Source organism: Haliotis asinina, chromosome 7, assembly GCF_037392515.1.
Source record: "Haliotis asinina isolate JCU_RB_2024 chromosome 7, JCU_Hal_asi_v2, whole genome shotgun sequence".
Taxonomy (NCBI): Eukaryota; Metazoa; Mollusca; class Gastropoda; order Lepetellida; family Haliotidae; genus Haliotis; species Haliotis asinina.
The window spans coordinates 57,209,315-57,281,403 of record NC_090286.1 but is presented as its reverse complement, the minus strand read 5'-3'; the positions used below and the strand labels follow the sequence as shown (position 1 = coordinate 57,281,403).

General features: G+C 41.0%; 3 protein-coding genes across 5 annotated transcripts; 1 reads left to right on the top strand and 2 right to left on the bottom strand.

Annotated features, from left to right (window-relative positions):
• Window positions 1–562: 562 nt before the first annotated feature.
• Window positions 563–16,559, top strand: LOC137290709 (probable thiopurine S-methyltransferase). The gene is made up of 10 exons (XM_067821797.1): window positions 563–637; window positions 924–988; window positions 3,027–3,160; window positions 3,454–3,546; window positions 4,041–4,170; window positions 6,343–6,395; window positions 8,018–8,092; window positions 8,516–8,601; window positions 14,284–14,328; window positions 15,357–16,559. The coding sequence occupies exons 3-10, from the start codon at window positions 3,027–3,029 to the stop codon at window positions 15,470–15,472; spliced, it is 732 nt and encodes a 243-aa protein (XP_067677898.1). The 5' UTR covers window positions 563–637; window positions 924–988; the 3' UTR covers window positions 15,473–16,559.
• Window positions 16,560–22,818: 6,259 nt separating this feature from the next.
• On the bottom strand, window positions 22,819–49,295 carry LOC137291510 (uncharacterized). 3 transcript variants are annotated; one of them, XM_067822873.1, is made up of 4 exons: window positions 49,217–49,295; window positions 35,546–35,667; window positions 27,062–27,147; window positions 22,819–26,884 (listed from the first exon to the last, which is right to left on the bottom strand). In XM_067822873.1, the coding sequence occupies exons 3-4, from the start codon at window positions 27,062–27,064 to the stop codon at window positions 25,466–25,468; spliced, it is 1,422 nt and encodes a 473-aa protein (XP_067678974.1). In that variant the 5' UTR covers window positions 27,065–27,147; window positions 35,546–35,667; window positions 49,217–49,295; the 3' UTR covers window positions 22,819–25,465. The 3 variants fall into 3 exon arrangements, with proteins under 3 accessions (XP_067678974.1, XP_067678973.1, XP_067678975.1); XM_067822872.1 differs by lacking the exon at window positions 49,217–49,295 and adding an exon at window positions 40,975–41,206; XM_067822874.1 differs by lacking the exon at window positions 49,217–49,295 and adding an exon at window positions 40,598–40,610.
• Window positions 49,296–56,240: 6,945 nt separating this feature from the next.
• LOC137291856 (neuronal acetylcholine receptor subunit alpha-3-like) lies at window positions 56,241–71,086 on the bottom strand. Its single transcript, XM_067823400.1, has 8 exons — window positions 71,020–71,086; window positions 63,161–63,324; window positions 62,767–62,811; window positions 61,894–62,003; window positions 61,070–61,545; window positions 60,894–60,980; window positions 60,092–60,210; window positions 56,241–56,564 (listed from the first exon to the last, which is right to left on the bottom strand). The coding sequence occupies exons 1-8, from the start codon at window positions 71,084–71,086 to the stop codon at window positions 56,241–56,243; spliced, it is 1,392 nt and encodes a 463-aa protein (XP_067679501.1).
• Window positions 71,087–72,089: the final 1,003 nt, after the last annotated feature.

The following is a 72,089-nucleotide window of genomic DNA, read 5'->3' as shown; positions in this document are numbered from 1 at the left end:
TTTCTCAGGTGCAGGATCTCTGGTCTCCCTAGGGCTCCTACTCAATTTATAGGAGATAGTTCGCAACTGTCAAAATTATATATATTCAGAGACAAAATTAGTCTAGATGTTTCGTCTAGGCTACCAATTATGCAGTTGTAAGCTGGTCGGTGTGATGAGGTCCTTTGGTTCCGCGAACTCTACTCAGTGTAAACAGTGACACCTTCACCTCTCTACACCTCTCATCTCTGTCGATCCTCTGTAGTTGTTCAAGTTGCCATTCGCGTTCTATCTCTTGATCCCGTAAACAGACATTGTCTCGGACGCGTCACCATCCTCCCTCTGTGTATCTTAATATATATAAAACGTTTCTTGTTGGTCGCACTGTCAACTGAATATCGCTGAAAGCGCTTCAGCTTCTCTCCTTTCGTTTCTTTCAGACAGTATTTACAAGAAAACTAGTCTCCTGTACAACACTGCAGGACACTCTTTACTAATGGCTTCATTTACCTTACTCGAACATGCGTCGTCTGCTTGGGAGGCTTGAGCAGGATATTGGAGGGGTGGGGGTGGCGCTAAAGAAAGGGAGGTCACTCGGGGTTAAAGCGTGTTAAAACAGCTACGAGAACAGTACTGTCAGTAGGCTACAGCAGAGGAGGTATGGCTAATGTTTGTGTCACTACACGTTTTGCGCTGATTATCTTATGAATTTCTACTTAATATCACAAAGTGTGAGGCTGTCGTGTGATAACGGGGCTCATATCACATAGCCCAACGCTTGTTGTGTTTGTGTCATATTCCTTCTGAGTGCACGAAAACAGGAACATCGGTCTCCGATGCCGGAGAAATACTGAACCGTGACGGAAGTGTCACTAGGCGAATCAGGATCAAGGGTGTTGGTGCATATTTCCACGTTCTGATGCTGAACTTTCTTACAATTGCAGCCATCAGAGTCGTTCTCGTGAATTACAGACATTACCGTACTTCTGGGCACGTGTACAACTACAAGGTAATTAAGGTACATCTATAAATGCGACTGCAGTGGCAGGAACACGGCGATTAGTTAGCTGAAACAATACGACTGAGTGTTCTTCGCTTCATCCAACGCCTGTTGCAAATCTGACGGGTATTTTCCTGGTTTCACTATTAGTGTACGATTCTGAGAATCTACCATATATTGAAGGTATGCTTTTTCCTGAAAGTTTATTAACCCTCCAGGGCCCACTATGAGACATATGCATTGGAAAACTCTAAAGCTATGTTAACATATCTCTCGCAGTCATGGGGGCAGTGGAGTAGCCTAGTGGTGAAAGCGTTTGCTTTGACCCGGGTTCGATTCCTTATATGGTTACAGGATGTGAAGCCCATTTCTGGTGATATTGCTCAAATATTGCTAAATGCGGCATAAAGCATACTCACACACTCACTCTCAGTCATATTTGAACACATCGACCATGTTTTGGAAAGGGATTTACAATATATGTCATATGATACAATGGGAATAAGGTATTGTGTATCATATATGATACAAATTCATATAATAGTCAAAACTAACATCATATTTGTTTATACAAGTTACAACTGTTTTATTGACTTTATTTGCATGTAGCAAATTGAAACAGCTTTGGGTAAATTGAGCTCGGCTGTATTTTGTGAGCAGAAACATTGTAAGTGTTTGACTGTTTGTAGGATATGGCAAAGTTGAATCTAAAGGACCATGAATATGGAAAATGAGTTACCATCTGTAGTACTTCAACCATATCGTGACTAGAAAGGTTATACACCTATGACACGTACATGTAGTTTTAATATAGAACCCTGGCATCGAAGGACAGTCAATAACTGTAGTAAGCTGTCACAGGTGTTTGCAATCACTTTATGCCGTGAGCTACATGTCCATTTTAGAAGTTGAGGTAATGAAAACTGATGACAATTTTCATTTATTTACTTTTTTGTTGGCTGTACAACTTCTCTATTCTGTGAAAGATAAGTGACATTTTGACTTCAATTCTAATGTTGCTTGCTTGTTTCAACAATATAATAAACCATGTTGAAACATTGTCTGTCACAGAATAAAGAAGTATATCCATTTAAGAATTTGATTATGCTTTGAAATGTCTCACTGTGATGCTGAATACTAGACTTTGAATTTCACTGTGTCAAAAATTTCTTTTCAGGAACATGTCAACCTTGTGCCTATTCATACACACATTGTATACATTTTGAAAACTGTTTGCATCAGCTGCTTCATGGATGCTGTTGGCCTCATATCACATTTTGTATGCCACAGTTTGAAGAAATCCCAACTGGATGTATCAAATGCGACCACTGGGAGATCAGTCACAGGGGCCAGATAAGATGCATATCTGTATAAAATATGCATATAAAAATGTCCAATTACATATTGAAAAAAGTTGTTGCATACCAATTGCGCATTTAAAATGTTATATTATGCAAAAAATGGTTTTATACATATAAATGCAGAGTAAATTTATAAAATAATGAAAAAGACATCAGTTGCTATCAAGTTGTAGTAACAGTATATAGGACTAGTGTTGTACTGTCAATATAGGGTGAGTGATTATTTATGAAATCGTTTCTATTATATTTAAGTTGGTTCTGATTAGGTATGACATGTCATAGTGAGTACCTGCATAATAAACTTACTCAATGACACATACTTAGCAGAGGAAAATCACTGAAATTCCCACATATTTGAAAGCAGTGGGTAATGGAAAATGCAATACCCACCTAAGATTCATAACATCTACTCAGAAAAACTACATTGGGTACTGTACCCACATTAGATCATCTTCATGAAAGGAGCCACCATAAATGTTGTTTTTTTTTAAGGTTTTACAGCTTTGTAAGCCTTGTGTATGTGCTTCAGTTTGCTGATTAGACAAGGAATACAAATTTGACATTGGTTTGGGGGCCTCAAGTGGCTGGTCATATTGGATATGCGGCCATTATAGAGACAGTGGTGTATAATAAGTAACCTTTCAACCAGCTGAAACTTGGCGTGTTAAGTTTGGCTTACATTGCAGATGACTGACACTATTGACAGTTCATCTAACACAGAGCAAGCTGGCTCTTCCCAATATTCTGTGCTAGATGTCGATGACTGGTCTGCAAACTGGCAAGCTGGAAAAATTGGTTTTCACAAGGACAGTGTACACCCGTAAGTAGTCATTGCTATAGGTGAGTAGATACTGGTTCAGTATTGTTAAACAAAACTGTATGAAGTACCGTTTGTGTGTGCGATGCAAGTTAATGAAAGTGAAATCCCAAATATGACATATGTTGCATTTGACCACTTTCTAAATGGCATCGTGTAATCATAATATTAATCTCATTGTGAATTACCATATGCCTCTGTTCTGTTGAAAAGACACACATATGTGCAAAAACATTAGAAGCACAAGTGCATTCAGAAGGGATTTCATCAGTGATTCATATCAAATCTCATTCCAGTCTTCTCATGAAGTATGCTGACAAGCTGACCGGTGGGAAATCTGCCCAGAACATTCTGATACCTTTGTGTGGCAAATCTCTGGATATAAAATGGTTTGTATCTACATTTGAAAGGCATCATGTAGATGGCGAGAACAATGGCCTGATACATAATGAATAGACTGCAGATTTAATTAATGCAAGGCTGACTATTCTGTTATCAGCATTTGATATACCTGCTGGCCTGACCGACCAGGACAGGTTATTTTCAACCCGGACTGCCAGATTCTCAAATTCACCTGCCCAATGGTCCGGTTAAAATTTAGACATATAGATGATGATATTCATCACATTTCAGGATATTAAATCATTATTAATTTACTCGTAAAAATAAATGATGAATTGCAGTGGGATAGTAAACTATAAATTATTTGCAGGCAGGTAAGTTGTAACCAGGGCTGCCAAGTTTTACATCTAGTCAGCCCTCTTGTCTGGCTAAATATTTTGGGGAGTTTCATACCCTGCTATCATGCCTAGAACAGTTGTTCTAACAAAGTTGTGGTCCTGGGTGACAATCTCAGCATCCTGTAGTAAATCAAATTTTGCAGGATAGCTGACCAGGGCCACACTGTCGTCGGAGTCGAGGCGGTAGAGCAGGCAGTGCTGGAGTTCTTTTCTGAACAAAACATTGAGTACAGCAAGGAAACCCTTACAGACATTCCAGGAGATTTATACAAGGTAATAGTAACTTACTGGTGAAGGTCCACCTTGGAGTTAGACTGCAGCAACCCATGGTTTTTGTAACTTGCTTCAAACATGTCAGACTTGCTGACTTATTTGACACATGATTGTATCCCAGTTGCATAGATCAACGCTTATGATGTTTGCTGGATTGTCTGACAGTCCAGTGATCAACTGAGTGCGTGTCAGTGTAAGCAATTTGGATACAGTGACATGACAACCAAGTCAGCGAGCCTGACCACCTGATCCCTTTAGTTGCCTGTTGAAACAAGCACGTGTTTCCAAAGACCGATCTTGTCAGGTTCCTTGTAAATAGCGTAGACATGAGCAGAGTTATTCAAGGTAGGCAGGTAGCTAGTTGGACTGTCTGACATGAGTAATCATGTCTGATAAGATAAACATGCACATTTAGCTTCAGCAGATGAGCAAGGCAAAGTATTGACTCCTTCACAAAGGTCATACCAGAATAGGAGAGGCACTGGAGTTACCCCCCTTTGTTCATCTCACTATTTTTCCATTGCTCTTTGTCTCAGCTTAGATCAAAAAAGTTAGATCAGTCATAAAGGACATTTTTCAGATTTTACTGGTGGTTTTAGTTTGTTTCATTCATGTATTATTCTTATGGGTCGTGCTCTTGATTGATTAGTTTTACTGAACTCCGTCATTTACTGTTGGAATTTTAAAATTCTTTGACACATATTATACTTTTTATGTTATCATAGAAGTGTAAATGTACCTTAAAAAATGATTGTTTTCAGTTGATGTGTGTATTCTTGTTTGTTTGTTCATTGGTAACTGTGTTTGTTTCATTTTGAAAAATAACTGTAATCTTGATGGAGGGAAATTATGGTGTTTTATGTCCATGTGGTAATGAAGGATACAGATAAAGTTGGGAAAGAGATTTATGCACATGTGAGAACAACATTGATGGTTCAAAACTAATTTGAACATAAAACATTCCTCATGTTGTCATTGGTCCAACAACTTGGCATATGCGTATTCAGTCTTCATCTTGAGTGGAATTCGGACAGTATCTGAAAAAAAAATTTGAACTTTGAAGAGATGTGTAAGTTATGCAGTGTAACAGCAACGAAAAAACATACTTGCATGTGTGTCAACAGGAGGCATGATCAGTCATCTTGAATGTGATATTAGTTGAGTCTTTGAAGGGCATATAGAAGTGAAAATACATATGGATGAAGATTATTAAGGATATCAACTTCTTTATTTTGAGAACTCAACATTTCAGACTTATTGCTATCTCCTTCATCCACCTGATTAATGAGTAAGCAATAACTCCGAAATGTTATGTTCTCATAATAAAGAAGTTGGTATCCATAAAAATCTTCATTCTTATGATATTAGTTGGTGCCTGTTTCATAATTTTACATTGTTATGTTTGTGTGTTGTTATCACCCACTTGAGTTTTGTGGTGGGGTTACAATTACAACCAGTTATTGATCGGTTGCTGATTAATTACTGAGCTCTGATTATTGATCTGCATATTGTGAGTGACAGCCAGCAATAGCACTAATTCTTTCACTCCCAAGAACAATGCAAGGCCCACACCAGATATAGATCAGATGTGTTAATATATGGCAAGGCCACAATATACTGTGATATTCTGATGAATTGTTTGCTATACCATTTGTGTTTAGCAACTTGACTCCTGAGAGTTTCTAGGACTTCAGTTCTGTTCCACAACAATTAATGCTTGTGTGGTGTCACCTTAGGCAAATGAGTTTTTGTCAAAATTGCCTCTGTTCACCAAGCAGAAAATGGGTACTTGGTTGGATGAAGTCATGCGACTATGACTTTCACACAACTGTCCAGGGTACTAGTGATCTGTTTCTGATTAAGCGCAATGACCAGTCACTGGATGTTTGGAGATTGTGGGCAATGACTTATAATTATTAATATTATCTACTATGGACACGAGAGTTGGATGAAACTGAGTGCATTCTTTCTTGCCACGTTTGTGGCCCTCATGAAATACACAGTATAGTGGATCATGTACAAGATGTGTACAACATATGTGTTGTGAAATTCATTGCACACAGATTACAGTGGTATTTTTAAGAATAAATATGGAATGGCCATTGTCCATCAGCACACCAGTAGCATGAATCCACCAAGAGTTTTCTGTAAAAATTTTACATTTTCTTTCAGAGTGGTGATGGTCGGATCAGTGTGTATAGATGCGATATGTTTGATTTTAACAGGTATGTCACTATGAAATAATCTACCTTTAAACTAACATATGTTTTATTCCGCTCTCATAGTCTGTATAATCTCCTGAGCTGTTGCAGTTAGAAATTATTGAACAGAGATCTAGTATTGATGTTTGATATTTGATTTGGGTTTAGTCCATGGTTGTGTGTACTGTGTACGTTCATGACGTGTCCCTCATGTACAACCTGTCCCACTGCCCTATCTTTCCCTAATGATACAAAGAAGACACCTGCAAAAGTGTGTGGAACAGCCGTAAACCCATCACTCACCCAAGTTCAGCTGAGTTTATTACAAGGGACATGATCAGAGTGATAGCCAATGACTGAGACACTTGGCTTGTAATCTTCAGTGTCATCAGTGTATTGAGTGGATGCTTAAACCTTTAGGCTACCCCACTATCCCTAAAGATAACAGCATCCTGGAGCATCTGGGGTAGAACTGATCTTCAGTAACTCATGTTTGTCGTATGAGGTGACTAAAGTGATCAGATGGTGACACTCATTGTATCCCAATAGCATAGATCGATGCTCATGCTGTTGATCACAGGATTGTCTGGTCTAGACTCTATTATTTACAGACCGTTTGGAAAAAGAGTACTCGCTGGAAAGATCAGCCAAATCAGTTTATTCAAAATGATATTGAGGTCAGTTCTAAACAATCCAATATCGATAACTTTGCAGACTTTATGTTTTATCCAAAAATAAAACACAGCACTAAGATAAAAAAGTGAACACCATCCAGTGCAATAATACAGCCCAAGCTTTGTCCACTATGTTCTCAGCAAGTCAGGAAAAAGTATCTACTGGTGGGAATAGCCCAATGGCTAAAAAATCAGTTTAAGAATAAAACTGTCTCAAAATATTCATTGCAGATCATTTGTTCAAATCAGTATCATTGCAGTTGAAACAGTATAGAAGCATATCAAATATATAGGACTGTTAGCTCTGGGAAAAGCCTATTTTATAGAGAAGCTACCTTGATTATTCTTAAAAAGGCTTTTCACCTTATCGTTCTCTAGAACCATGCAGCATTTCCATGTCATATTATTTTGGTGAAACAAACAACTTGAGAATCACTTGCGCAATTGTCTGAAAGTATTTATTCTGTTGATCTCTTAAAACCTCTTGCCAGTTTAATTGACTGCTTCATGCTTCTTGAAAGACACCTGCATTATACCAGGGTTCAGTAATATCTGGACAGTTGGATGTTCGTAGCCTTTTCAGTAGAGCAGTCTTTCCCCAAAAGCAGAGAGTTAAGTGTTTTACATGTGCAGATAGAATAAACATAGAATGACATATTGCATCCTTCCAAGATGAACAGTCATGTTCATATATCTTGGCACTAAATATTTTGTTCTGTAGTCAAAATACAGATCAAGTCTTATAGTACAGTACATAACCCAGGTACATTACTTTACAGACCTTAATATTTGTTGTTAGGGGCCTTAAAGTTACTTATGGTGGTCCAATTACTACCTACCTATGTAGATCAAGTGAAAACGTTACCTAAATCCTGATTCTCATTCAACTGTTTGCTTGATATTTGTGTACCCAAGTTCTGCCCAAAAGCATGTTGTTAAAACAATGATGGAGATACTCTATTTCCATTACAGATCGTACAAGGGCATGTTTGATGCTGTGTATGACAGAGCTGCTCTGGTAGCCATCAACAGAGGTGACAGGGAACGGTATGTGGGAGATATAGGACTTACACCTCAGTTTTTATACACGGAGTTGTCAGTAAATGGTGCTCTAAACATTGTACCCATTTGGGAATTCATCAATGCTACAAGGCCTCCCCACTGCCCTTATGCATGGATCTGCTACTGATATTTCTTGGATATGTTACAACAATTTGTTTTTTGATAAGTGGATCTGTTAGTACAAGTGGTTCAAATACGTAAGGGGATGAGTAGTTGAAGTATTTGCTCGTACATGCTTAAGAACTGGGTTTGATTACCCGAATATCTGCAAAGCCCATTTCTGGTGTCCCCATGTCATAATTTGCTGGCATGTCGCTAAAAGTGACATCATTAGTTTCTAGTCCAGCATATTGTGCTTTCACTGACCAAAAGTATATACAGTCACATGCTGCCTTTATTTCCATTCAGGTATGCCACATTGGTGAAGTCCTTATCAGCTCCCGATTCCAGGATGATCATCATCACACTGAACTATGATCCTACCCTCCATCCAGGTTAGTACTTGGAGCAGTAGGTCAGTAGGTCATCAGGCAGATAAAGCAACAGTCGAGTAGGCTGACAACCATACAAATTTCAGCAAGGTAAGGTGACAAGACTATGGTGCCATGCACTGTTATCTGATACTGGGACACAACATTAGCCATTCCAACCAGATAAGTGGGAAACAGTGGTCACTATCTCAATGTGCATCTTCAGTGGGCAACATATATCATATATTCAGAATATTACCAGAAATGTGACAACAAAAAGATTTTGTATTTATTGGTATCATTTCGGGGATTCTGTTCCTTGTTTCTTATATGATCAGGGAAACATCATCTTGCCAGGGAAAGCTCTCAAAATATTAAAAGATTCAGTGTTGATAGAAAATGTGTATTGATCACGGGGCCAGGGATGTTGACTTCAATCCTCCTGGCTGAAATTAAGAAATAGAGTTTGCTCTACCTCCAGTAAAAGGAGGGGCTCCATGCATGTGTCCTCATCCTAACTGTACAGACCTGTGAAGGTCCTGGGGTAGAATAAGCCTTCAACAACACATTTGCCATAAAAGGTGACTGTGCTTGTCATAAGAGGTGACTAACAGGATCAGGTGGTCAGGTTCAGTGACTTGGTCGACACGTCATTGGTTCCCACTTGCGCAGATCAATGCTCATGTTGTCGCTCACTGGATTGTCCCATCCAGACTCAATTATTTACAGACTGCATTTCTGTATTTCATTTCTGAGATGCCAAGTTTAACACTTCACAAGGCAAAAACAGCTCAAATACTTGACAGTGTCATTGACTTTTTAAATTAACAAATTTTTAACTTACCTTACCTCATGGTATTGTGCATTTTACCTTTGTTCAACCGATACAAAGGTTGGAAACATGAGCAGTAAGTGCCCTTGTTGAATGCTGTCATAAAACTAGTGACGTGATCTCATCAAGCAAGCAGAAGCAGAACCCCAAATCCCATCATATATCAACAAAAACATGTTACATTATCCTTTATCGCTCAGCGAGTTGGATGTGTTTTGATTGTGCTAGGAAAGTTTTGCTTACTTACTGTATCTTGATATTATGATATAACAAATATTCTACTCATGGTTGTACTTGGTGGTGTTTGTGGTGTGTTGTTTACTTTTGCCCCGCATAGTTTTCTGCTTCGTTTTGGCAAGTTTAGGTACTTCCTTGGTCAGCCTGGGGCTGTCCTTTCTGTACTATTGTGTGTATCAAGTTTGTCTTCTTTTTCCGCCAGTTTCACATTTTTCCCTTGTTTGGTTTGGCAGTAATGCTGGTCCTCGATAGACGTGGCTCATACATATGAAACTAATAGTGCGTGTTCACATATGTGGTTTTGTTTCGTATCCTGTTTTCCTGCCGCTTTTGTTCTTTCCTGTTGCAGTTTTGCCTATCATTGTTTACATTTGTTGGTAAAAATGTGCATATATATCACAGTTGAGTTTTCTTTGCCCTGTACTGCCTATATTTGCATACTCTTAGATGTGTGTTAAGCTGATATTTCTTAGTTTGCAAAGTTAGTCTTACATTAACATGCATTCAACAGTTTTTTACTTTCTGTTGTTACAGTTTACAGTAGTTAGTTAATTCTGCGTGTCTTATGTCTTTGTTTCAAGTCTCAAAAGTAGGCCAAGGAGTCTCACACTGCTTGACCAGACTGTCTGTTTGATTCTGCATGCACTTGGATATCACAATATGGGTTTTGCCAGGATCTTCCATCCTCTGGCATAGCTGTGCGTAACAAATGCTTTACGCAACGCAAGCACCACATATCTTCAAACGATGCTGGCAACACTAGTGAAACTGGCTCATTGCCTGCGGCATTGGTAACGCCCTTGTGACTTCAGTGGATCTTTGGTCTCTGACCTCACCTCCACGCCAGTCATGTCAGTGAATCCTGGCACTTCAAGATCCCTGGGATATGGATCTGTTGGTTGGCCTCCTTGAGAGGGAAGATTGTCAGTGTCAGGATCATCACTCCTCTTCCAAGGTCCACCAGTGCTCCTTCGTTCACCACTCTCCTTCCGGAGATGATCAGCACTTGCCAACAAATAGTAACACTCTGCTCATCGTGACACTCATAGCTAATCACCAAGATATATGCGTCCCCACTCTCCAAGGAGTTCACCTTTGCGGAACTTGCGATGCTTGGCTTGGCGTTTCCTCGGCTCTCATGGCTTCCATGATGCTCTCTTGCACAGGATGTACAGCACTCACCTCGGAAACAACTACCACCTCTTCTCTGGTGCTCGAGTTCCCAATGTTACGATTGTGTATTTTCTGTATATTTTGTTATTAATTCAGTAATAATTATTATTGGGTCACAATGTTTAGTGTTTTGAATATTAAATATGAGAGGTCACATTTCGTTTTAATAGGTGTTCATCACTTTCAGGATTCTGGTTTTCCGGAATTTAACTGCTCCTAGTTTTCTATGTATTTACTTCCGGGAGACTTGTTCAAGGGCATTCTACAGTGTTGACAATTGTCATAAGTGCCCGAACTTACAGGAAATGGCTTAGAATATATAAAAAGGCTGGTTGCCGTGTTGAGTGCGACACACACTCATTCATATTAACTGGAGGATATACTGCCAACACTTGATCATCAAAAAAAAACAACCCGTCAACGCCTGAATCTACATTATCTGCTGTCAGACCGACTTTGGTGAGTTTGATATATTATATCTTGTGACCCATTGCTTTAGATTTTATTTGAAATCTGTATTGTGAAATTGACTTGTGACTTTGTATACCTTGCTCTCATTGCATAATAATTCATAATTTGAACGTTTGTGACTTGTCTTTGTTCTGTTTTGCTGGTTCACAAGGGGATTTCTTACATTGTTTGTCACTGTAAATTCTTAACCGTGACACCTATCTCCTCTGTTTAGATCTCTGAATTACCCATCTCTTTCGTTGGAGGCTCTGTTTGTGCTGGATTATGAGGAGATGACAATCAGGGTCCTACACGCTTGGAGAGTGTGTATGCCTGGATGACTGACAGACTTGTCAATTGCCTATCTCCAGGGTCGGCCATCTCTCAAGCTACTTCCATTTTGGATGAACCTGAGCTCCTTCTACCCCTGCACCCGATGGTTGCTGATGCCACTGCTTCATGGGATGAGGATATCCAAAACTCCCTCTATCAAGTCTGCTCACCACAGCCGTAAAGATTTTAAGTTGTATTCTTTTGACTTTGTGGATTTTAGCGCTTCCCAGAATGAAGCTGCCAAATGTCTTCTCAATGTGTTCTCAAGCCCAGTACAAAGTCCAGGATGCCAGGTTCTTAAAGCCTCTTTCCGTTCTTGCCCAAGCCACAGAGACAATGTCACAGGACAATCCTTCCTGTCTAGATCACCTTACTACTATGTTCCTGTGGCAGGCCAGTGTAGTTTCCATGTGGTAGAAAGTGGACTGTTAATGGACCTCTTCACTACGAAGCACAACCATCACCTTCCGGTCTATGTGCCTCCATGAGGTTCTTGAAAGGCATTTAGAAGTCAGTATTCTAATATACGACAAAATGTTATGGATGTCAACTTCTTCTTTATTGTTTTCACAACGTTTCTAGGCTATTCCTTGCCCCTTCATCATCCACCAAGGAATAGCCCAGAAATGTTGTGAAAACAATAAAGAAGTTGACATCCATTACGTTTTGCCATACATACGTGTCTCCACTTCCGAATACTGTCGTAGTGGATGCCGGATACTGTCGCAGTGGATGCCCTGCCCTTCTCCTTGGAAGGTCTCGATGCTTGCTTGTTTCTCTCTCCCGTTCTTCTGAAGGTCATAGCCAAGCTCAAGGAGACCAAGTGGTTGACTCAGCTTTTGATCATGCCTTGGAGGCCAGCGAAAACGTGGTTCCCCATACTGTGTCAACTCGCCAGAAGAGATCATCAGCCACTCACACAGTGGCCGCACCTTCTGAGGCATCCTCACCTTCTGAGGCATCCTCACGGCTGACTGCTACAGCTGGACCCAGACAGATTTCATCTCTGTGCCTGGGCCATCTTCAGAAAGCACACAGGTCCAGGGGTTATTCAGCTGGCATGGCTACGATCATTGCCCATGCTCACAGAGTATCTACTTGAAGCCTGTACGATGACAAATGGTCTTTGTTTGAGACGTTTTGTGCTGAGTGCTCCAAGGGCCTGGTAAATGCCTCTTCTCAGTTTATTGAGAAATTCTGTCTTTACCCACACAACACTAGTCATCTGAAGGGTGGTATGATTTCTACTTATTTGGCAGCACATAAATCAATGCTGCCCATCAAGTCAGACAGGAAAGTCTCCCAAGATTTCCAAACTTCTGGCCATGCTGAAGTCTTTCAAGTTGGAAGATCAAAGTTCTGCTGTCCAGCTTGGGACCTTTTGGTTCTACAACACCTTTGTAGGCATCCTTACCAGGCTTTGGCTCAGGCCTCTTTTGAGGACTTGTCCAGGAGAATGGTCTTCTCGTGGTTCTTACTACTGCAGCCAGGATTGATGAGTTTCATGCTATTGATGTCACCAGGATTCAGTATGAACAGGATTGTCACAGCTCCATCCATTTTGATCTTCTCCGGCATTTTATTGGACCAGTTGCCTGATCGACCCTCCTGCCTTACTGTCGGATTAACATGCACATTACCATGAGGTACGTTAAGTTAAAAAGATGCTGTTAATGTTTTATATACTTAAATGTTTACCTTACCTTGCGGCATTTTACGCCTTCCCTACAATGGGTTGTTTACTCCCTGCTCTGGCCACCATTTGGACCTCAGAATTCCGGATAAGGTGACATTTTATCGATGTGACATGACGGGATCAGGGAGCGTGCTTCCACACGCCAAAAGAGACTGACACATCCCTGGTTTCATGACAGCATTCAACAAGGATACTTATTGATCACATTTCCAATCTTTGTATCACTTGAGCAAAGGTAATATGCACATTACCATGAGGTAAAGTAAGTATTTAAATATCCGAAATATTTAGATTTTAATAATCCTCATTTATTGCTATCTGACATGCTTTCGGTTAACATGTCTTCCCCTACTACATTAAGACTTACAATGAAAACAGATGATAAACAGCTGGAAGACAGTAAATGCTCAGGTGAAATATATTATGTATCTAATTTGAATTAAAAGTGAGATTTTTTTGTACACCGTATGGGACAGTATGAATGTTGCATTTCTCCTGCCAATGTAAGTTTTGATCAGTATATCAAGATGGAACTGATATCATGTGACATTACATGTATACATTGTGGGACACTGTAGACATAGGCTCCGTTTTGCTGTTTAATTGTGTCAGACTGAGACATTGTTTCTAAGGTGATGCATAAATGTTTTCACCAGTGATTTTAACTGTGTGAAACAACTGTAAGCCAAGATATAAGGTGCTATGGAGTTAGTTGTATTATAGGAAACTGGAGTGGGGAATGAAACTGGCATGCATCTTGACGTCTGTTACCAGACATACATTTAATTACTAGAGGTCGGACTAGAATGGCATGGTAACATTAATAGAGTGTGGCTTAAGTGTATTTTATTGCCTGATAAAGTACTGTTGGCGCTTTGATCTTTTAGCACAGGATCTTAGAATGTCCAGTCCTCATATTTAATACTGTATTTAAGAATGGTCTAAACCATGGTTCACTCACTCTCACTCTGATTCATTGTTTTAGGTCCACCACACTATGTGGAAGAGGAAGTGATTCCAAACTTATATGGTAAGTTGATGAAGATGGCGGGTGAAGTGAAATTGGGGTATGGCATTTTGCGAGCTGCGAAATTGTGCAGAATGTAATCTTGTCTGTGTTACAGGTAGTCAGTACAGCGTGGAGATAATCTCTGTAACAAGTAGTAAGTACAATGTGGAGATCTCTATGTGTAACAGGTAGTCAGTACCGTGTGGAGATCATCTCTGTTTTGCAAGAAGTCAGTACAGTGTGGAGATCATTGTGTGTTAGGGAGTTGTCAGTACAATGCAAAACTCTCCATGTGTTACAGGTAGTCAATACAATGTGGAGATAATCTCTTTGTTACAGGTAGTCAGAAAAATGTGGAGCTCTCAATGTATCATATAGTCAGTACAATGTGAAGCTCTCTATTAACAGGTAGTCAGTACAGTGTGGAGCTTTCTATGTAACAGTCAGTACAATGTGGAGCTCTCTGTGTAACAGATAGTCAGTACAATGTGGAGCTCTCCATGTGTTACAGGTAGTCAGTTCAATGTGCAGGTCATCTCTTGCAGAAAGTCAATACAGAATGTCTAGATCTCTATGTGTTGCAGGTAGTCAGTACTACCTATGTGGAGTTCTCCATGTGACAGATAGTCTGTATAATGTGGAGTTCTCTCCATGTTACAGATAGTACAATGTGGAGATGTCTTTATGTTACAGGTAGTCAGTACATTGTTGAGCTCTATGTAACAGGTAGTCAGTACAATGTGGAGCTGTCAGTGTTACAGGTAGTCAGTACAATGTGGAGCTCAATGCAGGGATTGGGAAAGAGAACTTTGACAATGGGCCATTTTCAGGATTATTAGCCATTTCCTGAATTTGAATGGGCCACTGCTCTTGTATCATTAGTAAACATCCAAATTTTAATGGACCATTTTTCATTCTGATTTGCAAAATGGCCCATGACCCTTGCCTTTCCCAATCCCTGTCAGTGTATCAGATAGTCAGTACAATGTGGAGCTCTCCATGCATGAAACAGGTAGTCAGTACAATATAGAGCTCTCTCTATGTTACAGGTAGTCAGTACAATATAGAGATCCTTGAACGTCTTGACAGCTTGGAAGAGAGATGGCGAGAGAAAGGACTGACCTACTTTGATGAAGTAGTCCACTTTCTCTCCTACAAATCATAATGACCATGTAACCACGAGCTGGTGAATTCTCATCACAACTAGACTATTGTAGTCATTCTAAAGAACCTATATAACCAGATTGTTCCATATAAACCACAGGTAGTTCATGAGCAGTTGAAGCTCCTTTGACATCAAAGGGAAACTTGGCATTAAAACTAGCATAGAGTTATTTTCTACAGCATGATATGCAGATGGCAGGATGTACATGGGTAGAGGTATGGTGTGAATGCATCCCTTAACATATTTTAAAAGTTGTTCTGCCCTCCAAAGATGCTGTGAGTGTTCATTAAACAGAAATGTGTCCATGTTTTCTGTGATATATCCATGTCTCAAGAACCTTTTCAGGGGATTGACTGAATGACAGAAGTAATATTTGTTAATGATATGCAGATGGCAGGATGTACATGGGTAGAGGTATGGTGTGAATGCATCCCTTAACATATTTTAAAAGGTTGTTCTTCAAACATTATATGTAAATCCTGCCCTCCAAAGATGCTGTGAGTGTTCATTAAACAGAAATGTGTCCATGTTTTCTGTGATATATCCATGTCTCAAGAACCTTTTCAGGGGATTGACTGAATGACAGAAGTAATATTTGTTTATGATTGTATTAAAAAGGTCTCTTCTAGCAGGTTGTCAGTACAATTTGGAGATCCTCTGTATACCAAAAATCTAGTACAATGTGGAGGTCACGTCTGTGTAACAGATAGTCGGTACAATGTAGTCAGTACAGTTTTTAGCTGTTTTGTTTCTTCAAACGGATACTTGGCTTTAAAAGTAACATACAGACATTTTTTCTTTAACATGATATGCAGGTGGCAAGATATGCATGGTTAAGGGCACAATGAGAATGCATCAATTGAAATATTGTAAAAGGATCATCTTCAAACCTTCAGTGCAGATCCTGCCCTTCAAAGATGCTGTGAATGTTCATTAAACAGAAATGTGTTCATATTTTTTGGAATATTATCACAAAGGTGTTATTTTCTGTGCTTTTATATTAGAGATCTCTTCTTATTTTAGTTTGAGGCAGACCTAATCTGGCCAATAGTCTTTGTTTCCAATAAATATGTCATACACAACCTTGTTTGATTATTGGTTTACCTTTGTTGTCAGATGTTACTAGTACTGGGTTCAAGGAATATCATGTGTCTGGAACCGTATCACACCAGATTCCTGCCACAAACAGATCGTGCTCATGCTGTTGATCACTGGATTGTCTGGTCCAGACTGGATTATTTACAGACTGCTGCCATACAGCTGGAATATTGCTGAGGGCTGCATAAAACTGAACTCACTCACTGTATACAGCTGGAATATCCAACACTTCAACATTAATTAATATCAGATCCATTTGAAGTATTGTTCAGCTTATTCCACATTCAGTGTCTCTGATATGTCATAATGCTGTTTGTATAACCATTATACGAGACCTTGTATACGCATGTTGCTAATGAACAAACTATGACCCGTGTACTGACACCTTTGGATCAGTTTGTAGTTTTTGTGTTGTTGTATGAAGTTCCACCCTACTATAACATCCCTTCAAACATTTGCAGGGAGAAGTATGCTGACATTTATAAAGGCAAGCACAAGTTGTTGAATTGAACAGGAAGTCCGACCTTTTGATGCTGTAGCTTCTGCCAACAACACAAATGTTATGGTCCCTTCTCCCCTAGTTGAGACCTTTGGATATTTCACTTTCACAATGTTGATAGCCTAATAAACAACTTTGGCTGAAGCATGAACTGTTAATAGGTTTGACACATCTCATGTTTCACTAAAGCCTTAGGTCTTCTAAAGGGCAGTGAAATTATTATTTATTTATAATGCATTTCCCTTGGGAACTATTGAACGAATCTATGACCTACTTCATGGTTGATACACTTTTCTTGACTGGAAGATTATTTGCAATGGATTGTCAACCAATGGTTGGTTGTTTTGTGTTTTATTTATTTATTTATTTATTTATTTATTTATTTATTTATTTATTTATTTATTTATTTATTTATTTATTTATTTATTTATTTATTTATTTACTTAAACGGTTTTTTAATTAATGATTGAAGTTGCTTTTTTAGATTTGTGTGTAGTTTCTTCTGGCATTATTCAGTCAAAGTAACTTGGAGGCCGGAACAATTGTGAATTCGTAATATGTTACATTTTGGATTACACTTTGTCAATGAGGCTCCGATTCTACTACCTTTTCCACACTCTGAGACTATTTCTCTGTCCACTTGCCCACGAGGTCAGCGTTCTAACCTTCTTGTGAGATGAGACTTCCGCAAAAACAGAAGAGGAGCTAGTAGTCGAGATCGTGTGGTTTATGAACCTCTGTGATGTGATGTTACATTAGATGTTACATTAGATGTTACATTTGACCACTTACTCAAAAACGTTTTGAATATGAAAATGAAATTAAGGGACAGTTTTGTTTTTTTGCTTTTTTACCACCACTAATGACTTCACATGTTCTGCGCAATGTTGTTACATCTCGATCTCACGACCTCAGAAAACCCGACTCCAAGAATTGTGTCTTGAATTGTACCTTTAAACTACAATTGGGTTGTTTTCAAGCCAGACTCGAATTCTGTTTCTTTGGCAACATGTTTAGTCAGTGGATCGCATGCAATCACAACCTACAGTGAACAAGCAGATAATGTAATTAGAGGTAATGTAATTTGTGTACTGGGCGTAAGAGAAGTCGGACCAGCCAAGTGGCCTAGTGGACTGAGTGTCTGCCTGGAGGAGGAAGGTATGAGGTTGAGTCTTGGAAATACTTCATACCCAATAACATCAAAATGATGTTACCTGGCGTTCGGCACAAGGGGAGGAATGGCCGGGACGGAGTCGGTACGTACTGATTCTATGTGGGATATCCATGGTTAACTGCTGCATGCTACCTCAGTGAGATAGAACAATAACACCAGCATTAGTCGAAACACGCAGTCGCCCAAACATGCAAATGTAGTCTACAGTGATGTAGATTACGATTTTCAACACTGTTTCACCCTCCTTGAGGCAGAACAAGATACTATATAGTTTTCAAAACAACCCTCAAGATATCTGCTGTATAAAGTATGTGCAAACCGGTTTCCAATGGTCAGAACTGGTAATTGATATTGGACGATTTTTTGCTCTGTTTGAAGTGCAGTAGGCTCTTAAAAAACACGGGACACCCCCAAACATCAGCCACCTGTTCTAGAAGCTTTCATCGAAACTTCTCTCTCAGACTGGGTTAATGAAAGCGGATGGATTAGGAATGTTTGTTATTTATGCAGGATATGAAAAAAACAATGAATGCAAACTGATTTACATGTCTCAGCAATACATGTGGCATTTCAATATATGATGCAATCACACGGCTTTCAGAATCTTAAAAGATGATGACAGGTGAGGTGTATCTGGATCTGTGTTTTCTGTGCCTTCAGAATTCGCTTTGTTAAGTTGCGTCCGTTAATATGCCTGAACTGCAGTATCATGGTTGCATTTTAGACTCGCCCTGGTTTCTGCTCGTTACCTCAAGACCTCTGTTTGTGGGTGTCACAAAACAATAAACGCTTAAACTGCATCACCTCGAGGTCCCCTCACACATCATACATTTGTCTCACTCGCTCGCTCACACGCTCACTCGCTCACTCACTCACAGACTCTGTATGTTTCTTATCTTCGACGTGAGAAGCAGTGGGTCTCTTTTCCGTGCTTACCTTTGGAACAGTAACTTTTGCCCTGGTGGTCGAACGTCCGACTGAGAGCGACACTCCTCCGACCAGTGGAGGGTGCGTGCTCTAGAAACACTTACGAGTTCGTGTAACCTTGGGAAGCTCTGCGCGTGGATGAAGATGTCTGTGCCATTCATCAGTTTGTTTCCGGTGCCGAAGTCGACAAACTTTCAGTATTACCTTTTCCAAGTTTCGATGAAGCAAAGAGAAGTTACTGCCACTGTTTTGTTTTTTGTTTTGTTTGGTTGGTTGGTTGGGGATTTATTTATTTATTTGTTTATTTATTTACATTCTCTCACTTTTCATAGTGTACTTCGCTTACACAGGCTTTGAACTCATTTTTTTGTTTTTGATCGCCATTAAATCACAAACATCCATTCAGGAAGTAAACTAGATTAATTTTTTTGTCTGCTTCACTAGTCTTTGAACGGGGACCGGACTGCTGGGTATCAGGTGTTGCCTTTTTTGTATTGTATTTTTAAATCCTATGAATAGAACGGCACATCTGTATCCGGAACTGATATTAAAAGCCATAGATTTGGGTGTCTATCAGGACACTCCCACTTTAATCCCATAATTTGAAATTAAAAACCGACATAGCCCTACGAACACAGATCACCGGAACGTGTGGTCATGCCGCGACACCTCTTACATCTATGTTATTAGAATTGTGTATGTAGTAGTGGGTGTTGTCTAATGCCACAATGTACGACACTAGTCTGTGCATATCCGGGTCTGGGCCATACAGTGACTGGCATCATGAACAACGATCTATAATATAGGATGACAGGCATGAAAAAAATCACAATCAGCTTACACCCCGTTACGACATGCACGGGTTTCTGTAGATCTTCTCCAAACCAGGTATTCACGAGTCTTCAAAAGTTCACGATATGAAACAAACCTATGTGTGTGCGATTCAGTAGGTGACTCTTGAGTGTGGACGAATGTGTGGTACTGATGAAGGTGTTTTCCCCAGTGATCTTTGAGGACATTAAGTATAAGGTACTGTGTACACTGTGAAACACTACAAGGATTGCTTGGTTAGTTTGCTCTTTATGCTGCAAAAGGAATCTCCCAGCTGTATAACGGCGGTATGTAAATAATCGAGTATGGACCAGACAATACAGTGGTCAACAGCATGAGCACCAATGTACGCAATTGTGAACCGATGACGTGTAAACCAAGTCAGCGAGCCTGACCACCCGATCCCGTTAGTCGCCTCTTACAACAAGCAGTGGTTACTGAAGGCCAATTGTAATCTGATATCCACAATTCCCTCACAAACTACGTGAACTCTCGAATGCACTCCGGCCATATGAATGAACAGACTTATCAGTTGCATATTCACCCGGGCCATCACGGGAACGTTTAACGAAAGTCAAATCAGTGACTGCACTGGACAAATTGATTCGTCAATTTAGGAAATGCAGCCCATATATTCGTTTAAAAGCTTTCCTGAGACCGTTTGGTCTGTAAACCTGATCACACAACATTAGAGCAAGAGCATACAACAATCTTAGCCATCATAGACAGAGAATGTTCGACTGACCGCACAAGTGAAACGTCGACACTACATAGCAGAAATAATATTGTTCGATTTAACGTGAAAGTTGGCCAATGAAAATTGTGGTTTGCATGACAAAGTGATTTCTACAATAAAGTTTCGTTTGTAGTAAAAATAAGAATGTCGGTATCAAGGTAATATTGCAGGCGTTTATTCCCAATTCTTCGTATCTCTTAACTCTGAGATATGCAATGTGATGGTTTCCCGTCATCGTCTCAACTAGAGATGTGACACCGTTCCCAAACTCCATCCTCCGCCTATTGATGTTTCTCGGTGTGTCAGCTCTGTGATCTGCGTATGTGTTTTACCGCAACGGTGTACCACATCCGTTCGTCATTCTCGTTGCCTAGATCGATGCTCATGTTGTTTCTCACTGGATAGACTGGTCCAGACTCGATTATTTACAGACCGTCGCCACATAGCTTGAATATTGCTGAGTACGGCGTAAAACTAAACTAACTCGTCACCCACGTATCACGCTGACATAACGGACATAGATGGATGATGACTATATCCTGAGTACGGACCATTTGTTGTTCGATTCCCTGTCTGTGGTACTACAAAACGTTAAAATATGATACCTGTTGTTACCCTAGTGACGCCCAACATATGGGAATAAATTAAGGACTGGTCTTCCCGGAGTGCGTGTTCTGTGTTCCATGGAGAGTCCACGCGGATACTACTTTGCACGGTGTAAGGCTATGCGCATAAATCCTCAATGCAACTCCTTTCTCAGATCTATGGCCCCTGCACACTGTGGGTATCCGTGTGAGAATACATCACCAATCTTACAGTTGGTAGTCCGGACAGCGTAAAGCGTTCACCTTGCATGAACCTCATGCACCTAGCCTCGGATATGACAGTGTATACACTGCCTTCATTACATAGCTTCATATTTCAGATTGCGGTTGAAACAACATACACAGCGAAGTGATAAGTGTTTTACCTTGACCTACTACTGATCATGGTGTTTTACCTTGACCTATTTGTTTTACCTTGACCTGAGATGTATGTTCGTAGTATACTGGGTGAGTGAGTGAGTGAGTGATTCTTGTTTGGATTTACGCCGCGTTTATATTGCATTCATTGTACCCAGGTGGGATATCGAACCCGGGCCTTCGGCGTGACGAGCAAACTCATAAACCACAAGTCTATCCCACCGTCTTGCAGTATACTCTATTTTTAAACACAGGAACTATATATTTGTCCAGACTTTGTAACAGGGAAAAGTACTATGTATCCATGGCGACTGACTATCTTTATGTTTCTACGTCCTCTCTTTACGTTTACATCTAGCTACTCGAACTAGACACGTCACAACTTTATTTTTCTGATGTTATACCGGATGGTCAAGTGATGGTCATAACCTGTATACAGGGTTGCGTCCCTTTGGTAACAGGAACAGCTGTTCACAGTCACAGCATTGGATTCGCCCTGATTACACCATCCCGCAGTGAAGCAGTTGTTGTGTGCGTGCAGCTATCATCACAGGTATCTGAGTGCACTATACATGGGACAGATCGGATGACGCCACACAATTGAAGTGGCATGGAATGTTCGGGGTCAGATCGACTCAGCGTTTTATTTTCTTCACAACATCTTTAGCTCCGACTCACTTTCAGTTTGAACATAAGTGTACGATTAAATGCACCTGGTGGCAGTGGTTGTGTGTCTGTGTGCGTGTGTGCGCGTGTGCGCGTGTGCGCGCGTGCTTGGGTACGTTCTTGTGCTTGTCAGCCGAGATGTCACCATGCTGTCTGTTTAAAGTAGTTAGATAAGTTTCCAGCTAAGGTATTCTCCGAGTCTATCATGCGTCTATCTACCATTATTCATGCGTTTGTTTTGCCGAAGCACTGGCAGGCGGCTTCCTCCATCTTTCAACATCTTTGTATTGAGGAGTCCTTTGGTCGAACTTGTGTTCTCTCGATGTCGTATTTCAAGGTGTACTGTCACACACCTGGTTGTGATACAACATTATAGGACAAGCACAGTAAAATTAGTCCGTGTTTTAAGACGGCAGTTTTCTTAAATTCATTCACTGAAATGACAACAAAAGATGGATTTAATTCTTTATATACAGAAAATATGTAATATACACGCAAGACGACACCGAACTCAAAAAATACCAAAATGGATGAATGTTAATGCATTTGTAAATCCGTTTATCATTTCTTGCATTTATTCACCCTGAGTGGACAACAGCTCGTTGTCATATTGCTCAGCAGGTGCCCGACCAAATGCTGAGTCTAGGAACTCTTTGTATGGTTTGCCGAAGTCATGGAATCCGATGGTAACTCTGAGGACATTGCAGAAGGGACTAGTGGTGAACGTCTCAAACAACAATCCATCTGATGGAAGATGGACCAAGAATACATATTGCACATGTAGTTGCTCTGTATCTGAATCACCCTGACTGACGCAACTTTGGTTGTGAGGTATTTGGGACTTAAATATTCATCTGACAATATATTTTTGGACTCTTAATAGCCACCAGTCCTATGAGTCAGCATTCTAACCAATACCAGTAATTCTCTCCTGTTCACTTTGGTGGTACTCGAATTACATCCTATGTACAAAAGATACCGTATTTGGTGAAATAAAGTGGCTGTCTTACCTACCGATACCCCCAACTTTAATGTCTGACATGGAAAAGAAATCAAATAGCACAGAAATGGAAAAGGGAAACTTGTCTTCAAGAATATTCTTCCTTTTTTCCTACCATCTGTCAGTGTATCGGGGATACCGTTTGTCATATTATTTGACTACACGTCTGGTGCGTTTATTGGCTATGTTTGTCGTCCATGTCGCTCTGGCGAAGACATTCATACTTGGGCTACGTCATATCCTCTGTCAGATACATTCCTAAACAGAAATCACCATACTATCTGTCAGAAACAATGTCGTGCCAATGTTTGCTATGAGACTTGACGCAAACCATACCACGAACACGTTTACGCATACCACTTTTGTATTGACAAATAGTACAAATATTAGTCGAGGATTTCACACCATCACAAGCACAGTAATCTAAGATCAGATGACACAAGGCTACCTAGAGATGTGTATCACCAACTGTATCATCCGTAAACTTCGGAATCTGAGGCACACCATCGGTTCTGGGTCCCACACATTCACTCAACGTTCCAGCTTGGGTTACGCTTAATGCTCAGTGACAATCGTTGCCATGGAAACAAAGATAAAATATGCAAGGAATAAGCCGTGGGCACATTCATGAAAGCTGATGACAATGACGGGATCGATACGGAGGACTGACTCATCATTTGTGCAAGGTCAGCTGTTTCATACATGAAAATTGTGTACATGCATAATAAACTGTTACACGTTATTGGGTAATTAAAATCGACGCTGCAACAGACGTTCTTCTTTGACACGAACTAATGAAAATGTTTACATACTCCTATGTGATACGTGTTCTCGAATATATTCCTGAATGATTTGGAGTGAGTTTCGAGTTTTGTTTTGCGCCACATTTAGCAATATTCCAGTAATACCACGGCGAGGGGACACAAGAAATTGGCTTCACAGATGATGTGCAGATTCGAATCCGGGTCTTCGGCGTGATGAGTGTATGCTTTAATCACTTGGTTACCTCACCGGCCCTGAATAATTCTGAACTGACAAAAGAAAGCATGGGCTTGTTTAGTAGCTATAACCCGATGTTCTACAAACATTACCACTGGATTCCCTTCTGATTTAACCAAAGGCTGCGGCGATGCAGTAGTAACGCAGGCCAAATGTCAGTGTCTGCTGCTGCAAACTGTCGTGACGAAAACGTAATATTTGTGTCTTCTGGACACGGCTGTTGCGTAGAGGTAACATTACTGTTCACTACAGGCAGCCGTAACGTAGACGTAATATTAATGTGTACTAAAGGCTTCCGTAGCGTAGATGTAACATTAGTGTCTATTAGAAGCAGTCGTAACGCAGACGTTACAATAGTGTCCACTACAAGTTGCCGTGACGTACGCGTAAAACTAGTGTCCATTACATGCTGCCGTAATGTAGGCGTAAAACCAGTACCCCGTGCAGGTTGTTGTAACATTAGTGCCTCCTACAGACTGTCGAAACGTAGACATGATGTCAATTTCTACTACAGTCTATCGTTTCGTAGATGTAGTGTAACTCCGTGAAGTTCAGAATGTTTCCGATAAAACAACAATGGAAAGAAGCAGTAAAACTAGGTTGGCATAAACCGATTAACAGATAAGAATTGTCGTACCCTTCCCCACACGTGCACATACGCAAATGAGACTGAATATGACCCATGCTGTCCTAAATAACAGAATGTAACAAAACAACAACCGTTAACAAAATGCTTAAGCTTTGCGATCCGACCACGGATGCCTGTTCCGAGATAGCTTGGATATTAGATCCATCACAACTAACCCAGATCAAAGTTTAGCCTCCTAGCACGTTGAATAACTTTCACCTGATAACCAACAATGATAACACTTTGTGCACCGAATGACCAATAATCGATAAATGATGCGGTAAGGCAAGAAGTCTTTGGCGGGTATCCAGCACAACACGAGCTAGTTCACGTCAACGTAGATAGTGTCTCGTGATTTCTGTATAGTTCTCCTTTGAATGAACACACACAGCTCATGGTTGTACCTGACTGTCTCAAACAGGACATTCATAAATACGTCTACACCGTATCGATGAAACAACAGCCACGTGTGACTAAAAGAGGTACGGGACAATTTTGTGGGGCACCCTCTTGCAGTATTCCACCCAAAAGGTGCCGTACTTCTTGCAGCACTTGGCCTCATCTCGGTAGCTGCGATGTGTCAGCAATACGATGAGAAAGATGGTGTACGAGAAGGGCATTATATTGACGAAGAGGGCGGGTACTGACCAGAAGAAGGCCAGGAGTATCTCCGGGATGTAATGAAAGTGTCTAGAAAAGCCCCACCAGCCAGATGCAAGAAGGATGCTCTCGCGTTCTTCTCCACTCTCAAGATGATACTTTGCTCGAATCACCTCAGCCTTGCGTCCCCAGATGAGACAGTTACCGTCAGCGCCCCTTACTGCCTGTTTCTGGTTGTCGGCATCGTAGTTGACGTAGATGGAGAGGATGCCGCATGTGAGGAACAGCGTGGTCAGCCATGGTCCGAGAATAACAGGCTGTTTGACGAGGTAAAGACTCACGGACGTGTAGAACCCTGGCACAAAGACTAGGCAGCCCCAGCAAATGTAATAACCAGCACGATCAAGCATGATATCAATGGTTCTCATATATCCCGCTTCCCACCAGAAGAACTTGGCCAAATACACGAGTTGGAGTGTGCAACAAACAAACATGCTGTCAACAAATCCATGCAGCTCGTAGCTTTTAAGGGCAAAAATCGAAACCAAAAGAGCCCAGACCATTAAACCGAATCGACAGTTGGTAAAAACCTTAATGTCATAGCCAAAGATTCTTGGATATAGTTCCGTTCCCCAGTAATAGTCAAAAATAAAATTGCCTGTTGCTCCACAGTCGGTCGAGGAGGGAGACACTATGCCCTTCACGTATAGGAATAAACAAAATAGAAGGCTGAAAATATTCAGGGTTGAAAGCACAGTGTCGAACTGGTCATATATTATTGTTGGGGTCATACCTAGTTGTTTCAGGAATGCAGTAATCACAACAAATAGCACCATAGTCAGGATGAAAAACGTGAAACCGTTATCCTTATATACAGGAACATTGCCCTTAGGGGTTAGAGGTCCGTATACGGTCTTGCCGGGGATAAGTTTCATCGTGACGAGAGCATATATACTGTATACTACAAGTATTGCAGTTATCGACGTACTGTAAGGTCGAACCTGACCCCACATGTACATAAGACCTCCTAAGATGGTTCTGCCCTTGAAAACGTCAGCCATCTTGCTGTAACTACCATCACTGTGAACCGCGGTGTACCACAAGATGATGACGAAGTTCGGTGTGGTGAGTGTCAGCAATAGGGGGAAGACTGTTGTCTGTAAAATATGGCGAAGCTTGAGCATCCACTTATTCTGAGATAGTGTTTCATATCCCTCCTTGTATCCTTGGAAACCGTTCTGAAGTACATCTTCTTTGCCCATTTGGCTTGACTTCCGGTGTGTAGTCTCAGTCTGGAAAACAGAAATGAAGTCGTTTGATTTATCTCGGATATTTACACAATCGGCTATATTTGTTGCTATTATCTGCTTGATTGAAATATAATCGGAAAGAAAGGTTCACGTAGTATTAGGTTATTACATATGTTTTCAATCTTACACAATAGCCAACCAAAATATTCTCAACAATACCATGTCAGTTGCTGTCAGTGAATTGCAGGTTTAGATGGACTGGGTCCGGTTCAGACGATCTGTTTGGAAGGTCTCGGGAGTGTTTCCTGCAACATCAGATACTAGATGGGTCATATAGTTGATATACTTCCACTCACAGACTACGCATGGTCTGACAACATCAGACATACAGCCGTCCAGGTATAACGCAGGGGTGCCCGCATGCTCTCTGGCCAGTCATTAACGCTGTTGTGTTATCTTGTGTGACGCCATTCATTTGGACACTGTTATCTAAGTCATTTATGTATCAGCCTATATATTGACAGAACTATATTGACAGGATATGTGAAAAGTGTAGTGAGAGGATGACTGTACCAAGGCCCTCGAAGTTACAAGGCACGCGTACCCAACCGGAGCACGATTGTCCACTGACAAGGGCAACAAGAAAACGATTATGCAATACCGCGTGTAAAAACAAATGGTCCAGTGTCATCGAGATACACTGATACACAATCAGAGAGCTGCATCACTCGATTCATTATAATAGGAAGAAAAGCATGCCTGTGAGATAGCGTGTTATACATACTCTCGTGTGATTACTAACATATATCGTCTGTGCTGTTACACTTCACCATAAAGAATACAATACTCTCTATGTACCAACAATAGTCATCCCAGTAAATTACCGATATTATCTTCAAGGCAATATTGTTGAAGTTATTTTTATATATAGTTTAATGGTCTCACAACACGAATATGCGATCGTGAAATGAGACCCGATACGTCCTTTCCACTGGGCTTCGATTCAATTTCGGTAATGCATTACGAAGTACTTATCAACAACATAACAACTGAAGTCAGATACATGCGTCATGGTCTTTTCCTCATTTGAATGCTGGAAACCATCTCAGACCAATTGTTTATATCTACGTGACACATCCATGCTGCGTACTGTTATAAATCACTCTAACGGTTGCTATGATAGATCGAATTACAATTTAGTAAGCACGTTTAGTGCCACTGCTGTTAGACTCAACCTCTATCCAAAGCTCATAAATCTTGTGGTTCTAGAGGAGACACCTTCATAGGATACGGTTCACCATGCTGGTGGAAAGATTACTAAACCTTGATGGATACATTCGGCTCACTGCTGGTCTTTGCAAAAGGGACTGAACGTGACCTAGAATATAATTCATTCATGCTCTCCGGAACTCATCGAAAAGAACTCGTGGGTTTATTACACGAAACATAACGTGACGTTATCGGCGAGAAGATACAAAAATCTACAACAGATTGTACAACATACATTTCAGAAGGATATACTTTCTTTTACATGATAAAGATTATTAGATAAGACATACTGAATACTTTTGGATGTGGTCTATTTCTGTCCTCGTCAGTCATCGGTTGAAATGTATTCTATGTTCATGAAAAACAACAAATTGCCACATAACTCGCAAATGTTTATCTGCCCATTAACTGCAAATGGAACCAGGCCTGCAGGCTATAGGCCCAAGCTGCATGTTCAACAGATGGATAAACAAACAACATACACATTCCCTCGTTCAGCTAACGCCTGGGAGATCTTTTTTCCACGATATCCCATTTTCCTTTACTTTCTTGGGTTCGCTGTGATAACCCTTCCATTCAAGTCCAGATGTGTAATAACAGACGGCATTTCCTTCTCAGTGAGCGACGACACTGTTATATCTGTTCATTGACATACAGGGACTATTTACTGTAAATATACCCACACAAATCATGCTTTTACACTGTATATTTTCAAGTTCCAAACTGCAAGTGATTTTGTATGCGGCTATGAGACATATTCATGTCATATTGTGGGCAAAGAGCCACTTTCATATCCATACACAGATACAATATGCGTAGTTGGCATTTCAAACATCATTCCAGGCATTCCATCCACAAACACTGGAGGACAAACATTTACATAAACAGATCTTTGCAAATAAATTAGTTATAAATGCACGTATATGACTTATCGACTGTATCTGTGATAGTAACTTTGCCGTCTAAATTGTTCATATTATAATACACTATCCTTTCGCAAAGTTTAAAGAAATCATGGTTTGTTTGATACTGAGTGAAGACACTGTCTATATAATAAGGCAATGACTCAAAGTAAAGGTAAACTTATAGAGGCTACTGTTTCTTTCACCTCTTCTCTATGTTACTTCATGCAAATGAAAAGTGTCATTGTTACAATCGTTATATTTACTTTCTTTTAAATTAGAAAGAGGCACATAGCATAGGCCTCACTCTGAAATAGATCGAAATAGAGCAAGGCAAATAACTTCTTTCATTTCAGCTCCTTCAAGTTTTGAAATGTACTTCTTCTTTATATCCCAATATCCTATCAGGTGCAATGTTTACACAAACGCACATACGCACGTACGCAGGCACGAACGAACGCAAGCGTTTGGGCTCAGAGACAACACTGAAAGTCATACAACCGCGACAAAAGGATGATTTGGATAGTAACTATGCATGTGTTACTCGGAAATGCATTCATGCTGTCACTAACAGAATACTGGAATGTAGTTGTTCCACGGTCTGGAAGGCAATTTAGGGTACTGGATTACATTGAACAAATGAGCCAGTGGAATAAGCCTGGCATTCACTTGCAGCAAAGTGTTAGCTGATTAACCCCGGATGCTACTGTCTTAAAGCAGAAACGAGAGATCTTTTTATCAGTTAATTAAAATAAAAATAATTTCACCCGTGGGTTTACGTTTTTTGCCCATTTATCGCTTTCTATTTCCTCATAGACACGTTTTTATCTGGTTCAGATTTGAGCTAGCATGAAACAAATGGAACTGAAATGATGCCAAATATGATATGTACACGAGGCTACTAATGTTGACAGAGGGAAACTTCATGACTGGATTGAAGAAAGGTTTTCTGCTTCTGAGAATGGCCCGATCATCTGCCCTACCCATGCAGACCCTCACGACGGGAGAGAGTCCTGTATACAGACCCCCGCGTCGAGGAGCAGGGATGCCAAATGATTAACATTCAAGATCCGCAAACTAAATAATCCGTTACAGAGCGCTATTCCTGAAATATCCATCAGTGCTAATGGGGCCCTGAAACATGAGATGAGCGGAGAATTCTAAAGTCCCTGTCATACAGTATCTGATGTAGCAGACACAAGAAGCCTGTGCAGTCCCTGTCAAATGTAGCTGACACAAGAAGCCTGTGCAGTCCCTGTCAAAGGTAGCTGACACAAGAAGCCCACGTAGTCCCTGTCAAAGGTAGCTGACACAAGAAGCCCATGCAGTCCCTGTCAAATGTAGCTGATAAAAGAAGTATGCACAGTTTCTGTCAAAGGTAGCTGACACAGAATCATGTACAGTCAATGTCAAATTTGGCTGAAGAAGAAGCCTGTACAGAGACAAGGACAGTGAAAACAACTGGGGCGTGTTGCACAGTCGAGGGTGTGCCAAACGTTTTGTTTGAACATGCATTCCCTTCAATGCAAATGTGGCCATATCATAGTGCGAGGTCACTTATACCTCTCACAGGTGTGCTCATTTACTCGGCTGACATCATTCTACTTGGTTTGTTCGCCAATCTGTTGGTATCTCACATATGTGTTGGTTCACTCAGCTGACATTTTTCTCCCATGTGTGTTCACATACTCGAATTGTCTCCTTCTCAAAGGTGTGCTCTTTCAGTCAGTTGACATCTTTCTCCCATGTGTGTTCACGTACTCGAGTGATCTCCTTCTCAAAGGTGTGCTCTTTCAGTCAGCTGACATCTTTCTCCCATGTGTGTTCACATACTCGAGTGATCTCCTTCTCAAAGGTGTGCTCTTTCAGTCAGCTGACATCTTTCTCCCATGTGTGTTCACATACTGGAGTGGTCCCCTCAAAGGTGTGCTCGTTCACCCATACAAGGAATACTGTCATTTGTGCACATGCCATCTATTCGCAGTCTCAATATTCTTCTCACAGGGGTGGTCATTCACTCAGTTGACATAATTCTCCAAGGTATACGTACTCAGGTGGTATGCTTCATACAGGTGTGCTCATTCACTCCTCTGACGTCATTCTACCAGGTGTGCTCACATACTCGAGCGGTCTCCTTCTCAAAGGTACGCCTGTTCATTCAGCTGACATTCTGCCACGTGTGTTCACATACTCGAGTGGTCTCTTCAAAGTTGTGCTCGTTCACTCATACTACGAATACTGTCATTCGTGCACACGCCATATATTCGCAGCCTCAACATTCTTCTCACAAATGCACTGACGTGGTCAATCATATAATCGTGCGTGTAGGTCTCATACACCCAGCATTTTACATTTCTGCATGTTTGCTTATCCTTTCTATATACGATGACGTCCATATGTGAGCATGCCGCATGTGTTTACGTTTATGGGGCCATGTTGCATGTTTACAAATGTCGATTGTTTGTTACATCTACCTGCCTACACGATTTGCCATTGATCGTCTATATTGGGGGCCGAACGATCATGGTATCGGTGAAGTCAGAGACAGAAACAGAGTCCTTTTTCAAGTGTCATTCCTGAGACACAGGGCGCTTTCTTATTGCGTTTTCCTTCACGACGTGAATGAATATTCAGAATCATATTTGTGTGGAGCAGGACGTTAATTTTGGAAGGGGGAGAGGGACACGCACGCGAGCATACACGCACGCGAACACACACACAGATGGTGCCGCGAGTGTGATTATATAAAATAACATTGATATCAACAAATAAACCCCTTCAAATTGAAACGGAGTCCCGGGGAGACAAAGACCGAGATTCATAACTGAACCAGAGGAAATCTGACTTCTTTGAGAGGCATTTAGAAGTTTGGGCAGTAAGGGAGGATAACACTATTTGGATGAACAACTTCTTTTTTTGCTATAAGAGCGACGTTTTGGTGTAGGTTCTAATGTCGTCCTCATAGCAATAACGAAGTTGTTCATCCATATGTTGTCATCCTTCCTCAGAGGAAATCTAGACCTGCATCATTTAGAGTTTTGGTGTCTCTCACAGTACCTAAGCCAACAACTTATTTCCCCACCGCCTGGCTCTCTCTCCAATGCTAAAGCACTAAATAAAGCAACTCCCTACATTCCCTAAGGTTTTGCATGAATGTCCAGTCTCCCTGGTGCTCTTATGTAACTTCAGAGACTACGGGTTAGTCTAAGCGTTAGCATTGCAGGAGAGGGGTCTAGGAAGTAGAGGAATTAAAGTGGTTCACGGGCTGTGAGACAGATTGTGAGACATAACAGACATGACGGATAGTCGGACAGAGTTACATGGTCCGCAACAAGATATCAGTATTTATACACCGCTCTATTAATCACACCCTCGGCACCTTAGATAAGGAAATATCATGAACTAGGACAGGTGACATACTTTCACGCCGCTCAGTGCACGACACTTGCTTCTTGGACTTACTGCTTTCGGTCAGAGCTATGCGAAATTGGGAATTCGCAGTAGTGCGATAACTATCGATTGTATATTCGAGTACTGTTTTGATAATGAGTTCCAGGTTCCTTGCTTTACGTCATCAGCTGGGCAACCCAGCCCTAGTTCCACACCCTGCCCCATGCCCCAGCCACATCCCTTATCATAGGCCTGTCATGACAATTCCTCTTGCGTCAACCTCCTAGGACCAAAATAGTTTGCTGTTTCTTCAAAATTAATAGCTCTGTATAAACATTTCCGTATAATCAGACTTATGTGGCGACACTCATGGATGTTTACTGTCCGATATATTTACAGTGTAGACGTCACACACTGTGAGCGCGAAGAGCTGCTAGTGACAAGCATTGTCTGCCTGAGAAAATGAGTTTAACTAGTACGTAACACCATTACCCTTACGTTGGAATGTCTGAGCGCCACAATATCCAGGTTATATGGCAGCGATTTATAAAAATTGTGTCAACAGCAATCTAGTGATGGACATCAGACGAGGTGCAATCTACGCAATAAGCGAGTCAGATCACAGAGCTCCATTATTCGCCTCTCACGACAAGCATGAGTTGCTAAGATCATTTCTACCCAGGATCTCAGCGACATAAAGTGCCTAACTTAATCTGATGCTGTTCGTATCGTTGAAAAACACAAGCACACAAGCACACGTGTAGAACGACTGGTTCACACTGCCCCTGACAGTTTATGAGTAGCCATCATCTTTCATGACGCGTTTCATGGTATTTTTATCCATTTGTTCGGATCAATACATCCATCTCTCGCTTTTGAACCCATAAATAAATCCCATAAATGTATTGATATCTGAGACTATTATTGCATAACCATAAATGTTTTTGCAATATATATGGAAAGGTTTATGTTTCAAACCGTTTTTCAGTCTCTCGGATGAATAATTGTGACAGCAATAAATCATGGACTTCCACTTCAGAAATATCATCTGGGTTGTTTAAGGAATATTCCAGAGGGTTGTGCATCCTTTGCTATAAAATGCCAAATGAATCTCTGTGGTAACAGCTGTACATAGAAGTATTACTAATGGTACAACTTTTTAAACCAAAATAGATGAAAGTTGAATATCACTCAGACTTTCGGCTAACACCTGGGGACTGACATGTATTTTCATGGTCATGGTAGAATAGAGTAGCATGTAGATCTAATCATACTGTGCTGTTTCATTTAGCGCTGGGTTTCCAACAGATTTGAGATCGTTAAATTATACATTTAAAACCTCAAGCCGTGGGTACACACCGAAACACTCCCAGCTGAGTACGATTAAATCTACAGGTATCTTTGCTCCAAACTGAAAACACAGCATGCTTATATCAAATTCTGCTATAACAATATCATATGTGAATTCCGGAACATGTGTGAATGGGGGTTTATGGAGTGAATCGGCATCCGATGTTTTAAGTGAGTTGTCTACCTGTGACAATATAAATGGCTGTGCCAAATCTATGTTTGAATAATGCATATATCTGAAGTTCCAGTTCGTGTATGTCTGAGCTGAAGATCCGCCCAATTCGTGTATGTCTGAGCTGAAGATCCGCCTAAACCGCGTATGTCTGAGCTGAAGATCCGCCTAAACCGCGTATGTCTGAGCTGAAGATCCGACCAGTTCGTGTATGTCTGAGCTGAAGATCCGCCCAGTTATTGTATGTCAGAGCTGAAGATCCGTCCAATTCGTGTATGTGTGAGCTGAAGATCCGCACAGTTCGTGTATGTCTGAGCTGAAGATCCGCCCAATTCTTATATGGCTGAAGCGAAGTTCATCCAACGCCATCTATGTCTGAGTTGAAGATCAGCCCAATTCGTGTATGTCTTTAAGTTGAAGCTACGCCCAATTCGGGAATGCTTGAGTTGAAGCTTAGCTCGACAGTGGTCAATTTGTATATGTTGGACTGGAGTACTGCTCAACATTTGTCGAAGCCGAAAGGGCCCGCTTGTGTTTATTGTGTATGAGATGTCGAAAGTGAAACGTTTCAACTTGCAGTCATCACCTCGCTTCAGGGACACCCCAACCCCTACCCTCCCGTCCTGGTATATGTTACTAACACACATGGCATGCATGTATTAACAATGTAGAGTACTACCCATCCAGTATGAAATGAAATGAAATCTAGCAGTTTTCTAACGCTGAATCGTCCAGTGTCATTACAAACATGGCGTCGTATCGGATATAGATACTCTTTCGCAATGCACTTTTAGTTTGATTTCTGTGGAAGTTTCCATATTGCCACATATACTTGTGCAGTAACCTAAACCCCATTGGCGATAGAAGTATATGGTTCAAGCACCTAGATACCCGTCGGTTCAAGTAAAACTCAGAGTCTCTATAACACAGTGACACCAACGGACATCAGCTTGTCTTTCACAGCACACGTATAGCGGCACATACTGGTATATCCTACCAGGATAAAACTACATGAGAACTTAAGAGTCGGTAAAATATTGGATAAGACGGAAGGAATGGACCAAACTGTTGCAGGAGGTTGTCAATCTGAATTTAGGAATTATCTAAATAGACTTATATGCCCTATCATAATATTTGTCTACGGCATAACTTAATATTTACTCATGATACTCAAGGAACATTTATAGTATGGGAATGCTAGAAGCCAGCATGAACTGGGCAAACGAAACGCGAATTATTCGAGTCAGGTCAGGAATATATTATTCACTATAATGAATAAACCATTGTGAAGCAGAACATGCTTTTCGATTGAATTTTGATACACAAAATTCCGACTTTTAGATAATGTTGTACATAAATTTATAATATCAAAGAACAACTAAAACTGGCAGATTGTACCTCCTGGCAAAACAATCTATAGGCATTTGAAACTTGTTTCAGTGAATATGTGTTTCTCTGAAGTGATGCTAACGGGGAAACCTTTGCTAAATAACCTAATGGATGGGGCTTAGTGTGGTCGACAGATCAAACTAATAATCATAGAATACTATTGAAGAAAATAGCTACATATATCATAACGGTAATAATCCAGATTATGTGCAATTGGTCAGAGGTACTTACACGAAAAGTGATGGTGTGCGCTACTCCATGAAGACCGAGATGATGAACACAGAGAGAGAGGTGTGAGTCACAGCAGAGATACCGTCGCTCTCAGATGGAATCCGACAAGGGTCGACGCTGGGCTGTAATAACAGAAATAGTGAGATGGGATTCTGTCAGAAATTGCTCAACCCAACCCTGCCTGCCCCTGCCTGCCCGGGAACATTACACGCACCACGGTGTATCCAGTGTGAACTGGACAAGAGTGCGCTCACGGCACATTCCACCGTCTGTTCATGTGTAGAGATGTTATCGAGTGGCCATAATATGTCCTTTTACACAGTCGCAAAACCATGCGGACCGACAATGCCCACCGAGATAGTGCTTGGTAACTTGATACTGGACGATGAGAAACAGTGACACTGTATCCAGGTGTTGGTGTTGACAGTGAAAGCCGTCGTATAATGCAGATCTCCCCACATGAACCTACAGTGACAGTCATCACTTGTGTACAGAAGGTGGCTGTACATGTACACGCAATGACGTTCATCACATCTGTATAAGGTCATCACACGTTCACACACAATCACTGTCATCACACGTTTACACACAATTCCAGTCATCACACGTTTACATTGTCCCCGCCATCACACGTGTACACCATCACACGTGCACACACAATCCCGGTCATAACACGTGTTCACACAGTCCCAGTCTCAACATGTGTACACACAGTCCCAGTCTTCACACGTATACGCACAGTCCCGTTCATCACACGTGTACTTACAGTCCCGTTCATCACACGTGAATGCAGAGTAGAGGCGTACGCGTTCATCAGTGGGTAATCTCACTGACTGTGAGTTATAATGGCGGTGGGAGGAGAAGGGGTCACGCTACATGATGGAAATAGATTTGTACAGAGCAAATATCATCTAGAAAAAGAGAACTCCGTCAAATACATTATTCTACAGGAAGACGTATCCCGTTTATGAGGAAGGATAGGACGACGGATCCTGTTAAGCGGGAAAAGAGGAAGAGAAGTTCTTTTATTCAGAAGTCAGATGAAGAGGGTTCTCTTAAAAGTGAGAGGAAGAGGATGCTGTTAAACTGGAGTGAGTAGAAGGGTGGCCCTGTTAAGTTTAAGGAAGAGAGTTCTGTTAAATTTGAGGAAGAGGGTTCGGTTAAATTTGAGGGAGCGAGGCCTGTTAAATATAGTGAAGGGGGTTCTGTTAAATTTGAGGAAGAACGTCCTGTAAAACTTAGGGAATAGGGTTCTGTTAAAATTGAGGAAGAGGGTCCTAAATTTAGGAAAGGGGGTTCTGTTAAATTCTAGAAAGCAGGACCTATGAAGTGAGATGAAGACTAGCTCTGTACAATATAGAAGTGAAAGGAAAATGCTGAGTAGAAACGAGATAAAGTAGGCCCGGTTAAGCCGGGGAATGAAAGAAGTGATTCTGTAAAAAAGAACCCCTCGCCTGTCTGAAATGAGAGGGGAAAGTGATCCCGCCAGAGAATATCAGACCCAAGACCCTAGAAGAACTGATGCCGTGCACCCAGACGAGTCAGCACACTGAACAAAGGACATCTCCCATCGATTTCTAAGCAGCATAATCGACGACAATGTGGGTCGGATGGCACCTCAAGATGGGACGAGAATCGAATCCAATTAACACAGAAACCACGAACAGCTATTTTGGACTGAACCCATCTGGTAGAAGTCTGTAAGGCAGGAGAGTTGTTTACACCAGGAGCACGTCACTGTGCACAAGTTTGCCACACAGATAAATCTCTATCTTTATATTTCATGTGGAACCTTTATTTTTATGAATGTTGAAACTACAGGAAGGTCAAAGCGTAGCTGCATATCACTGTTTCCTGTTGCGTGTACGCTCGTATTGTATACAACGTTAAGATAGAAATAATGAATTTGTGTGTGAAATGCCTCGTATTGTAGATAAACATATCTCGAAACCGAAATCACATCACAGGAGGTAATAATGAAGTCTGCACGCCTAGCGGTTGTATCTCACACCTACTCCAAGCATTTTGTCAAATGTGTTGCCCTGGCAACGTGTTCCATTGCTGCAAACTGTACAACAATTACTTATTCCTTGTCGGTGGACAAAAGTTTGAGGAAAACGGATTTATATGCATTATTCGTTTGTTGTGTGTGAAAGCAGAATACGTGATTTGACGCTGATGCAATTCAATGATATACATAGAATAGCATGATTGTATGATGTCTCATCCTAGGAGGGCGGAATACATCGAGGCTACCACAAATGGGAGACAGTACACCTAAGATAGCATACCTGCACAGATATGCAAAATATAGGCGTACACACATATACAGACACGCACAACTATACCCGAACCTACACAATGGGTGAACAGACACACGGTTATATACACATATATGTCAGTACACATATACATGTATACGGAGTCGTCCTGCATGCACAGATACATGCATATATACATGCATGTGCGCATACACATACACACACACACAAACACACACACACAAACACACATACAGACATACATGCATGCCTGCCGGCCTGCCTACCTACCTACCTACCTACCTACCTACATATCCTATGTCCTTTGCTATACAATGTATAACATATACCACATCGGAGATGACTTTGTTGTACTTTCTTTAAATATACTCTCCGTATCCTGTGTGACCTGGTACACTTTAAATACAGATAACTATCGTGTTCTGTATTCTACAATTTGCATAAAGGTACTTTCTGTATCGTATCTGACCTGCTATAATTTGTACCTCCGTATCCCATGTGACGTGGTGTAATTTGTACCTTCCACATCCCATGTGACCTGGTGTAATTTGTACCTTCCATATCCCATGTGACCTGGTGTAATTTGTACCTTCCGTATCCCAAGTGACCTGCCATAATTTATACAGAGATACCTATCGTGTTCTATGTGACCTGCTATACGTTCTATGGGATAACTACCGTATTCCCTATCACACGGGAAAACTGTATAAAGACAGTTAATGTGTGACGTTAACACTTGTCGCTGTTAGCATCACTGTTCGTATCCCGTGATACGCAGGGCACAAGTATTGCAATAACATACTCCACAGTTCCTGTCTACGTGTATATACACAGCAACAATGTAACACAAGCGCATGGTTATGGAATACATACCATCAGCATATACATCATTCAAATATCACTCGCAACAATAGGCACCTACCATAGTCATACCCAACACAACCAGGCATACCTTGAACCATAGTCATATCCACGCCACGACGACAACCCACGTATCATAGTCATATCCAACACAGCCAGATATATCATGTACTATAGTTACACCAAACACATCCAGACATACCGAGGACCAAAGTTATGTCCAACACCACCAGACATGCCACGTAACATTGTCATACAGCCTATAACCAGATACACCAAATGTGATTGTCAAACCCCATACAACCAAATAAGCCCTGTGCAATTGCCATATCCACCACAACTAGATAAACCCAGTACAATTATCATACGTCACACAACCATAAACCACGTACAAATATCCTACCCTACACATACCGATAAATTCTGTACCATTGTCATACCTGACATAACCAGATAAACCCTCTACAATTGTCATACCCGGCATAAACAGGTAACCCCTGTGCGACTGTCATATCCGGCACAACCAGATAACCTTGTACAATTGGAATATCTGACACAGATGATTTAACAGTGTACTACTGTCATACTCCACACAACCTGATGCCCCTGTACAATTGTCGTACCTAACACAAACAGATAAACCCTGCACCATTGTCATACCTAACACAAACAGATAACCCTGTACTATTGTCATACCCGACAAGGATAACTTGTACCTTTGGCATACGAGGCACAAGCAGATAAACCCTGCACAATTGTCATATCTGACACAAATAAACCCTGTACCATTGTCCTGCCTCATACAAACAGATAAACCCTGCATCATTGTCATATCTGGCACAAACAGATAAACCCAGTACAATTATTATACTTCACACAATCAGATAAAAACCAGGACAAATGTCATACCCGACACATACAGATAAATCCTGTACCATTGTCATACCTGACATAACCAGATAAATCCTCTGCAACTGTCATACCCGACACAAACAGATAAACCCTGTACAACTGCCATATCCGGCACAACCAGATAACCCTGTACTACTGTCATCCCGACACAACCACATAACCCTATACAAGTGTCATACCTGACAGAAAAAGATAAGCCCTCTACCATTGTCATACGTGATACAACCAGATAACCCTGTACCATCGTAATACCTGACACAACTAGATAACCTGTACAATTGTCATACCTGACAGAAAAAGATAAGCCCTCTACCATTGTCATACGTGATACAACCAGATAACCCTGTACCATCGTCATACCCGACACAAACAGATACACCCTGTACCATTGTTATACCTGAGAGAGATAACCCTGTACCACTGTCATATCCGACATTAGCAAATACATCATTTACAATTGTAATATCACACGAAACTAGTTACTCTAAATATGATTGTCATAACGTGCAGATACACCATGTACCACTGCCATACACCACAGAGCGCAGCACACCATAAATTCCACAGTCATACCACATTCTCCTCATGATGAGGAACAATATCCATCTCGACGCATGGAAGGTGATAGCAACTCATCGTCTCTATAGTTAGCTAACAAGACTCATGTACATTCCCATATGCTGTGAATTACTCTACCATTAATTGATCTCATGATATCGGAATGTTAATTAATCTTATGACCTGAATACGACTAGAGGATATATTTGTCGCAAACGGGCGAGTGTGATTTGATATTGCTGCTAGCATATATATATACGACACACATCGTCGTGTGTGTTCTGTGACTGACATGAATATGGAAACAGATATATCAATATTTATACATGCTATCCTGGTATTCCTTTCCTGCACAGTGTTACAGATTTAAGTCTCCGGTAGGCATTGCTAGAAATCCCCTGTATAAAGTGGACAACGCTGAGAGGTTTAAACTACTCACTTTAGAAAGAGTTCCAATTAACACCACTTGCAATACTTAACTGCTGTACAAGTGCCGGATCGTGCAGATATATTGAACATTGTACATATGTATTGAAACATATTGATCAGTACCAGCTGCGACACACATTATAACATATTGCACTTGCAGGGGCCATCCAGGAAATGTACATAATGCAAGTGCAGCTGGTCCCACTTATGTCGATGTATGATGTTCATTGACACATCTTTCTAAACATTTTATTTATTGTCAATGGTCTTTAAATCGTCCTTTTACTGGCATTAAGTGGGAATAAGCCATCAATAGTTGACGAAGTTTCTTCATGTCACTGTTAATGTTTACGAATAATAACACAATTTAGACGTAAAGACACTCACTGCTGGTCCCGGTAACAATTCTCAAAGCGCTGTCGTCTGTTTTCTGTCGTCTGCTCTCTGTCGTCTGCTTTCTGTATACTGGTCTGCTCTATAAACTCCGCCTCTCCTCTCTGAAGTGTGGACAGCACGCGATATGATCCTATTATACCACTCTTGGCTGATCATACGATCTCACCTCAGCGAAGGTCAGCGCGCATGCTCAGTAAAAGTTCAAGCAGACGAATCCCATCAGTTGTAGATTACACTTCTGAATTATTGTTGTTGGATCTGTTCCTAGACATTTCTTATTCAAATTTAGAAATTGCTCGTGGAATGTGGGCTTGTCTTTGCAGACGTAGGAACATCGATTCAGTGTGAAGCCGTTGCGCTATGAGTTGACTGGCGGCCGCAGTAGGTTATTTACCGAGCTGGGGATTCCCAGGCAAGAGATTGACCTCTGGGAATGCTGCGCGTGCCCAGGTCAAGATGGCGAACGTTGAATGGAAGAGATCGAGGCTATGCCTGTCAACTGAAGTCCCCTGTTACCTCACACCACTACACCTTCCAGTCAGGATAAGTCACTCAGTACATAGGTACCGAAAGATGTGTAGGTCCAACAGAGAAAGCGAGCTCCGACATAATCATGTCGAACCGAAATATCCACCGCCTGTCTTTAAATGCCAAGTGGTGCCCACATGCCACAACCAGTAACAGAGTGGGGATATTATGAGTAACAATGTACACCTGTTATGTACTTAAACCTAACTTTCTACACCACATATACAAGATGCCTTACTATGAACAATGTGTCACATATTGCCACGCTTGCCAGAGCCTACAAGTAACAGTAACAGACCTTCGTACCCATACGAATCAGGCGATCTGTCGGACTATTGTTTACATAACACAAAGATTAATTTTCTAATAAATTCAGACTGAACCTCAATTTTTTTAATGCTTGTATGAGCCTTTGTTTAATGGACGGACGTTCAGTTGTGAACTGCTGGGATTCAAGGAAAGACAGCATCAGCTGTTCAAGGCACCTGAACACTTTAAGAAAGACTTAATGTATTTGGATATTCTGAACTCATACGAATTATCGATTAATAAAAACAGTTCATGTCGCCGTAGTGGGACACTGCTGTACTGAAGCAAAATTCGATATGTTTTTTTAAATTAAATATTTTAATCGATGGAGGAGAACGTTCCGAAACTCGATTTCGGTGACAACGCTTGACTTGTCATCGTCAAAGAGAATGTACACTGCATCGACACTGCATATACTGTGCATGTCTGCAAATCGCTTTCAGGCATGTCAGACCTGGGCACACTAATCGAACAATACCAATACAATAGCACGGCGTAGTTAGGTTGATAATGCAGGTTGTCTCCAAAGTACATAAATCAAATGGTGCCGAGATAACGTAACTCGTCTATATGTTGATCGGTAGTGCAAAAACCATAGCAACCAATGTTGAATGTGGATTTTCACACTAATCATCGCAAATCCATTAAACTCTATTGTTGTCTCTAAAGGCAGTATACTGAATAGTCACACATTGTGATCTTATCTACAGATGTCAATATCACAGATGATATAACCTTGGATAATAAAGAAGGAAAATCCCGAGAACTTGTTATTTACATTTTCTTCATCATGCTCAACGTATATTGAATTGACGGGGCCTATAATACGTTGTTTACATGCTGTAAGGTATGTTTATTAGCATTAAGGTCACATGACAAATTGTACGTATTCGGTAAACATTCGAAGGGATTTAACAGTAAGGCCGAGTTTACGTTCAGTTGTCGCTGTTCAAACACATGGAAAATATATTTATTTTTAAAGTGTATTGCCTATAGTATTTTCTTGGAATACGCCGTTTTCTTATGTCCATAAATAATGTTGCAGTCTACAATATATATGTGTGTCTGAGAGTTATCGACACACCTGGTCGTAAACTGATCATCATTTCGTAAGAGTGTTAAGTGAGTGAGTTTAGAAACATGGCTGTCACGACAGCCATATTGAAGATGTCTTTTTATGGCGTTCATGACAGACACATTTATGTATATTTCGTGTTGAAAATCGTGTGATTATATATTAATATAATTTCACTGTCTTTGACCCCGATGTGTCCTAATTGTAACTGTTCTTAAGTTAGTACCTGTATTTTGAAAGCCTATTTTAGATTTGATTTGCATATGAAAGACCGACTGAAGGTTATTGTAGTCCAAAGATGTATATCAAACAGTGCCTGAATAGAAGAATGCATTTACATGCTGAGTGAATGATGTATTATTTATAGGTATATGCCACAGGGAACGTTAATTTGAATTTGATTTAAAGATAAAATATCAGGAGAAAAAAAAACACGTCTAAACGTCCAAGATTACCCCCGCTCTATAGCAGAATCTAAGGAACAATATGAACACGGCTTGTCTCCGCACACTATCCTGTCAGATGCTGTTTCTGTCGTGAAGTGAGACAGATGATTTGCTAAAGATGGGGAGGGGGTTCACTGAAGTTGGATACCTTAATAGTTTACTCGACAAGCATAGACATCGTGCAGTTCATCTGTTTCGAAATACTAATCACAGAAAACAATATCCATTTATGATGAATGAGCTAAAAATACGTTTTTGTTTAATGTGACAATGTGATATTTATTATATACTGTCTATTAAACATGCTGATAAGAATTACATAGTGTATGTTTTGAATCTGTGATTCATTATACATTCATCTAACGCCCTTGTGACACAAGGATGAGGCCAGCAGATGACATTAGAGAGCGGCGTCCTGACAGGGCTAACAGGCGCAAGAGATCTCCTGCCTATAATACGAAGGGTTGTTCCGTTGGTGTAACATGCACTCACTTCAAACTTCATTACTAGCTTACCTTAGTGTAACACACACTGCACACAAGCATTATCTTACCCCCGTGTAACACGCATTGCACACAAACACTGACAGCTTACCTTCGTGTAACACATACTGTACACAAACGCTGCCATCTTACCTCCGTGTAACACACACTGCACACAAACACTGCCATCTTACCTCCGTGTAACACACACTGCACACAAACACTGCCATCTTACCTCCGTGTAACACACACTGCACACAAACACTGCCATCTTACCTCCGTGTAACACACACTGCACACAAACACTGCCATCTTACCTCCGTGTAACACGTACTGCTCACAAACACTGCTGGACACAAACATTATTAGCTTACTAAGGTGGACTAGGCATTGCGTGCAAACATTACTAGCTTTCCTTGGTGTAACATGATCTGCGTTCAAACATCACTCGTGTAACATGCACTACGTGTAAACATACCCAGATTGTCTTCATGTAGGCTTAACATGCACTGCGTGCAAAAATTACTGGCTTACGTTGGTTGTAATTAGGTTTTTACATACAGACGTCACTAGTTGACAAACATTACTTCATTACCCTCGTGTTAAACATACCTAGATTACCTTCATGTAGTTTAAACATGCGTACAAACAAACATTACTTCATTACCTTCGTGTTAAACATACCTAGATTACCTTCATGTAGTTTAAACATACGTACAAACAAACATTACTTCATTACCTTCGTGTTAAACATACCTAGATTACCTTCATGTAGTTTAAACATGCGTACAAACATTACTTCATTACCTTCGTGTTAAACATACCTAGATTACCTTCATGTAGTTTAAACATGCGTACAAACAAACATTACTTCATTACCTTCGTGTTAAACATACCTAGATTACCTTCATGTAGTTTAAACATGCGTACAAACATTACTTCATTACCTTCGTGTTAAACATACCTAGATTACCTTCATGCACTGTCATCAGACGATACTTGATTATTTGGCTGTAACAGGAACAGTGTCCAAACATTACCAGATAAATTTGTAGTTATGTGAACTACATATAGGATGACTAGATCACCTTGGTGCAACATGCCCTGCATTCGAAGATTACATTTCCAGTGTATGCACTGATCTGCATGTACTGAGGGAACTCTTCTTGTTAAACAAGAACACACGGTGTTTATCATTTCGGCGGAAAACCAATGACAAGTGCATTGGCTGGGACAGCTCTCGTACAGTACATTGGTAATGTACTTGGCACACTGTACGGCTTCTTTGCGCTGCTGTTCCTGGAAAGTTGAATAAGGTGCAGTGCATAAGATATATGTTTGGTTTGAAGAGTGTAACCGAGCACTTGTCGAGTTGTGTGGTACGGAATGACCCACCATGCAGCTTCTAACAAGGCCGCGGTATACGATGCAATATCCAAGTCCAAGCGAAGTGGCACTGATACATACTGACCTTCGACCTGTTACGTCTTAGACAGCATTTCTCGTGATGTCGGTTTGGCGACCCACTTACACAAGCAGAGATTACATATTGTACTCACCTGGATCAGATATGCACTATGTCCTGTGAAGGTGGCGCACAATTTTCGACCAGGTACCTATAGTGTCACTGCCAAGAGTGAATGCTAGTGAGTGAGCTTAGTTTTATGCCGCTTCGGCAATATTCCAGCGCTATAATAGCTGCTGACACCAGAATGGGATTAACACACTGTACCCATGTGGGGAATCGAACCCGTTCTACTGAGTGACGTGCGTACACTTTAACCACTATGCCACCTCAACGTCCGTCTTTGCACAGATCACTTCTATGCCTGTGTGGTGATATCCATACATGTAGACTGGAGTAATAGCAAAGACGTGATATTTAAACTGGGGGTTGGATGACTACAATGGCCGCTGTGTATAAACAATGATTGCGTGAGTGTTGTTTTACGTCACCTTTAACAATATCACAGTGGAGAAGACTTGAAATGCATTTCACACTTGTACCCATGTGGGAATAGTCCCCGAGACGTGGACGTGGGGAGCGAACGCTTTACAACTACTAGGTTACCTTACCAATTCCTGTCTTGAACAGTGACATGATAAGTGACCACAATGAAACGTCTACGGATACATGGTTCGTTGTATGTCATTGTTCCTGAGGAGTATACGGGTTGTGTTTTCACACTTTAGGGGACTGGGGAGTCGCCTAGTGGTTAAAGCGTTCGCTCGTCACTGGTTCGATTCCCCACAAGGGTACAATGTGTGAAGCCCATTTCTGGAGTTTCCTCACCGTTATGTTGCTAGAATATTGCCAAAATCGACGTAAAGCCATTCACTCCCTCACTTTCACATTGTAGACCACGAGTTTGTCTGACAAATGAGTATCCACATACAAGATCAGATTGATTCCATCTTAATTCGAGATTTTGAATGTACTTAACTGTCTTCTTCAAATGCTTAATAACATCTTAATGTAGCAGGCGTTAGAGGGAGTAAGTGAGTTGTGTTTTACACCGCTTTGATATAATATCCAAGCAATGTGACACCAGAAATGGTATTAACACATTGTACCTGTGAGTGGAATCGAACCCGGATTTTCGGTGTGACGAGCGAACGCTTTAACCACTAAACTACACCACCACCACCACCACCACCACAGCAGATGTCAGAACCTGTTCACATGCTGTCAAAGCGTCTTCGCGAATTCTAAAAAAATATTTTTTTAAGCAGGCATATGCGTTGACACATACTGCTAATGTTGAAAAATGAAATGTTGGCTACTCTTCAACTTATTAATTGTTCTCCCCTTTAACCCGATTTCTTGCTGTCGACATAACTTCGGGTAACCGCGACCCTTGAAGGATATATGATCCATTGAAACGAAAAACGTCACCTCAGATGATCGCAGCATGGTGATGTATCTCCCTGGCTCGGGTTATCAAGGGATAAGCGACACATATATTACCACAAGCACGGCATATAGATCTTGGAAAACTAAAGTCTTTAAACGAAATCTACTAATGATTTCTGACAAACCCTCCTGACATACACACAATGGTATCTCAGGGTATTCTCGAAATGACACGATCGTCAAACGTGCCTCTCTTTATACGTGTATACAGTGCTGAGTAAAATAACTATACCGAGCCTGTTTCTTACATCCTTGTATTTTCCCCAAACAATATGACCAATGAACAATCCTCAAAACCCGCAAGCATATGTAATTTAAAACATTGTGACTATTTTCTTTTGGGTTAATGTTAGATCTTTAAATTAAGACTTGGGTAAGAAATACATGCGCAGCTACACGGTCCCATATTTATTAAATGTACGTTTCTGTCAAACAAGCAAATGTAATGAATTTCAATATCACTATAAGGGTATAAAGCCTAAATGTCTTTCTTTCAATGATGAACGCTAAACATGAATACTACTTTAAGAGTATTCTATGAGTGCACAGCAACAGCCAATACGGAACATTTTTCTGATTAAATATCAGTTGGACATAAACATATGATATGAGAGGTTCGTTTGCCTTTCACATTATTCAGGATTCGAATGCTCTTTCGCTGTGACCTTCGCAATGGTAGTAGGAAGGAAGATCTATGAAGATCCGGATTGGAATCGGCATTCAGTAATAGGCGACTAATAGGGTCAGTTGGTCAGGCTCGCTGACGTGGTTGGCACATGTCATCGCAAAACAATTGCGTTCATGCAGTTGATCACTGGATTGTCTGATCCAGGCTTGATTATTCACAGACCGTCGTCATACAGCTTGAATATTGCTGAGTGCGGCGTAAAACTAAACTCACTCATTCATTAAATGAAAGGGTGAACAGTACTGTCAATGTGACAGTATTTGAAAAGCACATCCTCGAACCAAATTAAGAATCAATATGTCAAACACTGCCTTGAGATTAACTACACACATTATACCACAACCCTCTGACATTGCCATGCATATTGTACCCCGTCGACCTGAACAGTAAGTCAACAGATGGCCCACAGTGGATGATTTACAGGTTCCCAGGATCAATGTGAAACATTAACCAATCATTGAAATAAACCTCATATCACCGCTTTAAATAGCTGACATATATGCTAATATCAGCTAGCACACCGGGAAGTACTATTCGTAGTGGTTACTTACAACAAGTAAGCTATCAATCAATCCAACTATCGAGACATCACTTTGAGTTCAATCCTGTTGATCCGATATTTACAGCGCTTATGCAACGACTCCCGTGTGAACATGCTAATGCCAAGCTGTTATACATGTAGGTGAGGCGTTCCACTCTGCGTTATCATAATGAGTACGATATCGGTATTGCTTTTTGTCGAAAACAGTTTACGCTGAAATCTTTAGTGAATTTGTATCCCATGTACAGTGTGTAAGTTAGACAAAACTCGCGTTAGAGCATCCCTTGCCACACCTGAATGCACTCATGGCTCCGAACACTGGGTTCACAGACACGAACAAGTCGACAGAACAGTATTAAAGCTTGGTCGGTCATCAAACACGTTAAGCCAGCGCTCAATAATGGTTCACCATCGCGCGCATCACGGCCGGGGTTGGCTGTCTCCAGATCGACTACAGAGCATTCTGGCTGTGTTTCATTTCATCCAATCTCCTGCAGTTTTGTCGTACGCCTAAAGAGAAATCCAATTTAAGAACATCACCGACTTCCAGTTAGCTGTCCTTTCCTCACATACAAGCAAACGCTACACGCACACACGCACACACGCACAACCACACACAAACACGCACACACAGACACACACACACACATACATACATAAATACATACATACACATATTCATACACACACACACACACATACACACATAAATACATACATACACATACACACACATACATACATACACACTTACACTCTCACTCGCTCTCTCTCTCTCTCTCTCTCTCTCTCTCTCACACACACACATACACACACATGCGTTCGCACTTGGAATAGTTTTAAGCATGGCATCGTTTTCTCCCTTCTTACACCCTGAACATTTGTGTGTATAAGCTGACTTGGGTCAATGTCCACACATGGCAGTGACCTAATTTTGTCTAATACCTACGATACCACCTATATCCTATATGTAAAAGGTTAAATGAGTACACGACCTGCTAGAAGGACGCAAGCCCACGTCATGTCATATCATGCAGTTGGACGGATGCAGTCTAAGAGTAGTCAAAGAACTAATGACATGGATTTCTTACCAAACACCCTTTCACTTCCGTTTGGTATTTCATTAAATGAAACAGTGTGAGCAAAAAACTGTATTGTTAGTAGTCAGATATAGAAACTTGCCTACGGCGATATAAATTACATTGCTATTTTATATAGAAATATACATCAAGCAATATGTAATTGTTTACCAGGTGTGTGTAATCTTCCAAAATCCGAGTCCTTGACGTCTCCAGATCACCCTGCATATAAACTTTAGGGCGGTGTGTCATTCCGATAGGACACGAAACTTGTTTGTGGGAAGACTCTTTGTGTTTACAGGGCGTGAAGCGGACGGCTGACTGTGCAGGGAGGGGAAGCTGGGCGTGATGCACCAGTAACACAGTTGTATGGATGTTGTATACCCACAGAATGGATGTTGTATATCGGCTGGTCGGTGTGGCAACAACTGCTTCTGTGCTGTTGAAAGTATTGTGTTCCACTATTGTATTGTGCATGATGTACTGTGTGACAGGATGCAGAGCTGTTTGTAGGATGTAGTACTGTGTAGTATGATGTGGTACTGTGATGCAGGATGTAGAATTGTAAGGCAGGATGAGGCAGTGTGTGGTAGGATATAGGAATCTGTGGTAGGATGAAGTACTATGTAGTAGGATGTAGTACTGAGTGGTATGACCTAATACTGTATGTAGGATATAGTGGTGTGTGGATTGGCGTAATGCCGTGTGTAGGGTGTAGTGGTGTATGGATGGAAGTAATGCCGTGTGTAGGATGTATTGGTGTATGGATGGACGTAATGCCGTGCGTAGGATGTAGTGGTGTATGGATGGATGTAATGCCTTGTGTAGGATGTAGTGGTGTATGGACGGAAGTAATGCCGTGTGTAGGATGTAGTGGTGTATGGACGGAAGTAATGCCGTGTGTAGGATGTAGTGGTGTATGGATGGAATTAATGCCGTGTGTAGGATGTAGTGGTGTATGAATGGATGTAATGCCGTGTGTAGGATGTAGTGGTGTATGGACGGAAGTAATGCCGTGTGTAGGATGTAGTGGTGTATGGATGGAAGTAATGTCGTGTGTAGTATGTAGTGGTGTATGGATGGAAGTAATGCCGTGCGTAGGATGTAGTGGTGTATGGATGGAAGTAATGCCGTGTGTAGGATGTAGTGCTGTATGGACAGAAGTAATGCCGTGCGTAGGATGTAGTGGTGTATGGACGGATGTAATGCCGTGTGTAGGATGTAGTGATGTATGGACGGAAGTAAAGACGTGTGTAGGATGTAATGGTGTATGGACGGAAGTAATGCCGTGTGTAGGATGTAGTGGTGTATGGATGGAAGTAATGCCGTGTGTAGGATGTAGTGGTGTATGGACGGAAGTAATGCCGTGCGTAGGATGTAGTGGTGTATGGACGGATGTAATGCCGTGTGTAGGATGCAGTGATGTATGGACGGAAGTAAAGACGTGTGTAGGATGTAATGGTGTATGGATGGAAGTAATGTCGTGTGTAGGATGTAGTGGTGTATGGACGGAAGTAATGCCGTGTGTAGGATGTAGTGGTGTATGGATGGAAGTAATGTCGTGTGTAGGATGTAGTGGTGTATGGATGGAAGTAATGTCGTGTGTAGGATGTAATGGTGTATGGACGGAAGTAATGCCGTGTGTAGGATGTAGTGGTGTATGGATGGAAGTAATGCCGTGTGTAGGATGTAATGGTGTATGGATGGAAGTAATGTCGTGTGTAGGATGTAGTGGTGTATGGATGGAAGTAATGCCGTGTGTAGGATGTAATGGTGTATGGACGGAAGTAATGCCGTGTGTAGGATGTAGTGGTGTATGGATGGAAGTAATGTCGTGTGTAGGATGTAGTGGTGTATGGATGGAAGTAATGCTGTGTGTAGGATGTAGTGATGTATGGACGGAAGTAAAGACGTGTGTAGGATGTAGTGGTGTATGGACGGAAGTAATGCCGTGTGTAGGATGTAGTGGTGTATGGATGGAAGTAATGTCGTGTGTAGGATGTAGTGGTGTATGGACGGAAGTAAAGACGTGTGTAGGATGTAGTGGTGTATGGACGGAAGTAAAGACGTGTGTAGGATGTAGTGGTGTATGGATGGAAGTAATGTCGTGTGTAGGATGTAGTGGTGTATGGATGGAAGTAATGCCGTGTGTAGGATGTAGTGGTGTATGGATGGAAGTAATGCCGTGTGTAGGATGTAGTGGTGTATGGATGGAAGTAATGCCGTGCGTAGGATGTAGTGGTGTATAGACTGAAGTAATGCCGTGTGTAGGATGTAGTGCTGTATGGACGGAAGTAATGCCGTGTGTAGGATGTAGTGGTGTATGGATGGAAGTAATGCCGTGTGTAGGATGTAGTGGTGTATGGACGGAAGTAATGCCGTGTGTAGGATGTAGTGATGTATGGATGGAAGTAATGCCGTGTGTAGGATGTAGTGATGTATGGACGGAAGTAAAGACGTGTGTAGGATGTAGTGGTGTATGGACGGAAGTAAAGACGTGTGTAGGATGTAGTGGTGTATGGATGGAAGTAATGCCGTGTGTAGGATGTAGTGGTGTATGGATGGAAGTAATGTCGTGTGTAGGATGTAGTGGTGTATGGATGGAAGTAATGTCGTGTGTAGGATGTAGTGGTGTATGGATGGAAGTAATGCCGTGTGTAGGATGTAGTGGTGTATGAGCGGAAGTAATGCCGTGTGTAGGATGTAGTGGTGTATGGATGGAAGTAATGTCGTGTGTAGGATGTAGTGGTGTATGGACGGAAGTAATGCCTTGTGTAGGATGTAGTGGTGTATGGATGGAAGTAATGCCGTGTGTAGGATGTAGTGGTGTATGGATGGAAGTAATGTCGTGTGTAGGATGTAGTGGTGTATGGACGGAAGTAATGCCTTGTGTAGGATGTAGTGGTGTATGGGCGGAAGTAATGCCGTGTGTAGGATGTAGTGGTGTATGGATGGAAGTAAAGACGTGTGTAGGATGTAGTGGTGTATGGACGGAAGTAAAGACGTGTGTAGGATGTAGTGGTGTATGGATGGAAGTAATGTCGTGTGTAGGATGTAGTGATGTATGGACGGAAGTGAAGACGTGTGTAGGATGTAGTGGTGTATGGATGGAAGTAATGCCGTGTGTAGGATGTAGTGGTGTATGGATGGAAGTAATGTCGTGTGTAGGATGTAGTGGTGTATGGATGGAAGTAATGCCGTGTGTAGGATGTAGTGATGTATGGACGGAAGTAAAGACGTGTGTAGGATGTAGTGGTGTATGGACGGAAGTAATGCCGTGTGTAGGATGTAGTGGTGTATGGATGGAAGTAATGTCGTGTGTAGGATGTAGTGGTGTATGGATGGAAGTAATGCCGTGCGTAGGATGTAGTGGTGTATGGACGGAATTAATGCCGTGTGTAGGATGTAGTGGTGTATGGACGGAAGTAATGTCGTGTGTAGGATGTAGTGGTGTATGGATGGAAGTAATGCCGTGCGTAGGATGTAGTGGTGTATGGACGGAATTAATGCCGTGTGTAGGATGTAGTGGTGTATGGACGGAAGTAATGCCGTGTGTAGGATGTAGTGGTGTATGGACGGAAGTAATGCCGTGTGTAGCATGTAGTGGTGTATGGACGGAAGTAATGCCGTGTGTAGGATGTAGTGGTGTATGGACGGAAGTAATGCCGTGTGTAGGATGTAGTGGTGTATGGACGGAAGTAATGCCGTGTGTAGGATGTAGTGGTGTATGGACGGAAGTAATGTCGTGTGTAGGATGTAGTGGTGTATGGACGGAAGTAATGTCGTGTGTAGGATGTAGTGGTGTATGGACGGAAGTAAAGACGTGTGTAGGATGTAGTGGTGTATGGATGGAAGTAATGCCGTGTGTAGGATGTAGTGGTGTATGGATGGAAGTAATGTCGTGTGTAGGATGTAGTGGTGTATGGATGGAAGTAATGCCGTGTGTAGGATGTAGTGATGTATGGATGGAAGTAATGCCGTGTGTAGGATGTAGTGGTGTATGGATGGAAGTAATGTCGTGTGTAGGATGTAGTGGTGTATGGACGGAAGTAAAGACGTGTGTAGGATGTAGTGGTGTATGGATGGAAGTAATGCCGTGTGTAGGATGTAGTGGTGTATGGATGGAAGTAATGTCGTGTGTAGGATGTAGTGGTGTATGGATGGAAGTAATGTCGTGTGTAGGATGTAGTGGTGTATGGATGGAAGTAATGCCGTGTGTAGGATGTAGTGGTGTATGAGCGGAAGTAATGCCGTGTGTAGGATGTAGTGGTGTATGGATGGAAGTAATGTCGTGTGTAGGATGTAGTGGTGTATGGACGGAAGTAATGCCTTGTGTAGGATGTAGTGGTGTATGGATGGAAGTAATGCCGTGTGTAGGATGTAGTGGTGTATGGATGGAAGTAATGTCGTGTGTAGGATGTAGTGGTGTATGGACGGAAGTAATGCCTTGTGTAGGATGTAGTGGTGTATGGGCGGAAGTAATGCCGTGTGTAGGATGTAGTGGTGTATGGATGGAAGTAAAGACGTGTGTAGGATGTAGTGGTGTATGGACGGAAGTAAAGACGTGTGTAGGATGTAGTGGTGTATGGATGGAAGTAATGTCGTGTGTAGGATGTAGTGATGTATGGACGGAAGTGAAGACGTGTGTAGGATGTAGTGGTGTATGGATGGAAGTAATGCCGTGTGTAGGATGTAGTGGTGTATGGATGGAAGTAATGTCGTGTGTAGGATGTAGTGGTGTATGGATGGAAGTAATGCCGTGTGTAGGATGTAGTGATGTATGGACGGAAGTAAAGACGTGTGTAGGATGTAGTGGTGTATGGACGGAAGTAATGCCGTGTGTAGGATGTAGTGGTGTATGGATGGAAGTAATGTCGTGTGTAGGATGTAGTGGTGTATGGATGGAAGTAATGCCGTGCGTAGGATGTAGTGGTGTATGGACGGAATTAATGCCGTGTGTAGGATGTAGTGGTGTATGGACGGAAGTAATGCCGTGTGTAGGATGTAGTGGTGTATGGACGGAAGTAATGCCGTGTGTAGCATGTAGTGGTGTATGGACGGAAGTAATGTCGTGTGTAGGTTGTAGTGGTGTATGGACGGAAGTAATGTCGTGTGTAGGATGTAGTGGTGTATGGACGGAAGTAATGCCGTGTGTAGGATGTAGTGGTGTATGGACGGACGTAATGAAACGTGTAGGGTGTAGTGGTGTATGGTAATGGTAAGGTGGTGAACTGTGGTGCAGGATGTACAATAGTGAATGTGTACAGTTTTAGCGGTTTTCAGCAATATTCCAACAAAATCAAAGTGGGATCTACACATTGTACCTATGAGGGGAATCAACCCCCCGTGTTCGTCGTGAGGAGAGAACGCTACCCCACTGCCTCTGATATACGGAAGTCAATTATACCACAAAATTTTGTGTAGGAGGTCAAACGACAACATATTTTTTGCTTCGTCTTTATTTATGGGATTTCGGTATACTAGTGCACTAAAGAAACGCAATCACCTGACACACAATGCTAAACACAAATTTGGCAATCCTATCTACAAAGGAAAACTGTCAACTTTAAATCAGGTTTTCGGTTTAGTTCTTCGGCTACTGACCATCCGTTCAGTTTTACAGTCTCTATAGTCTCCCTAAACATACCTGTTCAATAACAGCATAACCCTTCTCGTCGATCTCAACAAACTTTCCAGCGAAATTAAAGTGTTTAACCTCTCTCTGAGCAATTATACCTAAAGAATCTTCAACAGCTTTGCTCCCTCTAAACAAACCTGACCAATAAAGGCTCAACCCCAACACACTCTCAGAACAAACGTGCTCAGTGAAAGGATGTACACACTAACCAAAGCTGCCAAATGAAGGTACAGCACATATGAAATCTGTAAACAAACCTGCCAAATAAAGGCACAACCCGTATGAACTCTCTGAACAAACCTTACAAATGAAGATGCAACCCATATGAAATATCTATTCAAACTTTCCAAATGAAGATACATTGAAAGCACAACTGCTATGAAATCTCTCAACACACCTGCCAAATGAAGGTACCTTATGAACTCTCTAAACAAACCAGCCAAATGAAGGTACAATGGAGGTACAACCCGTATGAACTCTCTCAACACACCTGCCAAATGAAGAGACAGTGGAGGTACAACCCCAATGCGCTCTCTTAACACACCAGCCAAATGAAGGTACGCTATGAACTTTCTCAACACACCTGCCAAATGAAGGTACAATGGAGGTACAACCCCAATGCGCTCTCTCAACACACCTGCCAAATGAAGGTACAATGGAGGTACAATACCTATGAACTCTCTCAACACACCTGCCAAATGAAGTTACCTTATGAACTCTCTCAACACACCTGCCAAATGAAGGTACAATGGAGGTACAACCCCAATGCGCTCTCTTAACACACCAGCCAAATGAAGGTACGCTATGAACTCTCTCAACACACCTGCCAAATGAAGGTACAATGGAGGTACAACCCCAATGCGCTCTCTCAACACACCTGCCAAATGAAGGTACAATGCAGGTACAACCCCAATGCGCTCTCTCAACACACCTGCCAAATGAAGGTACAATGGAGGTACAACACATATGAACTCTCTTAACACACATGCAAATGAAGGTACAGTGAGGTACAACCCCTCTCTCTCTTGACAATACCTGCCAAATGAAGGTATCTAATGAAATCTCTAAGAAAGCTGCCAAATGAAGGTACAACCCCTATGAACTTTTTAACCAAACAGGACCAATGGCGGTACATCCACACTCTCTAAACAAACCTGTCAAATGAAGTTGCAACCCCTATATACTCTCTAAACAAACATGCCCATCGAAACACCCCTTCTTCCCCTTCATGCCCCTCTTCAACCCATAAAAACAATGACATCCTATCCTATTCTAATTCGGAACAAGCCTCAAACGAACAAGTTTAGCTCTGACCACAAGACTGTGAATACGATAGTAACATTTGACAATAAGCGAAATTCAAGGTAGTAATGCATTTGCACCTGCAGGGTAGTGAGAGACAAAGTTTACAACACATACGTAAGCGACTAGGCGGTGGGTACTCATACAACGCATATCCGGCCTAACTAAGCAAACTGGCTTTATAGCTCCAGGAACGTGATCATCAGGGACATCACTGTCTACCCCTGAAGGAATCTTATTAGCTAGATGCATCCATCATGTAAGAAGAGACAAAGTGGTCAGGAGAAAAAGCCCGAGGAAGATCAGGAAAAGCAGGCGGTCGATGACAAGAGCGACCTCCCGCCATTCCGAGTCGTTGTGTTTGATGACCTGATCCGCAGAATATCTACCAACGAGCATGCGCAAATTGCGCGAGACCTCCTTCAGGTCGCTTTCACCGTCCTTCAGAGGTGTTACATCAGAGTCCTGTTCAGGGTAGTCAGCCGAGGTTTTCATGGACACGAAGCTCGCACTCTGGTCCACGTTGTTGTAGGAGTCCATGCACAACCACCGACGGAGTCCGTATCGACCAAGCAGCATCTGGAGAGACACATCGTAATTACACAGAATCCGCGTGGGACTCGAAATCATTAGCAGCATAGGGATATGCGTATGCTTGTTCTACAGTACCTTACGTCCAACATCATCGATACAAATTGATCGCAAGGGACAGCACAAACTCATTAGTACCAGGATATCACTTTTATCAGGAGATTTATTTTCCGGCAGCTCATACTCATCATGAGAATTCACATCACGTTTTCAAGATTATTGAGGTGCAACGTTACTAAAATTATTTTTAATGAGAAAGCAAATTGGTTTTAGAAACTCATTATGCCATCGGGTAATCTCAAAATAATATTTCTCTACTTCATAAAATGTCACAAATATTTAAAGTCGTTTTAATGAATGTTGTATATTGATTAAGAGATCTATGCAGACTACACTCCTATAAAATTGCTACAAAGATGAGCATATCAGATCATATTAGCCTAGAGAGAAGCACACAATGTATTTATCTTACCTCCAAGTTAAATGTACAAAATATGATTTCATTTTACTTTGAAGATCGCGACCGACCATATGACATGTAAACAAAATGGCGTCTGCCTCTCAATAGGATTTGTAAAAATCAGTGATCCACATTCTGACAAGCTTAAAACTTCCATGAAAATGGTAAATTGTGTTTAGGTTGAGTGTGCAAAGGATTCAATGTATAAATTGAATGCAACGTTTTCTGAACTCCTGGCACTGCATGCGTCATATTATGACGTCATACGATTGTTAGCGATACAGCTTCTAGGCGAGAGTTTGGTGGTCACTGCGACACCCGGTAATATTTTTTCCAGTTGTCACTTTCCTTGGAGGGGTGACGTTGACACGGAATCTTGGTAAAGTGTCATTGACGGGTGAAATTTTACATGAAGGTAAGATACAAATGGATATATCTGATAAATGATACGTGAAGAATGATATTTTTCACAAACAATCATTTCCACATGTGGCCTTGTTGGCGAGTTTTCTCGACGCAGATATATGCCCCTGGCATGTGCCAAGATCCACGCAATGTGAGTTTGGATCCAAGAATTTGCACTGGTTTGTCCTTGGTTTGTCACCTGAAAAGGGCTTCACACATTGTGATCATGTGCAGAATCGAACCGCGGGCGTAGGAGTGAGGAGTGAGGAGCGTAATCAAAACAATATATATATGTCGTATCTGTTCTTGTAGAGGATACCTGACCTTTCTTTTGAACGTATTCACTCACTGATAACTAACACGACATAATACGGATATCTAACACAAACGCAGACAATGTCATCCAAAACAGTGTTGTCGTACATACAAAAAATTAAGCTCAACGTTTCCTTCCTTTTCCCCTGCATACTGTGCAGCCTCCATTGTCTGTGCGAGTATTTATAACACATTGTCCATCCTGGGTTGACTAAATTTGTAAAAAGCACAGTGACTAAGATAATTTGAATAAACTATTGCATTATTAATAATGCACGACATATAAATGTACATAGATTGACGCTAACGAAATTTCAAACGTCAAATATAATATTAACGCAATAAACCACGACATATCATAAATATTCACGATGAAACTTTACGTATGCAGATACCATTATCTGGTTTTTTACTTTAAAAAATTAATCTCACATATATGATTTTCCAATAAACGTCGTGGCAATTTCCTCATGTTTCAAAAGGCCACTTAATAAAACATCAAACACTCAAAATATCTACTGCACAACCTTTTGAATGTCTTACTGAGGCCACGAAACATGAAACCAATACAGTGGTCTCATGCATGGGGGCTCCTTTATTTCTGGTTCAGTTGGTACATCAGTGGAAGGTTATTGGATATCCTATTGTTATTGTACGAAATCCGATCATCGTACCTACAGTTTAACATTTTTGTCAAATGACGTTCCTTCAGACTTTGCAAAAAACGTAAGTGAGTGAGTTTAGTTTTACACCGCACTCAGCAAAATTCCAGCTATATGGTGGCGGCCTGTAAATAATCGAGTCTGGACCACACAATCCAGTGATCAACAACATGAGCATCGATCTGCGCAATTGGGAACCGATGACATGTGTCAACCAAGTCAGCGCGTCTGACCAAATGATCCCGTTAGTGGCCTCTCACGACAAGCACAATCACCTTTTATGGCATGCATGGGTTGCTGAAGGCCTATTCTACCCCGGGACCTTCACGGGTTGAAAAAAAACCGTAAAATAAATTCAATCCATTGAGAAATAGAAAAAGACGAGCACATGTTTTCTTTCCAATGGGATACTGTTTCCTTGCACTGAAGCAAGGATATTGGGGAAATTCGGCAAATGTTGGTCCTGAACTGCTATAGTCGAGTCTGGACCACACAATCAAGTGATTTAAGTCTTGAGATACGATATACACATGTATATACGGTCACCATGTTTACTATGTTTATTATGTGGTATGGTGGAATACGGAAAAATCTAACGTTTTGCCAGAGTGGAACTTGCTTCTTTTGCGAGAATTAGTAAATTTTAACAAATCCTAAGCATTATAGAACCATCATGGTATTGATACTACGTTTCTTAAATGCATTCTGTGAGTATAAAGTCCTTCTGTGATAGTACTGGACATTATGTTTCATCTTTGAGACGTGGTGCAACATCTTTGACCCAGTACTGTGTTTCTCGCTTTAAGGATTTTTATGAAGCATTTTTAAATCCAGCTCAAAAGAAGAACGGATGTATCATTAAAATTAATTATCTGGCAATATAAAACAATAGCACATATCCAGGACAATGCTGTACAAAGGCTTTGTCGTATCTTAGAAAAATAATTTCACTGACCTAGAGCTAAGTTGAAAAAGTGTGTCTTGACTACAGTTAGTGTTGTGGGATTTGGTAAGCATGGTCTGGCATATAGATGTTGGTGCTTTAGGCTGAAGCCCCTATTTGGATTTAGATGAGTCACGGGGCTGGTACCTTTGAATAAGCATGGATAACCCTGGCAGCAGTGTTCTCAACCTTTTGTAGTTTACATAATCAATACATTTGTCGTTTTTAGATGGGGAAAATCATGTGTATTCCTTATATTATCGATAATCATAATAAATATTACTTTAATTGTGCTGTCATGCAGGGCTTCTGTTTGTATTGCCCAGAAAGTCAACTTATAAGATTATAAGATCCATTGTGAAATAAGCACTAGTAGATATCTGCACAAAATCTCATTATCTACCTCAGCACCAGTACCCCTGGAGAGGGATTAAGTCGGTATTGACATCGCCTTGCTCGAAGCGGCGGGGAATTTATTGATATACGAGTTGCCTCCCTTTTCGTAACCAGACTCAGTGATATAATATTTACCAGGAAAAGATTACAGTTTATCAAAGTATTGAGTATGTTTATTTGTACTTTGAATTTGGATACTTTCCGAAAAAGAACAAACGATTTTAATTCATAAACGGTGTTTCTAACACTACTAGCCTACCCACCGGCACCCAGACTATGTACTTTGTAATATTGTAATATGTGGTTATGCTGTTTCCTGTTTCTGACAACTTACTGAACTGAGACATGCAGGAACAGACTTCCCCGTGCTCCCTTGCCTTGACGTGGACGTGACCAGTGTAGACATGATGATACTCACGCTGGACAGTGCCATCGTCACCACGTAGAACACCGCTGTCAAGTAGAACATAAAACTCGATATGATAAACTGTTCATGTGTTCAGCTTGTTCAACAGTTCCATTTGTTTCGGGATATTTTCCAAAAAAGAAATATTTCTTCCATAATGGAACTATCTACTTGATAAAATCACGCAATGTTTGCACTTGTTTCATCTCGCAATATTTCAGTCCTTATTAAAATATCATATTATGATAATATTATTACAGTTTCAAAGCAAATTCAAGTGTTCCAATATTTATTGATAGTCAGAGAGTAATTCTGGAGACTTTAACCACAGAGGAATTGTAAACAAACAACTTCCCCTCAACACCAGGAGATAAGTAAATGTGAAGGCAGATGGCGCCCTAGGTGACGAAGTATATATATGGACATACTAATACATCGCCAGAACATGACCTTTCACTATATCCTGATGTATATAGTTTCAACTGTATCTCCCGACCAGCATTCCTGCATCGGGTAAGAACAGTGTGTCTACACATCTGATCACAGGACAGCACATTATCCGCCTCCTGAACAAGACATCAGTGACGTCAAGCTCTAACCTTAAACCCTAATGTGGCGCTGGCTGGTCACAACTACATAATATCCCCAAAATATATTTCAGAACTGCCTTGGGAAGAGGGAACAAACTGATAGGTATGTTTAGTGTGTAAGATGAAGATGCGATGATTACCTATGTTTGGTGTCTCCGACCGGTTAGGACCGAGGATGTCACAGAAATGTTTCAGCAACACTGTCAAGCAGATGAGGACACATGCACCTGAAACACAAACATGGGGAAAATATGTAGGTTACTTGGCAACAAAGTGAAGGTTAAAATGGATAGATAATCTGTCATAGTTCAAGTACCTAGAGTGGTCTTTGCGGTAGAGTCGACGTGCATGAGAAAGATCACGGGAACCAGAAGGGAAATGAGGACGGCGGGGCCGACTACAACGCAGTGGTAAAACTGTGATTTCCGAACAAGGCGCACGCTCACGCTGATGTAGTCCACTAGTTCGGGGTCATACAGTTGACCAATCGTTTTCCTAACAGCACTAGCTTTGGCCGTCCATTGACTGCCGATGTTGGCCTCGAAGTCAGTCTGGTCATTCATGACGTCATCAGTGACTCCATGTCCGGGGTGCAGGAAGTGGAGTCTGATGAACTGGGAGGAGTAGGAGGTGTCCAGCAAGGTTATGTGACACAGGTGGGAGTCGTAGGGGAAGTTGCTGATGTTGATGGGACATCTGCTCCTGACCCGATAGTGTGAATATAGGGAAACATCACCAGTATATGCTACAGACGCTAAGTCGTGGGATATGTGTTCGAAAGAGCCATACATCCTGCAACAAATGAGTGTTTCAGAGTGCCATTCATCTTATGTCATCTCATTGTACGTTCAGGGCGTTTATGCCTTTACATCATGTAATCAGCGAAACAGTATTTCGAAGAATATACCAGGATAGGGAAAGCAATAGCTTCATAATAATTAGCAATTCGAATATTATAAGTAACCAATGTACTGTATTCAGTACAGCTGATCAGTTGTTAACAAGCGGTTCAAAAAGCGGTCTTAGACTTAACATGATAGTAATTCTAATAAACGAACATATACTTAATATATGAAGCCCCTGTCTCAGACCTTAAGCTTGTACCACGTAACAATGAGTCTGTTTGAAGTAAAACCTTACGTGTGTAACATACTGAAGTCGGGCTTCCAGATCTGAGAGGCAGGCACTGACAATGAGGACACGCCTCCATACTGACTCGTGTTCCAACTCAGTCGATAATCTCGCCAATACTGAAACAGTCAAATTGTGACATTATGTATTGTAACTGAACACGATTACTACATCAAAACAGTGAAACTTGATCTAAGAGAGACCCATTTTCTCTTATCTGAGCAGACAAAACGTGGTCAATACAAGAAAGCGAAGTATATTCCGTACCTGTCCATGATGAGACTTGATTGGAGATTAATTGGGGAGCTACGTCTCGTCACATGGTGTCATAGTGAATAGACTTCATCGGCGCAATGGGGACTATATTTTAAAACAAATACTTTAGACCTATTTTACCCTGTTCAGTATAGACTTCAACTTTCTTGACGCGTGACGATTCTGTTTAGAACTGATCTCGTGCAAACCCATGCTTATCGAAACAGGCGCATTTACATTGGTACCTGGTTCGTATATGTGTCTCATGCATGTCATCGTATCCTAACTTCGTACATCGATGCTCCTAATGTCAGCCACTGTAATGTCTGGCACTGGGTCGAGTATTGATAGAATGCCGTCGTATAAATGGAATATTGCTGAGGGAAACGTTAAACAAACATAGTTTCATTTGTCAGCATTTTGTTTTTTGCATTTAGGAATTTATACAGAATAAAGACCGATTCTGAAGGCATATTTTCAAATACTGTCCGCCATGTAGTGTCACAACCTAACCTGTGAGACTGCCTTACTTCTAGGGACATGGAATGAATCCAACATGGATACCCCGAATGATTGTAGATATTTTTAAAGGTAGTATTCACTAGTATATGGTGCGTTCATACATACCGTCTTTAATAATAAAGATGATGACAGTTCTTGTGAACTTTCATCCTGAAAGAGAACAAAGATATATACATGTATATTAATCATGGAGGGTTATTAGATAGGCGTGGTGCCACAACACAAGGTGCCTGTTACTTGCCCGATCTAAACCTTGAAAAGCCGGGTTGGAATGCCTTCAGCAACCCGTGCTTGTCATAAGAGTCGGCTAACCGGATGGGGTGGAGAGGTTGCTGACTTGGATGGGACACATAATCGTATCCCAGTTACATAGCCAGATGAGCATAATATTGATTACTGGGCTGCTTAGTCTAGGCTCGATTATTCACAGATCGACGCCGCAGAGTAGGAATATTGCTGAGCTCGGCATTACACAACAAACTAATTAAACAAAACCTACCAAATCTGTGATAGCGGTGACCGCGACAGCCAACCTGATGGTGAGAGACTCGTTGATGCTGGCGGGACGAAGGTGACGGATGTAGTGATGGTCGTCGAGGATATGGGAAAAGAGGTGCGTCTCGTGGTCCAGCTCCTGCAGAACATCCTCCTCGTGGGGGTGACCTGGTGAAGAACATGTCCAGTGTGAAACAACTACATAAGTAGATGCTGCATCCACACCGACTCCTAATATACATCTAGTTATTCTGACCTCCGTTTATCCGACACTTTTGTTCTCATTTATTTAGTTCGATATCCTCCTTAATCCGACATTTTATCGTATAATGAGGATGTCGGATTACCGAGACTTGACTGTATGGTTCAAAGTTATTCCAAAATGATTTATCATTCAAATTAGTTTCGCCTATTTGACATATTGTCACAAGCAGTGGTCGCTTAATACTTCATTGCTTGTCGTTCCTGGATGTATGCAATATACAAAACAACACCACTCCACTGTTTGTCGTAAACTTACCACACACCTATTAATGTAACGCGTTAAGGTTGATAACAACAAATTCTGGTAATCATTGTTTGCAATAGAACTCGTCAACGTACACCTTAATAAAAACTGATGCGTCAGTATCTACTATACAAAGCCATCCAGCTTGTACAGATTCAGCAAGTCAGTGATAACATTTATCAAGTGTCGATGAGTTCATAAAAATAGTCATTCCTTTCATGTTCGGATTATATTCTTGATATGTATATCTTGTAATACATTCATTACAAAACATTCACATGATTTGCTACTAACCAGACGTTTGTAGTCAGACTAAAATCTTGTCCTTCGTCCGTCCATTGTGTACTGAGGTTAAAAGATCTTCATCTACTTACCGTATCAATGTAATGTATGTTTCTAACATTTTCATCGTGTAAGCAATATTCCAGCAAAATTGTGGAGGTTTGAAAATAATCGAGAGTGAACCAGACAATCCGGTGATCAGTATCATGAGCATCGACCTATAGAGCTGGGATGCGATGACATGTGCCAACCAAGTTAGCGAGCCTGACCATACGATCCCGATTGTCGCCTCCTACAGCAAGCATGGGTTATTGAGACGTCATATCCAAGTCATGGTTCGGAAGTTTCAGGGTAAATTAGAGTTAGCACTCTCACGCCCGCCCTCTTACTGCACTCTCTTGTATCCTGGCCAAACTCCTAATCATATTGAAATCAAAACACAACAGTTAATCTAGAATATATCAAAGTCTAACAAAAGATTACTCATCTGAACTAGACATGACAAATGCTGGGGAAATCGAGTCGGCATAAGTCGGTCTATGAGTGAGGGAGTGTGTTAGTTTTACGCCTCACTTAGCAACATTCCAACAATACTAAAGGGTATTAATTCGGATGGGCACAAGAAAGGGCCTTCCCATATTGTACCCATATAGGGTATCGAACGTATCCGTAGAGGTAATGCAGTATTTTCAAGAGTATGACATGAAGAATGCCTCCCAACTTTCCAGTCAACTTTCCTTCGTGTGCATATGTACCTGGCGACCTCCAACCTTGGGTTCACTCGAGAATTTCAGTTCATAATAATAATAGCCCATTTATCATGCACATTACTCCATGCACAATGCATGCTCGAAGCGCCCAATCAAATCTGATTATTATTACGCCGAATAAACCCAAGCAGCCTGTTAGGTGCTGAAGGTTAGTGGTTACATGACTTATTCCATCGGGTACCCATTTTCTGCTAGGTGAACAGGGGCAATGTTGAACAAACTCACTTGCCTAAGGAGAGATCACATGTGTTATGTGCTTCGTTGTGGGACAGGACAGAAATCCTAGAAACTCTCAGTAGTCAAGCTGACAAACACGATCACCTGTCCAAGGACCGTCAGACCTCGATGGTGCTCTTAACTTCAGCTGATTCGTGACCTGAGCTATGCGTACAGGACCACACGCCACGCCACGCCACGCCACGCCACGCCACGCCACGCCACGCCACGCCACGCCACGCCACGCCACGCCACGCCACGCCGAATCTATCAAAGCCTCATAAGATTCTTGTGGAAAACCTTCGCCACAGTCATATCTAGGGGGTCAATAAAGCTTTCAAGATGTGTTAGGGTCGACATAAGGAGATATTTCCAAAATATGGGAAACATGCCTGATACTTTTCTCGGTTTGAACATGTACGACGCAGTCACGTGTTTTGTCAGCTGCACACTTCTTCCGATGCCGGTGTTTGTAGATAGAAGATAAAATCGGAGGGACAGGATAGCCACACCAGTTAACGAAAACCCCCTTCCATCTCCAGTTGACAGTGATTCTTGAAGATATGCTTCTGAGGTGAATCGCTCAGCGAGCAATTTGGAAATGCTCCATCATGCAAAGACTTTTGAATTATGAATTTCTGCTGGAAATGCATTCGGGAAGTGCTCAGGAATACCTATAACGGTTCAAGAATACCCATAACGGTTCAGAAATACCTGCAACGGTTCAGGAATACCTGTAACGGTTCAGTAATACCTATAACGGTTTCGTGCTTGCACAAAGCAAGTAATTACATCATGTCCACTTGTGTTCTCGTTTGTGTCAATAAATTGTAGTAATCCAGTCAATATGGAATATGGAATATGTTTCGCCGGCTAATCGTGAATGGCTATGCTGTACTGTGGAAGGTGATTATGATAGTGCGAGTTTAGTTTTAGATCCAGTGCCACAAATACAAACACTAGTCACCCAATAGCCAATGCATTTACGTCCGCATGGAGCATATATGCTCGCGTTATCAGTATATGCACATGGCTAAGCAAGTAAAACACTTGTAGTGTATTACATTAGAATTACATTGGAAATCCAACCTTACTATATAATATTTCACATATTGGTGTGTATGTAATATTTAGACCAGGGTGCAAAATACTCGCAGTCAAACCAGAAAAGGTTTGGACACTGTCATTAAAAATGTTCCTGATGTATAATTCTATAACCAACCAAGTGGGAAATATGTCTTTGCCTGAAGCCTATGTATACCTCTCGGATATGTAATATATTAACAACTCTGTAGAACATTTAAAATGCGTTTATGCTGTGACATAGTGTTAACATCATGGTCTATTTGTGGTATGTACACATCTGATAGCTCAGCTGTATAATGTACCATCCTATATAAACTTACAGATATGTAACATGTCTAACAACCTTGTGCTATATCTGTACTAAGTGTTTTCTCCGAAATACTGTTAGTGAAATTTGCCTCTTTGACCCATATTGTATACATATCGGGTAACGCATCTGTACTGTTTACTATTTTGTACTGTAGGTCGAATGGCCTTATATACAAATAAACAATACACTTTAGAAAACACACTTTAACAACTGTGCACCCAGCTCCTCTGACGCTAGAAGTAGTTTCACTCTATATCGTGCTTTCAATCTAGCCGTTCTCTCTGGCACACAAAATGAGGTAATGCCTAACAGATCATGGGTGTATGTCAAAGTATGACGGAGCTACGCCCATTAGCTAGGTACCAGTCTCTGGCAGAGTCATCCTACACACAATGTTTGTACATGTATTCTGAATCACAAACCCAATGTTTCTGGTGAAGAATGTTCGAAATGATCCCTCACGTTTTGTAAACCCTACGCGCATAATCAAAAAACGGTTTGATTTTCACTGGCCTTGTCTTTCCAACTTGCCGGAATGGCGACAAGAAATATGCCACTTGAAATGAGCTCGAAATACTTAGAACAAAATACCTGCACCCATGGAGTAGAATGGGTAGTATTTTTCATGGCATCGTCATCTCAGGGATCATCTGTAGCCTTACGTCAGATTTTTCTGGACACATATAAGGAATTCTCCTTGTGTGATCACATATAAACAGTCTGCTGCTTTGGCATTAAAACAGGACATTCAGATGAAGAATTTATGAAAAGTCACATCTGATTCCTAATGCGACGTGCCATGCTTTCTGAATGATGTCTGCGCGTGAGTGTATGCATCAATGTATTCTTCGGGTCATAACAATATTGAAGAGATATTCTAATCAGAGGACGATATTGCCAGTAATATCATGCATAAACATTCTCAAGATACGTTTCCTTGTCATCAATCAGAGCAGAACGGATATAGTAAAAGGTTATTCAAGCCAGATACGAATAATACTGGATACTGCTGTAATATGAGTTCAGTTTGAAAGACGAAAGCATCGAGCGATTATTGTGAAATGCCACTTTCATAACACCGCTCGCGGGAATCCAATCGCGACCAAACTTTTTTAAAACTTCTTGTTTATTTTAGTCGAATATTGTTAGATTAATTTACATTGAAGCGCACCACTGTAACCTCTACAAAGATGGCATCACAATTGTTATTTCAAAAACCTTTGTGTCTGTTGAATACATTTTAGCAAAATATGAGTAAGAACAAGGACAATATTATGGAATATTTACGCATATATGCAGTCAGACATAGTTTCTATATAGGTAAATGATAAATAAATACAATTGCCATATTCATAAACAGTCTCTGTGATTTTAAATTCGAATTCATCATAGGCATGTGTTGATGAATCAGTATTACATTGTGATGACACCAGGTGTTCGCGACAAGGTGAGATGTCTGTGAAGATCACCACGCTTATCACTAATGTTACTCATAAAATGGAAAGTGACCATTAGCAGGTAAAAATCACCCCTCACATCATACAGTCAGGTATCTTTAGATATTCAGAATACATTTGTCCAACGATGGCAAAGATGACACAGCTTATCAGCTTCTTGCATCATACAGTCTTGTGGAGAGTCTCCTGTGGCTGTGACTCGTCATCAGCAAACGTTATGCCCATCGTTCCATGATACATGTTCCATAGTTTTGAAAGCAGGAAGAGATATTTTGCTATTAGTTTGTAAAAACAAGAACACTCGCGAAATGCCTACATGGCAAAGAACAAACCATTGTCAGTTTACTGATGCAACGAAACCTTCGGGACATCAAAATTGACTTTATCTATTTGCCCTTTACTTTGTACTCGTTCCACAGTTTGTACAGGGTTGGAACACAGCGTTGGTTAAAAGGAACATGTATTTACTTCGATGTTATACCGGAAATGAACAAATGCATCTGGGCAGGAAAAAATTAAAAAAACAAATGGCCCAACACTGTCCATGCAAAATACATAAGGGAAGGTTAAACTTCGTCTTTACAAATTGCGAACAATGAAAACATACCACATCATTACGAAAAAAGAAACAAACATTCATTACAAAACATTGGTTGGATTCCTCGATCAGTCAATGTTAAATTAGCATGGTTTAATTTGACCTTGTGAAATCTAGCATTAAAGCGTGCGTTCCGAGACTGTTAATACAGTTTTGAAAATGCATCATTAACACTACAGTTTCAGTGACAAGTATCAGCAGCTTAAGGATTGCAGTTACGTAATCGTGCCCAGAAGAATGTTTGTATCTGTCCATTAAGAAGTTATTCATCCTGAAGTTGCGATTTCTGCTGGACCAACTATTCACACCTACCACAGATGCCATCCTTCCGTGTTCGGTTAATGGTACTGGCAGCTGTGAACGTAATGCGAGTCGTTACTCAGCATTATACTATCTGTCCTGGGGGTGAAGGTTGGTAACATAGCTTTAACATTTTCGTGAACATAATAAATTGTGATTACACAACTATAAAATGTGTTTGTCCATATAACACATGTTACTAATACAACTGAAAAGTGTTTGTCTGTGTAACAGATGTTGGTAATACAACTGTAACGTGTTTCTCCATGAAGCACATGTTGGTCACACCACTATAAAATGCTTGTCCATACAACACATGTTAGTAAAACCACAATAAAATCTTTGTCCATGTAGCACACGTTGATCATACCACTGTAAAGTGTTTGTCCATGTAGCACATGTTGGTAATACCACTAAAAAGTGCTTGCTCATATAGCACATATTAATATTACCACTGTAAAATGTTGGTCCATTTAGCACACGTTCGTGTTACGAGTGTGTATTTTCTGTATATTTTGTTATTAATTCAGTAATAATTATTATTTGGTCACAACTTTTAGTGTTTTGAATAATAATTATGATGGGTCACATTTCGTTTTATAGATGGTCAACACTTTTAGGATTCTGGTTTTCCGGAATTTATCTGCTCCTAGTTTTCGATGTGTTTACTTCCGGGAGACTCATTCGAGGGCATTCTACAGTGTTGACGATAGTCTTAAGTGCCCGAACTTTCGCGAAATGACTTATTTTATTTAGTGTATATAAAAAGGCTGATTGTCGTGTTGAGGGCGACACTCATTCATATTTACTGGAGTTACATTGCCAAAGCTTGATCATCAAAACCCGCCAAAGCCTGAATCTACATTATCTGCTGTCAGACCGATCGCTGTGTTTACATTCTGTATAGTTGATTCTCTCTCTCACTAAGACTCTGGTGAGTTTGCTATATTGTATTTTGTGACCTTTTGTCTCTCTTGAATTGTACTTGAAATCAGTATTGTGGAATTGACTTGTGACTTTGTATACCTTGCTCTCGTTGCATAATAATACAGAATTTGAACGTTTACGACTTGTCTTTGTTCTGTTTTGCTGGTTCACAGGGGATTTCTTACATAGTTTGTCACGGGAAATTCTTAACCATAACAATCGTAATACCACTATACAGTGCTTGTCCATGTAACACATGTTAGTAATACCACTATAACGTGTTTGTCCATGCAGCACATGTTGGTAATACCACTATGATGTGCTTGTCCATGTAACACATGTTAGTAATACAACTGTGAGATGTTTCTTAATATAGCCCATGTCGTCATACCACCTTAAGGTGATTGTCCATATAACACAGTGTCCATGTAGCACATGTTAGTAATACAACTGTATGGTGTTTGTCCATGTAGCAAATGTTGGTAATATCACAATAAAGTGCTTGTCCATATAACACATGTTGGTCATACCACTACAAAGTGATTGTCCATATAGCACATGACAGTAATACCACTACAACATCATTTTCCATGTAGCACATGTTGGCAATGCCACTATAACGTGCTTGTCCATGTAGCACATGTTGGTCATACCACTATAAAGTGCTTGTCCATATAACACATGTTAATAATACGACTATAAAATGTTTGTCCATGTAGCACATGTACGCAATACCACTATAAAGCGTTTCTCCGTATAGCACTTGTTGGTAATGCCACTATAAAGTGTTTATCTATGTGGCACATGCTCGTAATACCACTATAACGTGTCTGTCTATGTGTTACATGCTGATAATACAACTATAAAATGTTTGTCCATGTAAAACAGTATACAGTGTTTCTTTTCGATGGCGGTAATATAGGAATGCAGTGTTTGCCCATGACGTAAATATCGGTAATGCAACTATTAGTATTTTTCAACATGGTTATGGTTTGTAATACGACTATAGGTTGTTTTCTTTACACATTGTAGGGAAAGAAACATGGATCGGACAGTTAAATAAAATACCGTATTTTAGCGGCAGGTCAAAGGGTGGGTACTACACAAACAACCACACATCCGTGTACATATCCGACAAACATTTCAGTAAATACATTACGTTAAAATGGGATCTTAGCTAAAACGTACACTTGTGATAAGATGTTGGTACGACAAAAATCGAAATCCTTTCGTGTGATAAAGATTGATAACGCATTAATAGAGTATCGGTAGTGCAAAAATTACACAAGATGTCCTAGATTTCAGTTTTCTTTACTAATATATTCACTTCTACTTCCGCGAAGGTCTGTGCAGTATGTACCAAAGTACAATGCAACCACCGTGCATATAGAATGATGGACCCTTCTTACCTCCCGACGATAAGATGGTGCACAAAAGACACAAAACTTTGAGCAGGCAGCCCTCGTGTATATCCATGTTGAACGGGACGCTGTCATGTGATCAGAAAACGGTTCTGCAATAAGACGGATGTTTGAACTGGAAGCAAACATCCCTTCACGCGGCGATGTTTGAAGCTTCTTGTCAACAAACATTGGACAAGTTGGCATGTGGCCTGCTTGCAGGGAGACAGAGGTGGCAGATCTAGATGTTAACCAACAGTCTCAGTCCATCATCGGATGTAATAATAACCATTATAATGTGCAAATAACACATTTTGTGTGGTTAGTGGCGATTGATAGTTTTGGTTGAATGTATGACTAACTTCTTTTTCATTTTCGAAGATCATACCAGGGCAAATGCATTTTACAATACAGTACTTCCATTGCTTCAGTACAATACATTACTTCCATTACTTCAGTACGATACATTACTTGCATTACTTCAGTTCAATGTATTACTTGCATTTCTGAAGTATGCCTTAATCTCCCGAATGTCAACAATAAAGTATAATTTGACCTTCTGAATGCCACACAGTGGAAAACGTCTGGATTTCTTGAATGTCGAGTGCCAAATCTCATCTACTTGGAATGAGTACAATACATCTTCAGAATGTAATATACTTCCTTTCAAATGTTCACACTCAGTTAAAACACTCATTATGTGTTATGCACATATACGTACTTAGATCGAAAATTGATTTCTCCTCTGACCAAAGGTACCAACTGCAATTCAATGCAGATGAAAAGCATCAAATTGCTGAAAAGCATGTGCCAATATCGTGCATGTGAACAGCTGGTGTGAAGATGTGTTAAGATAAGAATTCGCCAATTCCCATTGGTTATATCATTTACTGAACTCATGGCACTAATATTTCAACGTTACTTACAATATGTCATTTCATGTGTACAGAGGATCTTTAAGCAGCATGACATATTTTGAAAATTTACCAAAGAACTGTTGCCTGAAGTAATTGGCTATATTTCCCCTAGTGACCTTAAACATTTGAAAGTACGTATATAAAAAACATGCGTTGGTGTTT

What these genes read in the sequence shown, in the direction of transcription:
- LOC137290709 (XM_067821797.1), top strand. Translation starts at nt 3,027, where the DNA reads ATGACTGACACTATTGACAGTTCATCTAACACAGAGCAAGCTGGCTCT. An exon ending in AAATCTCTGGATATAAAATG is followed by an intron (nt 3,547 to 4,040) that starts GTTTGTATCTAC and finishes CAAATTTTGCAG; the next exon opens with GATAGCTGACCAGGGCCACA. An exon ending in TTCCAGGAGATTTATACAAG is followed by an intron (nt 4,171 to 6,342) that starts GTAATAGTAACT and finishes ATTTTCTTTCAG; the next exon opens with AGTGGTGATGGTCGGATCAG.
- LOC137291856 (XM_067823400.1), bottom strand. Translation starts at nt 71,086, where the DNA reads ATGGATATACACGAGGGCTGCCTGCTCAAAGTTTTGTGTCTTTTGTGC. An exon ending in CACCATCTTATCGTCGGGAG is followed by an intron (nt 63,325 to 71,019) that starts GTAAGAAGGGTC and finishes GTTCTTCACCAG; the next exon opens with GTCACCCCCACGAGGAGGAT. An exon ending in TTCCTGCATGTCTCAGTTCA is followed by an intron (nt 56,565 to 60,091) that starts GTAAGTTGTCAG and finishes GTGTCTCTCCAG; the next exon opens with ATGCTGCTTGGTCGATACGG.